This window comes from Schistocerca cancellata, chromosome 9 (genome assembly GCF_023864275.1).
Source record: "Schistocerca cancellata isolate TAMUIC-IGC-003103 chromosome 9, iqSchCanc2.1, whole genome shotgun sequence".
Lineage (NCBI taxonomy): Eukaryota > Metazoa > Arthropoda > Insecta > Orthoptera > Acrididae > Schistocerca > Schistocerca cancellata.
Genome location: NC_064634.1, coordinates 73,610,682 through 73,682,770, shown reverse-complemented (window position 1 = coordinate 73,682,770; position 72,089 = coordinate 73,610,682).

Below are 72,089 nucleotides of genomic sequence, written 5' to 3'. Positions count from 1 at the left end.
CTTACTCCTCGTGAATCTGTTGTTGTAAGTTCTATTCTGAGACGAAGATGATGGCATAGTAGAGGAATTCTCCGCATTAAACCAGTCACAAACTGAGTATTCTACGTGTCGCCCTCCGCTACGACACGACGCCATGAGCGCCTGGTACCTGTTCTACAACCTGCTACAGCATCCCGAAGCCACTATTGTACACTTCTAATGTGGTGACTAACGTCTGGTGCGGTGAACTTATTTATGCATCAAAATCTTCCATGTATTTTATTTCCTCCTTACTCCTTGTGAATCTGTTGTTGTAAGTTCTATTCTGAGACGAAGATGATGGGATAGTAAAAGAATTCTCCGCATTAAACCAGTCACAAACTGAGTATTCTACGTTTCGCCCTCTACTACGACACGACGCCATGAGCGCCTGGTACCTGTTCTACAACCTGCTACAGCATCCCGAAGCCACTATTGTACACTTCTAATGTGGTGACTAACGTCTGGTGCGGTGAACTTATTTATGCATCAAAATCTTCCATGTATATTATTTCCTCCTTACTCCTCGTGAATCTGTTGTTGTAAGTTCTATTCTGAGACGAAGATGATGGCATAGTAGAGGAATTCTCCGCATTAAACCAGTCACAAACTGAGTATTCTACGTGTCGCCCTCCGCTACGACACGACGCCATGAGCGCCTGGTACCTGTTCTACAACCTGCTACAGCATCCCGAAGCCACTATTGTACACTTCTAATGTGGTGACTAACGTCTGGTGCGGTGAACTTATTTATGCATCAAAATCTTCCATGTATATTATTTCCTCCTTACTCCTCGTGAATCTGTTGTTGTAAGTTGTATTCTGAGACGAAGGTGATGGCATAGTAGAGGAATTCTCCGCATTAAACCAGTCACAAACTGAGTATTCTACGTGTCGCCCTCCGCTACGACACGACGCCATGAGCGCCTGGTACCTGATCTACAACCTGCTACAGCATCCCAAAGCCACTATTGTACACTTCTAATGTGGTGACTAACGTCTGGTGCGGTGAACTTATTTATCCATCAAAATCTTCCATGTATATTATTTCCTCCTTACTCCTCATGAATCTGTTGTTGTAAGTTCTATTCTGAGACGAAGATGATGGCATAGTAGAGGAATTCTCCGCATTAAACCAGTCACAAACTGAGTATTCTACGTGTCGCCCTCCGCTACGACACTACGCCATGAGCGCCTGGTACCTGTTCTACAACCTGCTACAGCATCCCGATGCCACTATTGTACACTTCTAATGTGGTGACTAACGTCTGGTGCGGTGAACTTATTTATGCATCAAAATCTTCCATGTATATTATTTCCTCCTTACTCCTCGTGAATCTGTTGTTGTAAGTTGTATTCTGAGACGAAGGTGATGGCATAGTAGAGGAATTCTCCGCGTTAAACCAGTCACAAACTGAGTATTCTACGTGTCGCCCTCCGCTACGACACGACGCCATGAGCGCCTGGTACCTGATCTACAACCTGCTACAGCATCCCAAAGCCACTATTGTACACTTCTAATGTGGTGACTAACGTCTGGTGCGGTGAACTTATTTATCCATCAAAATCTTCCATGTATATTATTTCCTCCTTACTCCTCATGAATCTGTTGTTGTAAGTTCTATTCTGAGACGAAGATGATGGCATAGTAGAGGAATTCTCCGCATTAAACCAGTCACAAACTGAGTATTCTACGTGTCGCCCTCCGCTACGACACTACGCCATGAGCGCCTGGTACCTGTTCTACAACCTGCTACAGCATCCCGATGCCACTATTGTACACTTCTAATGTGGTGACTAACGTCTGGTGCGGTGAACTTATTTATGCATCAAAATCTTCCATGTATATTATTTCCTCCTTACTCCTCGTGAATCTGTTGTTGTAAGTTCTATTCTGAGACGAAGATGATGGCATAGTAGAGGAATTCTTCGCATTAAACCAGTCACAAACTGAGTATTCTACGTGTCGCCCTCCGCTACGACACGACGCCATGAGCGCCTGGTACCTGTTCTACAACCTGCTACAGCATCCCGAAGCCACTATTGTACACTTCTAATGTGGTGACTAACGTCTGGTGCGGTGAACTTATTTATGCATCAAAATCTTCCATGTATATTATTTCCTCCTTACTCCTCGTGAATCTGTTGTTGTAAGTTCTATTCTGAGACGAAGATGATGGCATAGTAGAGGAATTCTCCGCATTAAACCAGTCACAAACTGAGTATTCTACGTGTCGCACTCCGCTACGACACGACGCCATGAGCGCCTGGTACCTGATCTACAACCTGCTACAGCATCCCGAAGCCACTATTGTACACTTCTAATGTGGTGACTAACGGTTGGTGCGGTGAACTTATTTATGCATCAAAATCTTCCATGTATATTATTTCCTCCTTACTCCTCGTGAATCTGTTGTTGTAAGTTCTATTCTGAGACGAAGATGATGGCATAGTAGAGGAATTCTCCGCATTAAACCAGTCACAAACTGAGTATTCTACGTGTCGCCCTCCGCTACGACACGACGCCATGAGCGCCTGGTACCTGTTCTACAACCTGCTACAGCATCCCGAAGCCACTATTGTAGACTTCTAATGTGGTGACTAACGTCTGGTGCGGTGAACTTATTTATGCATCAAAATCTTCCATGTATATTATTTCCTCCTTACTCCTTGTGAATCTGTTGTTGTAAGTTCTATTCTGAGACGAAGATGATGGGATAGTAAAGGAATTCTCCGCATTAAACCAGTCACAAACTGAGTATTCTACGTTTCGCCCTCTGCTACGACACGACGCCATGAGCGCCTGGTACCTGTTCTACAACCTGCTGCAGCATCCCGAAGCCACTATTGTACACTTCTAATGTGGTGACTAACGTCTGGTGCGGTGAACTTATTTATCCATCAAAATCTTCCATGTATATTATTTCCTCCTTACTCCTCGTGAATCTGTTGTTGTAAGTTCTATTCTGAGACGAAGATGATGGCATAGTAGAGGAATTCTCCGCATTAAACCAGTCACAAACTGAGTATTCTACGTGTCGCCCTCCGCTACGACACGACGCCATGAGCGCCTGGTACCTGTTCTACAACCTGCTACAGCATCCCGAAGCCATTATTGTACACTTCTAATGTGGTGACTAACGTCTGGTGTGGTGAACTTATTTATGCATCAAAATCTTCCATGTATATTATTTCCTCCTTACTCCTCGTGAAACTGTTGTTGTAAGTTCTATTCTGAGACGAAGATGATGGCATAGTAGAGGAATTCTCCGCATTAAACCAGTCACAAACTGAGTATTCTACGCGTCGCCCTCCGCTACGACACGACGCCATGAGCGCCTGGTACCTGTTCTACAACCTGCTACAGCATCCCGAAGCCACTATTGTACACTTCTAATGTGGTGACTAACGTCTGGTGCGGTGAAGTTATTTATCCATCAAAATCTTCCATGTATATTATTTCCTCCTTACTCCTCGTGAATCTGTTGTTGTAAGTTCTATTCTGAGACGAAGATGATGGCATAGTAGAGGAATTCTCCGCATTAAACCAGTCACAAACTGAGTATTCTACGTGTCGCCCTCCGCTACGACACGACGCCCTGAGCCCCTGGTACCTGTTCTACAACCTGCTACAGCATCCCGAAGCCACTATTGTACACTTCTAATGTGGTGACTAACGTCTGGTGCGGTGAACTTATTTATCCATCAAAATCTTCCATGTATATTATTTCCTCCTTACTCCTCGTGAATCTGTTGTTGTAAGTTCTATTCTGAGACGAAGATGATGGCATAGTAGAGGAATTCTCCGCATTAAACCAGTCACAAACTGAGTATTCTACGTGTCGCCCTCCGCTACGACACGACGCCATGAGCGCCTGGTACCTGTTCTACAACCTGCTACAGCATCCCGAAGCCACTATTGTACACTTCTAATGTGGTGACTAACGTCTGGTGTGGTGAACTTATTTATGCATCAAAATCTTCCATGTATATTATTTCCTCCTTACTCCTCGTGAAACTGTTGTTGTAAGTTCTATTCTGAGACGAAGATGATGGCATAGTAGAGGAATTCTCTTCATTAAGCAAGTCACAAACTGAGTATTCTACGTGCCGCCCTCCGCCCCCCGCCCCCCTCCTCCAAGACCTCTAAAAAATGTCTCTTGCCTCTTCTTACAGTTGACGGTGACTTTATTCCCTGTACACAATTGTTGCCGTGTAAACTCTGTGCCGTGTGCTCCTGGGATTTGATTGTTCCGGTGTTGTGTGGCCGATCTCTTTCGATTCACTTTGCGTTGCTCGGGTTGGTGCGCTCCCCTGGGATTCCGTGCGGGAAGCCGAAAGGGAGTCTCGGGCAGACAGAGAGACGAGTGGGCCTGGGCGGAGCGACGCCGGAAGACCGCGGAAGTCGCGTCGGCAAGTGGTGTGTGAGTGTGGCAGCTGCACTGGGGCCGGCCGAGCAGCCGAACTGGAGGTGCTGCAGTGACTCGCTGTCGTCCGTTCTGTTTACGAGTTCGACCTTCCTCACGCTGTGACTACGGGCTGATGTTATTCTGGCCATTACCTTATTAGTGCCATTTGGATTAATATTGTTAATTGTGAGCTGTTAGTGTTATGTGTCGACAGAAGTGCCGACACAGTGTTATTTAGAAGGGCCGAATAGGCCCGCTAAGCTCACCCAGAATATCGTGAAGTCTGAAACAGGATGCTCAATGAATGCTAATAAGAAAAGTACGTTGCTTTGGGAATACTTAACTTTAATCCATCCTTTTGGTATACATCGTTTATGGTGAATACAAGTAAGACTCTCTCCAGATATGGTTAACTGCGCCTTGCTAGGTCGTAGCTATGGACTTAGCTGAAGGCTATTCTAACTGTCTCTCGGCAAATGAGAGGAAGGCTTCGTACGTCTAGTCGCTAGCAATGTCGTCCGTACAACTGGGGCGAGTGCTAGTCCGTCTTTCTAGACCTGCCATGTGGTGGCGCTAGGTCTGCAAGTACTGACAGTGGCGACACGCGGGTCCGACATGTACTAATGGACCGCGGCCGATTTAAAGCTACCACCTAGCAAGTGTGGTGTCTGGCGGTGACACCACAGTTAGTTTGGTGCATCTTCATCTGCTGGAGTTACAGCGAGACTTCTTTCTGTCGTATTTTGTATTGCGCTGCTGAGCAGTGAGTGTCGCGTGTCGAAATACTGACTTGTGTCCTGGTTGATTTACGTATGGACTGGAGTGCCTATGTGGGCGTGTTTGCTTGAATTGTTGATGAAGTTTTTCACAATGCACCATACTTGAGGGTCTTTAAATTGCATTTCAGTTTGTTACTGAACTTATGTCAGTTAAGGGACGCCCAAATTTTCACGCTAGTCAAGTAAATTTTAAGTCTACTGTGACACCACTGTTTACCTGTTGGATTAAAATTAATTCAGTCTTAACCGCAGCTAGGAATAATTCAAGGCTAATTATAAGGGCCGTGTGTGTTTGTTTTTTTGTCCTTTTCTCTTACTCACTACTGTTGAGTGTTAACCTGTTTTGGAACCCCCTTTGACGTCATTTCACGCTGTGGTTTTAGAAAGAGTTCTGTGGGTACTCTTGTTAACGGCTCCTGTTGCAACGGGGTTTCTGGCCCACACATCTATCGAACTCCAGGGGTTTAGTGCCAATCGCCAACAGCGCGGTAACGTATTATCAATCATTTTTGAATCACTGTCTGGCCTACGACTATTGATGAATTTCTGTGGTAAAATTCAAATGGAGGCACTGTCTTGTTAACTTGTCTGAACTGAATGTGCTTGCCTTGTAAAACAGTTCATTACTGATTCTGGGTAGTTTAATCAGTGGTACGGGACTCGTTATTCTGGACCAGACTGTACTTGGCATTAATTTCATTGTCTTGGTAAATTGGTGTGCTACGTAAGATTATAACGCAAGTGCCATTGTGGGTAATATTTACCATTTAACTATATGAGTTGGTTCTGTGAATCATTGTAGCACGCAAGTTCACGTAAAACAGTGCTATAATGGGAAGATATTGCTATACATCTGTGATATTATTTCCTGTAAGCCATTGTGCCCATTAGGTTATGTAAGGCTTAAATACAGTGACCAGTTTGGTAATTTTCTGTGTTTCGTAATAACATTTTACAAGCATTAAAATTTTTGGGAAAAGTTTAAATCTCATATTTGCAGATTGTTTGATGTTAGATAACTTGTTGATGATTCATGTTAAATCAGCTGATGTACATTTAAACTGAACAAGTTATATATCAATGTGTTGTTACCAGTACCTTGCAGGAATTTTCTTGCGTAATAAATTAAATTTTATATTCTATCCTCAATTTGTTGCTCAGCCTAGCACTCCAGCAGCCCCTGTGTCCTGCTCCCAACCATATCAAAATCCTTTTTTGTAGAAGGTGGGTACTTCAATATCCATACTATAACATTTATAAAGCAGTTACTCTAAAAAAGCTTTTCCCCACGACGAGCCACTAAATACGTAGCGGGGCAACGGAGATGGTGTGGGGCGCTGTAGCAACCCGTGCTTGTGGACTGAAGCGGCGGCGTTTCCCCTGTGGCAGCGCCCGGTCCGATATCTGCACGATCGGCGGCCGCCGCCGCGGGAGGTCTGGGGTTCGCTTCCCCGCGCGGGCAGCGGCCGCCGCATTACTCGTGTCGTTATCGTGGGCGTGCCTGGTCGCTACACCGGCGAGCTACCGCGCCGCTGCCCGCCGTATGTCGCGTCGTGCGATCAATACTGACCGTATTCTACCAGCAGGAAACGGCACCAGCCGAGCATAATTTCTCCAAATATATCTCGGATGCGGGTAGACTAGTGCCCTCCTCTTTTTAAAATGTTAACATATTTATTGTATCGTTCTTCGTTCTCCCTCCCTAATTTTTTTTAATATCAGCATCTATCTGCTACAAACCACTGCTACTCACGAATTTTCTGAATTTAAGGTTCAGCTTACACGTCGACATTTCAGAACCCCCTTGCCATTGTGGGAGTTTGTCCATTGCCAAAAAACATATTTATATTCCGTCAGCCTGGAGGGGAATTAAACTCATAAATGTTTTCAAGCGTATATCACATGGGCTACGTTAGAAGCTTGTCGTTTGACTAGAAATCTAATAAAAATATAATTTTTTCCTTTCTTGGTATGTTATCTGTTGTAAAAATATCTAGTTTTGATAAAAAATTGGAACAGTTCAAACCATACAGATTACAAACATGTATGTGTGTGTGTGCCTGTATACCACATCTCCTCCTAAAACACTGGACTGATTTAAACCGAGCTGGGTACAGTTGACATCAATAGCCTCTTCCCTTCTTTCCTCCCCCTTCCATCTTGCATTTACGTATTATGTGGATACTGTCTGCAAAATGTGTTGCGAATACAATTAGCAGCAAAGAAGTAATGAATTCAAACGTTATGCACAATGCGGCACTTTTTACGCATTGCAGTGCTTATGACGTCATTTCTCCTGGACTGTGATAGGTTGGTCTTTCTTACTCCGACAGCGGTTTTTGGTTGTGTGTGTGTGTGTGTGTGTGTGTGTGTGTGTCTGTTTATGAGCGAGAGGGGGAGAGGAAGCATCATTAATTATTTATTTTGGTTACGTTTCACATTCCTATTTCGTATTGTTTTTGTGGGGTAACAAGTTCACTGAGTCACTGCTTGTATTCATTTGGTCATTAATTAATTTCTTTTTCACTGCAAGGGCTCTTTGTATAAAACTAATATGTGCAAAGAGCCCTTGCAATGAATAAGAAAGTAATTAAAGACCTGATCAATGTGTGTAGTAACTCACTGATCATGTTAGCCATAAAAACAGCAACAAACAGGAATGTGAAACAGAAACAGAATAAATAATTAATGAAGCTTCCTCTCCCCCTCTTCTCTCTCTCTCTCTCTCTCTCTCTCTCTCTCTCTCTCTCTCTCACACACACACACACACACACACACAGACACACACACACACACACACACTAACACAAAATATTCTCTCACTTAAAGAATAACACATCCACAAAAAATCACTCTCACAACGAATGACACATTCATACAAATAAAAATATATACACGCACAAAACAAATGAAAAATTTCAAACCACATACACTAAACAGACTAAAGACGGAAGATTAACACACATCCACAGTTGGCAACACTACACACTGTAAAGATATACATGTTACCACGCAGCGAAAAGTGCAAGCGATGTACTGTAACAAACGTTAGTGAGAAAACACCGGAAATCGCCCAGCTGTAGTATGGAGACCGAATGAACACATATCCAGAGCCCCACACTGGAAATCGTTAAGTAACACCTGAAGATAATTTAACCTCACGAAACTTGTGCTATAAAAGTTGTTTCTAATCTGAAGAACAAGAAAAAACACGAGAAAACGTAACATACTTACATACCTGTAACGATACATATTGAATTTATTATATAAAAGCAAACATGAATCACAGGCTACTGAAGATGCTGCAAAAATAAAAGAAGCGAAACACGCAGGGCAAAAAACAAACTGCCTTCCGGTTAGTTGCAAAGACGGAAAAATATCCATTAAGTCCTGTAGCTCCTTAGCACCAAGACCACGGCATTTTGCTGCATACATCTTATTAACGACTCTTACATATAATGCGATGGGTATAACCTTCTGAAGGTCCCAGTCAGGAACATTGCTTTAATCTGCCAGGAAGATTCATGTTAGCGGACACTCTGTTGCAGAGTGAAAGTTCATTACATTATAAACATTTGTTATTTACTTAGGATGGGAGATAATATCGCCATTCAACCACCACATTTAGGTATTACGTGGCATCCATAATAGCTTAAGGCAAAAGCTGGAATACCTCCTTTGAAAATAACACTGCCGATTTCTCCAGTCAGAACTATAGTCACTTTGTTGCCCACATGTCACAAGTTAAACACTAATATTTCTTCTGTTCTTCTTAATTAATTGCACAACATCCCCTCAAGAAACATCATAAATGAACGACAGCTTTAACTTAACGCACTCCAGACCTCAAGGCTTGGGACGGATCTATGAGTCTTAGACGAATGCACTCCTACACGAAAACGACAAGGCACTTGCGTGGAGGCAGAATTGCTTTTATCGCCGAAGTCCATGGAGGGCTATTTCATCTTCCAAGTGATCCTCTCACGGCTCCGTAACAGCCGTGCAAATCGATGCTGTGGTGTGAATGGAAAACAGGCTAGAGATACGTGTGCCCGTAGTCCCACTGCTAACAACCGGTTCGCAACCGATCGTGTTGACATGCCTATTCTCATAAGCTCTCTTAACCTTTGGTGTGGCAGCTGTACGACCTGCCACGCTGTCCTGAAATTGCGACGATCCTGGAAGGTGTCTGTGCAGCATGGACGCGCAGAAACTAGTCTATCGGTCTAAGAATGTTCTCGTGACAACTGATACTAGCATCGTTGCACAGCTGACGCGGCATGTCCAAGTAGTGGAGCATTTTTCAGAAAGGACCAAACCGCCAGTTGGCAGGCTACAGTTTGAACCATTTCAAACTCTCTCATTTGGCTGAGCTAAGCACGAGTGCGTCTCCGTAGCATGGTTACTTGCTTGCTCCACGCGTCTACACCACACTGAGCCTTCTGTTTGTGAGCATTCCCTATTAAAGGGCACAAACAGATGGTGATCTGGTAGCTATGCCACTACGCTGTCTGTCGGTGGACGATGCTGAAACCATTATCAGAGCATCTGCTATCTCCCAGATGGAATATGCCGTCATCGGATCCAAACTGACGTCGTCTTTCCAGGTGTACTAATTTTTCTCCGGCAGTGTGGATTCAGACGTATTCTGTGCGGCTGAGATCGGGTGCTGTAGGGTACCTGGGTGTTAGTCGAAGCATGAGTGTATGCTGACAGCCCTATGAACATGGCGGCTGTCACGTTGAATGACGAGAGTAGCAACAGCATACATGCCGAGACAGTAGAAGACATGGAAACACTTGCTCACCGATGATACGTACATACACATCATAAAAATGTATGTATGTGCATTTCCTCCGAAACCACTTGTATTCAACGGAACTATGTACACATGTCACTTACTACATGGACAGAAGCACGAGGGGGTAAGAACCACCTACTTATCATGTGGGGAGGCGGGGTGGCGGGGTGAGAAAGTAGTGTGAACTGCGACGCACAAATAGCTAGAATTTGTTCATTCAGTATTTGAAAATCAGAAAACTTGGTGATTTTCAACAAACTTTACAAATACACTCCTGGAAATTGAAATAAGAACACCGTGAATTCATTGTCCCAGGAAGGGGAAACTTTATTGACACATTCCTGGGGTCAGATACATCACATGATCACACTGACAGAACCACAGGCACATAGACACAGGCAACAGAGCATGCACAATGTCGGCACTAGTACAGTGTATATCCACCTTTCGCAGCAATGCAGGCTGCTATTCTCCCATGGAGACGATCGTAGAGATGCTGGATGTAGTCCTGTGGAACGGCTTGCCATGCCATTTCCACCTGGCGCCTCAGTTGGACCAGCGTTCGTGCTGGACGTGCAGACCGCGTGAGACGACGCTTCATCCAGTCCCAAACATGCTCAATGGGGGACAGATCCGGAGATCTTGCTGGCCAGGGTAGTTGACTTATACCTTCTAGAGCACGTTGGGTGGCACGGGATACATGCGGACGTGCATTGTCCTGTTGGAACAGCAAGTTCCCTTGCCGGTCTAGGAATGGTAGAGCGATGGGTTCGATGACGGTTTGGATGTACCGTGCACTATTCAGTGTCCCCTCGACGATCACCAGTGGTGTACGGCCAGTGTAGAAGATCGCTCCCCACACCATGATGCCGGGTGTTGGCCCTGTGTGCCTCGGTCGTATGCAGTCCTGATTGTGGCGCTCACCTGCACGGCGCCAAATACGCATACGACCATCATTGGCACCAAGGCAGAAGCGACTCTCATCGCTGAAGACGACACGTCTCCATTCGTCCCTCCATTCACGCCTGTCGCGACACCACTGGAGGCGGGCTGCACGATGTTGGGGCGTGAGCGGAAGACGGCCTAACGGTGTGCGGGACCGTAGCCCAGCTTCATGGAGACGGTTGCGAATGGTCCTCGCCGATACCCCAGGAGCAACAGTGTCCCTAATTTGCTGGGAAGTGGCGGTGCGGTCTCCTACGGCACTGCGTAGGGTCCTACGGTCTTGGCGTGCATGCGTGCGTCGCTGCGGTCCGGTCCCAGGTCGACGGGCACGTGCACCTTCCGCCGACCACTGGCGACAACATCGATGTACTGTGGAGACCTCACGCCCCACGTGTTGAGCAATTCGGCGGTACGTCCACTCGGCCTCCCGTATGCCCACTATACGCCCTCGCTCAAAGTCCGTCAACTGCACATACGGTTCACGTCCACGCTGTCGCGGCATGCTACCAGTGTTAAAGACTGCGATGGAGCTCCGTATGCCACGGCAAACTGGCTGACACTGACGGCGGCGGTGTACAAATGCTGCGCAGCTAGCGCCATTCGACGGCCAACACCGCGGTTCCTGGTGTGTCCGCTGTGCCGTGCGTGTGATCATTGCTTGTACAGCTCTCTCGCAGTGTCCGGAGCAAGTATGGTGGGTCTGACACACCGGTGTCAATGTGTTCTTTTTTCCATTTCCAGGAGTGTAATTTTAAATCTGCCCCTCCCCGACCCCACATACAAAATGATGAAAGGAAAAAAAAATACTTATTTGCTTACTACATTTTCTCTGTGCATGCAGTGAACCCGCCGCAACAAGCACGACGTTTTAGTCCAACACTTTTTTATCGCTAACATTATTCGCGACGCATTTTGCAGAAAGTATTCGCATTACCACTGAGTGTACCTACGAAATTACGACGACGTGCTGAAAAGTAATGCCTAGGAATTTTTAAAGAGGAAACTCTTAAAGCCTTTTCAATAAGACAAACTTTATTGAAATTTTACATCTTTATTCTTCATGTCAACATATGTGTTGCTAAAAAAATGGTTCAAATGGCTCTGAGCACTATGGGACTCAACATCTTAGGTCATAAGTCCCCTAGAACTTAGAACTACTTAAACCTAACTAACCTAAGGACATCACACACACCCATGCCCGAGGCAGGACTCGAACCTGCGACCGTAGCAGTCCCACGGGTCCGGACTGCAGCGCCAGAACCGCTAGACCACCGCGGCCGGCTATGTGTTGCTAACTATAGTCCCTCTGGCAACGAATGCATTGGTTCAACGAGAGACCAGTTTGTTTATACTGTCACTGTAGAATGTCTGACTTTGTTAACGGAGCCACAACCTCACTTCTGCATGCAGATCTTCACCACTATCAAAGTGAAATCGTAGAAGACGTTCTTTAAGCTTTGGAAACAGGTGAAAATCGGGAAAATCTTGACTGTAGGGAGAATGATGGATGACGGTGAATCCATTGTCTTGCTGAAGGGGAGGATGCTTCATGATGTATGAAGTTTTCTGTGCTTAGAAACTCGTTTCGGCACGCTATTTCCCAAGCACCCACATAGTTACGTTACACATCGCCATGTTACCCGCTACAGTTCCGAGCTCTTTAACGGCATGACATGTAATACCTTAGCCGATATTGAAAACAGAATGTAGAATTCGGAGTCATTCATTTTCAGAACGCCCTCCTGTATCATTGTACGACACTTAGTACACGAGATATAAAGTCATAGGAACTGAGATGCGTGAAAAAATGCCACATCATGAATGACGTTATAATTTATTACTTCTCGAGTACTAACTCTTTTCGCAACACTCTTTGCAGAGAGTATCCGCATATACCGCTGAATGTGCTTGCAAAATTATCACTGTACACATGTATTTCAGGAGATTTGAAATCGTAAACATCGAGATGCATGAAAAACTGCCTCATCATGTATGACATTTTAGTTTATTACTTATTTGTTTCTCTCTTCAAATCACTGTACAGAATTCACATTTCACGTTGAAGATACCTGAAAAATTATAACATTATAAGACACGTAATTTAGGAGATTTGGCTTCATAAATATTTACCTATGTGTGAAGGAAATTGCTGGCAGAAATTCGCTAGAGATACTGGTGAAATACATGTAGAAACACATGGGCGAAGAGAGGGTGGAGGAAATGATGGGCATAGGGAGAGGAGAGGAGGAGATGGACAGGTGAAAGGAGTAGATGGGTAGGCGTGGGGGAGATGGGCACAGAGCGGCGGGGGAGGTATGAGATGAACATAGGAAGGATGGGACGAGGATATGAACAAAGACGGGAGGAGGAGTTGGAGAGAGAGAGGTTCAGATGCAGATGGAAGGTGGATGTGGAGAAGAACAAACATAAGACTGGATACATACGTACGTGGGCAATGCCAGATACTCAACTGGTACATCTACATCTATGTATATACTCCGCAATCCACGGTACGGTGCGTGGCAGAGAGTACCCTGTACCACTACTAGCCATTCAATTTTTCCTGTTCCACTCTTAAATAGAGCGAGAAAAACGACAGTCTATATGCCTCTGAAGGAGTACTAATTTCTCGTATCTTCGTGGTCCTTAGGCGAAATACACTAAGTGATCAAAAGTATCCGGGCACCTGGCTGAAACTGACTTACAAGTACTTGGCGCCCTCCATCAGTAATGATGGAATTCAGTATGGTATTGGACCACCCTTAGCCTTTATGACAGCTTTCACTCTGATAGGCATAGACACGTTCAATCAGGTGCTGGAAGGTTTCTTGGGGAATTGATGACCATTGTTCACAGAGTGCTCCACTGAGGAGAGGTATCGATGACACTCGGTGAGGCCTGGCACGAAGTCGGCGTTCCAAAACATCCGAAAGGTGTTCTATAGGATTCAGGTGAGGACTCTGTGCAGGCCAGTCCATTACAGGGATGTTATTGTCGTGTAACCACTCCGCCACAGGCCATGCATTATGAACGGGTGCTCATTCGTGTTGTAAGATGCAATCGCCATCACCGATTGCTCTTCAACAGTGGGAAGCAAGAAGGTCCTTAAAACATCAATGTAGGCCTGTGCTGTGATAGTGCCACGCAAAACAACAAGGGGTGCAAGCCCCCTACATAAAAAACACGAGCACACTATAACACCACTGCCACCGAATTTTACTGTTGGCACTACACAAGCTGGTAGATGACGTTCACCGGGAATTCGCCATACTCACACTCTGCCATCGGATCGCCATATTGTATACCGTGACTCGTCACTCCACACAACGTTTTTCCACTGTTCAATCGTCCAATGTTTACGGTCTTTACAACAATGAAGCGTCGTTTGGCATTTACCGGCGTGATGTGTGGCTTATGAGCAGCCACTCGACCAAGAAATCCCAGTTTTCTCATCTCCCGCCTAACTGTCATAGTACTTGCAGTGGATCCTGATGCAGTTTGGAATTAGTGTGTGATGGTCTGGATAGATGTCTGTGTACTAAACATTACGACCCTCTTCAACTGTCGGCGGTCTCTATCAGTCAACAGACGAGGTCGTCCTGTACGCTTTTGTGCTATGCATGTCCCTTCACGTTTCCACTTCACTATCGCATCGGAAACATTGGACCTAGGGATGTTCAGGAGTGTGGAAATCTAGCGTACAGACGTATGACGGAAGTGATACCTGACCATGTTCAAAGTTCGTGAGTTCCGCGGAGCGCTCCATTTTGGTCTCTCACGATGTCCAATGACTACTGAGGTCGCTGATTTGTAGTACCTGGCAGTAGGTGGCAGCACAATGCACCTAATATGAAAAACATATGTTTTTGGGGGTGTCAGGACACTTTTGATCACATAGTGTATTTGTTGGTGGCAGCAGAATCGTTCTGAAATCAACTTCAGATGCCGGTTATCTAAATTTTCTCAGTTGTGTTCCTTGAGTGGAACGTCGCCTTCCCTCAAGGGCTTCCAATTTCAGTTCCCGAAGAATCTCCGCAATACATGCATGTTTTTCGATCCTAACCGTAGCAAATCTAACATCCTCCTCTGAATTGCTTTGAGGTCTTCCATTAATCCGACCTGGTGCGGATCCCAAACACTCGAGCAGTACCCAAGAATAGGTCTCACTAGCGTTCTATATGCAGTCCGGTTTACCGATGTACCATACTTTCCGAAAATTCTCCCAGTAAAATGAAGTCGACCACTCATCTTCCCTACCACAAACATAACATGCTCGTTACATTTCATATAGCTTTGCGACGATACGCAAAGGTATTTAAACGACGTGACTGTATCAAACAGGACACTGCTAATTCTGTATCGAAAAATTGTGGGTCTGTTTTCCTACTCATCCGCATTTTTCTACATTTACAGCCAGTTTCCAATCAACACATTAATTAAAATTTTGTCTGAGTCATCTTGTATCTTACTGAAATCACTCAATGAGGAAACCTTCCCTTGCACCACAGCATCATCAGCAAACAACCTCTGATTGCTATCATTCCTGTCCGCCACATCATTTTTATACAGAGAACAGTAATGATCCTGCCACACTTCCCTAGAGCACCCCTGACGATACTCTTCTCTCTGATGAACATTCGCCGTAGTGGACCACATACTGGGTTCTTTTACCTAAGAAGTCTTTTAGCCACTAACATATCTGAGAACTGAAACTTCCTGGCAGATTAAAACTGTGTGCCCGACCGAGACTCGAACTCGGGACCTTTGCCTTTCGCGGGCAAGTGCTCTACCATATGAGCTACCGAAGCACGACTCACGCCCGGTCTCACAGCTTTACTTCTGCCAGTATCTCGTCTCCTACCTTCCAAACTTTACAGAAGCTCTCCTGCGAAATATCTGGAAATATCTGAGAACTATTCCAGCTGCTCGTATCTTCGTTAAAAGTCTTTGGTGGGGCGCAGTGTCAAACGCTTTCCGGAAATCTAGAAATACGGAATACGGAATTCATCCACAGGGCAAGCTCAGTTTCGCACGAACGATGTTTTCTAAAACGGTGAGTATGTTCAAGAATTAGGCAGCAAAAGATTGTTAAAGATGTTGGTCTGTAACGTTATGGGTCCGTTCTTTTACCTTTCTTCTTTATGTGAGTCACCTACGCTTTTTTCCAGTCGCTTGGGAATTTTCCCTTGATGAGGGATTCGCGATAAGAACACTGAAATAATCATTCTGGTACGCGACCACGATAACCAAAATGAGAGGGTCCAAACCGTGTAGCGAGAAACATCCACGAAATATCTCAGAATCACGTCCAGCCTGAACTACACCATAGAAGAACTTGCAGGATAAACACCACTTGAGCTGTCTGTGCCCCTGACACTTAATTTAAAAAAAAGGCAATATGCCTTCTCAATGGACCGCATTACACCTCTCCAGGCAGCTGCAGTCCTCTGTCGATGTTGCTTGGCCCCGTGAAGACGGGGAACTTTATTTGCCGCTGTGGGCAGTGGCCTTTCTTCAATGTACCCGGCACCAAACGTCCTGGAACTGCTTCTTGAGTTTGTCTGAGGTTCTTTGCTTCTTAAACATTTTTATGAAGGTGCTGTATCGAATTATGTGCCCAATTTCTTTAGCTTTCCCTCTTTGTATTATGTTAATAAATGGCACATTAACTCTTTTTAGGATCAGTTCATTGGATTATATTTCAACCTACGATGTTTTTGTGGCTCTACACCACACACACACATGTTTATTACGTGTAATTTTTCTTTTCTTGTACTTCAGAGCCCATTCTTCACAACCATTCTCCAAATAAATGTCTTGATGAATACCTTTCTTTCTTCCTTTCATTTCGGTTTTATTAATTAAGGTTGTTGTTGTTATTAAATTACTCTATTGCTGAAGGTATATTTAGTCATAGCAATTCGTAATATCTGTTTTATTTCTGTTGCAAATAATTTAATTAAACGGGGAAGGAAGGCGCTCGGATATTATCAAGTCAGTTATAAAAAATGCCACCAGAGACATGTTAGGAATGCGGAATTCGGAACCGAAAACTTTGGATTATCCTAGAAATATTGGAACACATAGAAAAGAAGGAGCAGACTAAAAGAAAAAAGCCCTTATTGATGTAATGTAAACAGAAACAAGATAACAACAGTGTAACATTTAAAGAAAGAAAAATATCGGGAGAAATTAGCAAAGAAACAGAAATTAATTTTAGATATAGGAAGCAGGATGAAGTTCACGCAAAGATTAAACTGTTTGCAACTCAGGCAGAGAACCAAGAGGAACACAGTCACAGATAAAAATGGGAAGTTACAATTTGACGTTGAAGATGTATATGGCAGACGGAAAGACATTATAGGAGATCTGTACAGAGGTGCTGAAACTGAAAGTTTAGGTGAGTATATTGAACACGCGAAACTAATTGGCGAAAACAATAAATGACTGCCAGTAGCAAAAGAAGAGTTCTGCTTTGCATTAAATAGATTAAAATCATATAAAGGGAGGTTTATGGATGAGATCCCTGCAGAGCTCCTACAAACCAGTAGAGCGATAACATAAAAAATAAATAGTTTACTGTTTTATCCAAATGTTATGATGAGGGTACCATACCACCCGATTTCACAAAATGAAGAAGTACTGCATTATCCAAGAGGGCATAAGCCAAGGACTGTACAAATTATACAAGTACATCACTAGCTCTCCTGTCACATGCGTCAAAAAACTGCTATCAGTAGTTAAAGGGAGAAATGAAGAACAAAACTAGCAAATCGTCAATTTGACTCCAGATGAAGAAAAGGAACGAGAGTAGCAGTACGCCTAATATTAAAAAACATTTTACAAATAAACCGTACAATCTGTTTATAAAACTGTTTGGTATGGTTGATTGGATGTAATTATTTAAAGCATTGCCCAAACACAACTTGGGCAGGAGATTGGGTATATACAAAAGTTAAAATACTGAACTGGATATTGGTTGTAGTAAGAAATAAGCAAAAATGAGAGGTGGAGTAATTCAGGACTGCCGTTTGCCATCTTGTTTATGTAGTATGATTATCAGAGAGGAAAAACAACAGAGAAATAATGACTGGAATTGAAGTTAATGGTATTCATATTCACTTTGTTTGCCGATGACATTGCGATAGTCGAAGACTCAGCGAAAGGAATAAATAAAATTCTTAGGTCTCAAATGTAGAGATACCAAAAATAAAAAAAAGAAGTCTGAAGTCATAGTTATACACAAAGAAGGAGTTTAAGGTGGTTGTTGTGGTCTTTAGTACGAAGAACGGTTTGATGCACCTCTCCCAGCTACTCTATCCTGTGCAAACCTCTTCATTTCTGAGTAACTACTGCTTACAGTTTTCATCTCTCGGTCTCCCTCTACTATTTTAACCGTCCATATTCCTCCCCAGTGCTAAATTCGTAATCCCTTGATTTCTCAGAATGTGCCCTATCACCCTATTCCTTCTTTTAGTGAATATGTGAGACAAATTTCCTTTCTTCCCAGTTCTATTCAGTACCTCCTCATTAGTTACGTGATCCACAAATCTAATCTTCAACATTTCTTCTGCAGCAATTATCTTCTTGTCTAAACTGTTTATAGTTCATTTCCACACATGGCTACACTCCATACAAATACTTTCATGAATAGCTAATCCTTCGATCTACATTCGACGGTAACAAATTTCTCTGCTTCTGATACTCTTTTTGTACCGTTGGCAGTCTACATTTTATATCCTCTTTCCTTCGTAAAGTAATTTTACTGCCCAAATAGCAAAATTCATCCACTACTTTAAGTGTCTCGTTTCCCAGTCTAATTAGCTCAGCATCACCTGATTTAATTCGACTACATCAGACTTTCAAAGAGAGTATTCTCTGAGTCAACAAATACTATACACGAAGGCTTGCCTTTCCTTAACCCATGTTCTAAGATAAGTCGTATGGTCTCGCTTGTACCCACATTTCTCCGGAATCCAAACTGTTCTTACCCGAGATCGCCATTCCTGTAAGGGTTTCGAGTTAGTATTTCGCAATCATGATTTATTAAGCTGATGGTTCAGTAATATTCACATCTGTCAGTAACTGCCTTCTTTGGAACTGGAATGATTACATTCTTCTTGAAGTCTGAGGGAATTTCGTCTGTCTTATAAATGTTGTGTACCAGATGGAGGAGTTTTGTCATCTCTGCCTGTTCCGAGATTATCAGTAGGTCTGACGGAGTGTCGTCTACTCCCGGGGCTTTGATTCGACTTAGGTCTTTCTGTGAGCTATCAAATTCTTGTTGCTGTGTCATGTCTCCCATCTCATCTTCATCAACGTCTTGTTCCTGTGCCTTCAATATCATCTCCGTCGTAAAGAACCTCTGTATATTTCTTCCACCTTTCAGCTTTCCCTTCTTTGTTTAGAACTGGTTTTCCATCTGAGTCATTGATATTGATACAGCTGCTTCTGTTTTTCCCAAAGGCCTCTTTAATTTTCCTAAAGGCAGTATTTATCTTTTCCTTCGTGATACATGTTTCTAAATCCTTACATTTATCCTCTATCCATTCCAGATTAGCCATTTGTAATTCCTATCAATCTCATTTTTTGGACATTTGTATTCCTATCGCCTGTTTCATTTGCTGCATTTTTAATGTTTTCTCCTTTCATCAATTAAATTCAGTATCTCCTACGTTATCCACGGATTTCCGCTATGTCTTGTCTTTCTACTTGTTTGATCCTCATGTGCCTCCACTAGTTCATATCTGAAAGGTGGAGGTAGGACTGTCACAAACATAGGCAGTGACCAGCCCGCGGATGTAATAGAATTTCAGTGGTATTCCGGTAATATGGTGAAGGAAAACCATACATATTTCATGGAAATTGGAGAAGAGAGGCACTGCTTTCCAAAATAAAGATGAACCTTTTACTGAATAACGACATCAGTTTTGGCACTTAGAAAAAATCTGTAAGAACCTTTATGTTGTTTCTCTTGACATACAGTTGTTAAACCTGAACATTAGCAAATCAAGAGGTAGTTAGCCTCGAAAATGCGGAAAGAGAAGAGAATTACTAGAACTATGTGGAATGGCGGAAAAGTGAAAGATATACTCGTAGTTCTACAGGAAATAGGAGAGAAGAAATAGCTACTGAAAGTTATTAGCCAACACAATGAAAAACTCACTAGGCATTTAATTGGAAATGATATTCTTTTAAAAAACATTTACGATGTCAAGAAGGGGGAAACGAAGGAACGACAGAGAAAATCCTAGAACGCGATTTTCACTCTGCAGCGGAGTGTGCGCTGATATGAAACTTCCTGGCAGATTAAAACCGTGTGCCGGACCGATACTCGAACTCGGGACCTTTGCCTTTCGCAGGCAAGTGCTCTACCACCTGAACTACCAAAGTACGACTCACGGCCCATCCTCACAGGTCTCGAGTTCGAGTCTCGGTCCGGCACACAGTTTTAATCTGCCAGGAAGTTTCAGAGAAAATCCTATTAAAAAAAATATGGTCATTGAGATGGGATGATCTTCATATACGAAGATAAGAGAACTGCTGTAGGGACGAAGCTGTGGATGGAGGGACAAGGCTCAGCCTTTGAAGGAAGAAGACTTCTCTGTAGTCATCTATTATTGTACTTCTTGTTCGTGGCAACCCACTTACCTGTAGAAATCTGATGTTAAAAGGAAGATGCTAAGATTCTATGTACTATTATAAATAGTACAATCACCAATAAATTTAAGTTTCATAGCATTACCCCTACCGTGCTTAAATATTGATGCGGAGTCCTCTTTCGACAATTTATACATATACGTCTAGTGCGAACACACATTGGTTTATCAATAAACAGATCGTCGTTTGGTCGGCCCTCTTGGCAGCCCATGACTGGTTTATCAAGAAAGTGCGATATGCAGTTACACCCCTGGGTGGGAAATTCTACAGACTAGTGACCAGTGAACGTAGCGCTGAATAAATTGGAACAATGGCGTCGGAAAGCCATGCTTGGCCGACGTCAACAGAAACATCCGTAAGTGCAAAATCGACACGTCCACCACGAGAAACTGATAGCCCACGTAGAACATCGATCATTTTGGCGGGATGAACATTCATATTACAATCGGTATCAACGTCTACAACTGTTTCGTAGATCGTAGGACGCCAGCGATAGCCGTCCGTTGTGTCCGAGCGGTTCTACGCGCATCAGTCCGGAACCGCGCTGCTGCTACGGCCGCAGGTTCGAATGTTGCCTCGCGCATGGATGTGTGTTACGTCCTTAGGTTAGTTAGGTTTAAGTAGCTCTAAGTCTAGGGGACTGATGACCTCAGATGTTAAGTCCCATAGTGCTCAGAGCCATTTGAACCATCTGAACGCCAGCGATAAAGACGATGCGTTCAGCGAGAGGCATCTTACCGACTGACTAACGTCTTACCAGGAACATCACTTATATAAAATGAAGAAATAAGATGACGTCAGACACTGATAATGGACAGATGACTGTATCAATATTTATAAGAGGTATTGCTATGAAACTTAAATTAATTGGTGAATGTACTATTTATAATAGTATACAGAACGCTAGTGTCAGACGAGTTCAGTTCGCGTACTTCGCGACGCAGCTGCTCAAGGCTGCAACAAATGGTTCAAATGGCACTGAGCACTATGGGACTTAACTTCTGAGGTCATCAGTCCCCTAGAACTTAGAACTACTTAAACCTAAGTAAGCTAAGGACATCACACACATCCATGCCCGAGGCAGTATTCGAACCTACAACCGTAGCGGTCGCGCGGTTCCAGACTGTAGCGCCTAGAACCGCTCGGCCACTCCGGCCGGCTGGCTGCAACAGTTTTGTCCTGAAACCAGGAGTCCGTGTTTGTTTATAAGAGTTTTTGACCCGGAGCGATTATCTGTGTTGCGTAAAATCGTGTTCACGTGTGAGTCTGTGGGAATGCGGTCTACACGCCCGCAACAGCGGAAGGCGACAAGGTGTATCGGCCACGGATCGGCGACGGCGGACCGGGTGTTCGAACAACTTTTTTGCCTCCAGATAAGCATCGGGCTGTTCGGTGGCTTATACATCTCGGCGGGAGTGTAGTCTGTAAGTTTTCCCCGGGAGAGAGGAGGCAGGAAGGCGGAGGAGGGAGGGGGGGGGGACAGGAGTGGCGTCGTAACAGGAACGAATATCGCGGTGCCACGGTACAGCTCAGCTCCCGAACCCAGAAAGGCCTCGCAGCAGGGCGCCAATTACAAGGGGGGAATCTGGCGGTCGTGCAGACAGCATCAGATGGCCGCGGTGGGATATTGTTCGGGAACGCGGCGGCCGAACGGGAGATCGGAATGGCGATCGTCCCACAATGCGCGCGGCGAGGTGAGGAAAGCCGGCGGCGTCACAACACAGTGGCCGGCCGGGGGCAGCGCCGCGCGACGCGAGGCAGGTCGCGTCCGGCGGGCTGCGCCCGGGCTCGTATCGGCTCCGTGACCTGTAATTAAACAGGCGATGCGATCCCCTCTCTTCTGGAGCCGGCGACAGGCGTCGCTGGAGCTTCCAGGAGGAGGCGTGGGCCGGACGGACAGACGAACCGACAGCGAAAAAAGAACCGCGCAGACCGCTCTGCTGCGGGGAGAACTTATTTTCCATTTGAAATGAGTTAGAAGATGGTAAAGAATCCTTCCTTTATTATTAAGTTCTTGTCCTCTTTTTTCCCAACTGCCTGTCCCTCCTTCCTCGGCGCCATTCCTGCTCGCGTCCGACTTTGCCCCTTCATCTCGGGGCACGGTGGCGGAGCAGGCGTATCCGAGGAGGCGGCGGCGGGGTATATAATACACATTTTCGAATGCGTTTCGTTTGACAGGTTGACAGCGGCCGGGTGTGCGGCAGGTGGGAGTGCTGGTGTTTCACAGTCGTCCCGATTGCTCCCCCGCAGCGAACCCGTGAGTTGCGCCCGTTGTCTCGGCTGTGGGGGGCGGGGGGATAAATTGAAGCGGCGGCGGGACCGCCTCCTTGCCCGTCCGCTGTGACAGCCGCCGCGCCGGCCGGGATCAATTTCACGGCGCTGATCGCACGCTGCAGATAGCCGCCGCCGGCCGCGCTCTGCAGGACTTGCGGTGGCGGCCCAGCCTCTGGCTGCCGGGGCGGGAGCGGGGGCGGGGGCGGCGGCGGGCGTCCGCCGGAATTCCAATGGCCGTGGCACCACTCCTGCTTCCAGCCTATTGCCCTACAAGTATCTATATATATATATTTTTTTTTTTTTATAGAGAACGAGAGCTGTTCTACACGTTGTTGTTGTGGTCTTCAGTCCTGAGTCCCGTTTGATGCAGCTCTCCATGCTACTCTATCCTGCGCAAGCTTCTTCATCTCCCAGTAACTACTGCAACCTACATCCTTCTGAATCTGCCTAGTGTATTCATCTCTTGGTCTCCCTCTACGATTTTTACCCTCCACTCTGCCCTCCAGTACTATATTGGTGATTCCTTGATGCCTCAGAACATGTCCTACCAACCGGTCCCTTCTTCTTGTCAAGTTGTGCCACAAATTTCTCTTCTCCCTAATTCAATTCAGTACCTCCTCATTAGTTATGTGATCTACCCATCTAATCTTCAGCAATCTTCTGTAGCACTACATTTCGAAAGCTAGTATTCTCTTTTTGCCCAAACTATTTATCGTCCACGTTTCACTTTCATACATTGCCACACCCCATTCAAATACTTTCAGAAACGACTTCCTGACACTTAAATCAATACTCGATGCTAACAAATTTCTCTTCTTCAGAAACGCTTTCCTTGCCATTGCCACTCTACATTTTATAACCTCTCTACTTCGACCATCATCAGTTATTTTGCTCCCCAAATAGCAAAATTCATTTACCATTTGTAGCGTCTCATTTCCTAATCTAATACTGTCAGCATCACCCGACTTAATTCGACTACATTCCATTATCCTCGGTTTGCTTTTGTTGATGTTCATCTTATACTCTCCTTTTAAGACACTGTCCATTCCGTTCAGCTGCTCGTTCAAGTCCTCTGCTGTCTCTGACAGAATTACAATGTGATCGGCGAACCTCAAAGTTTTTATTTCTTCTCCATGGATTTTAATACCTACTCCGAACTTTTCTTTTGCTTCCTTTACTGCTTACTCAATATAGAGATTGAATAGCATCGGGGAGAGGCTACAACCCTGTCTCACTCCCTCCCCAACCACTGCTTCCTTTTCATTTCCTTCGAATCTTATTACTGCCATCTGGTTTCTGTACAAATTTTAAATAGCCTTTCAGTCCCTGTATTTTACCCCTGCGACCTTCAGAATTTGAAAGAGAGTATCCCAGTCAACATTGACAAAAGCTTTCTCTAGGTCTGCAAATGCTAGAAATTTATGTCTGCCTTTCCTTAATCTATTTTCTAAGATAAGTCGTAGGGTCAGTATTGCCTCACGTGTTCCAGCATTTCTGCGGAATCCAAACTGGTCTTCCCCGCGGTCGGCTTCTACCAGATTTTCCATTCGTCTGTAAAGAATTCGTGTTAGTATTTTGCAGCCGTGGCTTATTAAACTGATAGTTCGGTAAGTACCAAATCAGTCAAAACCTGCTTCCATTGGCGTTGGAATTATTATATTCTTCTTGTAGTCTGAGGGTACTTCGCCCGTCTCATACATCTTGCTCATCATACGGTTGTGTTTTGTCAGGGCTGGCTCTCCCAAGCCTATCAGTAGTTCTAATGGAATGTTGTCTACTCCCGGGGCCTTCTTTCGGCTTAGGTCTTTCACGCAGTATCACATTTCCCATTTCATCTTCATCTTCATCCTCCTCCATTTCCATAATATCGTCCTCAACCAGATCAACCTTGTACATACCCCCTATATACTCCTTCCACCTTTCTGCTTTCCCTTCCTTGCTTGGGACTTGGTTTCCATCTGAGCTCTTGATATTCATACAAGTGGTTCTCTTTTCTCCAAAAGTCTCTTTAATTTTCCTGTAGGCAGTATCTATCTTACCCCTAGTCAGATATGCCACTACATCCTTACATTTGTCCTCTAGCCATCCCTGCTCAACCATTTTGCACTTCTGTCGATCTCATTTTTGAGACGTTTGTATTCCTTTTTGCCTGCTTCGTTTACTGCATTTTTATATTTTCTCCTTTCATCAATTAAATTCAGTATCTCTTCTGTTACCCAAGGATTTCTACTGGCCCTCGTCTTTTTACCTACCTGACCCTCTGCTGACTTCACTATTTCATCCCTCAAAACTACACATTCTTCTTCTACTGTATTTCTTTCCCAAACTCTTCTCAATTGTTCCCTAATGCACTCCCTGAAACTCTCTACAACCTCTGGTTCTGTCAGTTTATCCAGGTCCCATCTCCTTACATTCCCAACATTTTGCAGTTTCTTCAGTTTTAATTTACAGTTCATAACCAATAGATTGTGGTCAGAGTCCACATCTGCCCCTGGAAATGTCTTACAATCTAAAACCTGGTTCCTAAATCTCTGTCTTACCATTGTATAATCTATCTAAAAGCTTCGGTACCTCCAGGCCTCTTCCATGTATACAGCCTTCTTTTATGATTCTTGAACCAAGTGTTAGCCATGATTAAGTTATGCTCTGTGCAAAATTCTACCAGGCGGCCTCCTCTTTCATTACTTAGCCCCATTCCATGTTCACATACTACGTTCCCTTCTCTTCCTTTTCCTACTATCGAATTCCAGTCACCCATGACTATTAAATTTTCGTCTCCCTTCACTATCTGAATAATTTCTTTTATCTCGTCATACATCTCATCAATCTCTTCCTCATCTGCGGAGCTAGTTGGCATATAAACTTTTAGTAGGGGTGGGCTTCGTTGGTCACAATAATACGTTCACTATGCTGTTTGTAGCAGCTTATCCGCAATCCTATTTTTTATTCGTTATTATACCTACTCCTGCATTAGCCCAATTTGATCTTGTTTTTATAACCATGTATTCGCCTGACCAGAAGTTTTGTTCTTCCTGCCACCGGACTTCACTAATTCCCACTATATCTAACTTTAACCCATCCATTTCGATTTTTAAATTTTCTAACCTACCTGCCAGATTAAGGGATCTGACACTGCACGCTCCGATCCATAGAACGCCAGTTTTCTTTCTCCTGATAACGATGTCCTCCTGGTATACATGGTGAATTGATGTGCGGTTTTCACAGAATGGATTGATCCTACTGTTAGCCAATCAACATATTGTAATACAAAGGGCGTACAAAAAGTTTTACACAGTCGTCTCTAATTTTTTTATTTTTTGCAAGAGAAGAATGAAATTTTTTGTGAACATACTTGGAATGTTTAGCTGTACATTGAGCCTACTCAATGTGGCCTCCATCAGTTGTGACGCATCTGGCTCAACGTTCTTTCCATGATGTAAATGTACTTTCGTAAAGTTCTGGGGATTGACTTTTACACCATCGCTTGGCACACGAAATAAGGTCTTTCTATCAAATGTTTTACCGCTCAGGTGGGCCTTCAGACGACCAAAGAATTAAAAATCAGACGGAGCCAAGTCCGGACTGTAGGGAGGATGAGGAACAATTTTCCAACCCAATTTCCTGATTTTCTCCTGCGTCATAAGGGCTGTGTGGGGTTTGGCATTGTCATGGTTTAGTCTGATGAGCTGACGCTGAAGCCGTGGTCTGTGGGTCTTGAAGGCACGTCGCAGCTTGTCCAGTGACAGCGTGTCGTCACACATCTGTCATTTTAGATGATTTGATCAATGGTCTCCATATTGACACCACTCACTGCCGTCGATGGTCTACCGCATCGTGGATTGTCCAGTAGAGAGAAATCACCTTCTTTAAACCTCTGCAACCACCGCTGGATACTGCTGTGATCCACTGTGTCTTCCCCATAAACAGGGAGCAACTTCCTGTAAATCGACGTGGCAGAGTCATCGCCGGTCTTGAAGAGGAACTCCATCACCGACCGTTGTAGAAACCTGACATCTACTTCACGGTACATTATGGCTCACCTGTAAATAAAAGAAAATACATTTATACACCAACTTATAGCTAAACGTTCAAGTATATTCACAAAAAATTTCATTCTCCTCCTGCAAAAAATAAAAACAATTAGAGACGAAGTTTATGTGTCCCCATAAAATACGCTTCTTAAGTATTACAAAGTAATACTTAATAAGTGCATTTTCTGTGGACATACAAACTTTATAAGTGGAACTGTGCTTATTGGCATTAACAGTCTAAAAGTAGGGTAAATTATAATGTCAGTGGTGTTTGTTGCACGACTCTAATGCAAATCGTTTACGAGATATCGTACTTCGAAAATTTCCCACAGCGACACTTGTGCAATACCTGTGGTAACACACACTGGAGAACAAGACAAGTGCTTGAAATACACTCCTGGAAATTGAAATAAGAACACCGTGAATTCATTGTCCCAGGAAGGGGAAACTTTATTGACACATTCCTGGGGTCAGATACATCACATGATCACACTGACAGAACCACAGGCACATAGACACAGGCAACAGAGCATGCACAATGTCGGCACTAGTACAGTGTATATCCACCTTTCGCAGCAATGCAGGCTGCTATTCTCCCATGGAGACGATCGTAGAGATGCTGGATGTAGTCCTGTGGAACGGCTTGCCATGCCATTTCCACATGGCGCCTCAGTTGGACCAGCGTTCGTGCTGGACGTGCAGACCGCGTGAGACGACGCTTCATCCAGTCCCAAACATGCTCAATGGGGGACAGATCCGGAGATCTTGCTGGCCAGGGTAGTTGACTTACACCTTCTAGAGCACGTTGGGTGGCACGGGATACATGCGGACGTGCATTGTCCTGTTGGAACAGCAAGTTCCCTTGCCGGTCTAGGAATGGTAGAACGATGGGTTCGATGACGGTTTGGATGTACCGTGCACTATTCAGTGTCCCCTCGACGATCACCAGTGGTGTACGGCCAGTGTAGGAGATCGCTCCCCACACCATGATGCCGGGTGTTGGCCCTGTGTGCCTCGGTCGTATGCAGTCCTGATTGTGGCGCTCACCTGCACGGCGCCAAACACGCATACGACCATCATTGGCACTAAGGCAGAAGCGACTCTCATCGCTGAAGACGACACGTCTCCATTCGTCCCTCCATTCACGCCTGTCGCGACACCACTGGAGGCGGGCTGCACGATGTTGGGGCGTGAGCGGAAGACGGCCTAACGGTGTGCGGGACCGTAGCCCAGCTTCATGGAGACGGTTACGAATGGTCCTCGCCGAGACCCCAGGAGCAACAGTGTCCCTAATTTGCTGGGAAGTGGCGGTGCGGTCCCCTACGGCACTGCGTAGGATCCTACGGTCTTGGCGTGCATCCGTGCGTCGCTGCGGTCCGGTCCCAGGTCGACGGGCACGTGCACCTTCCGCCGACGACTGGCGACAACATCGATGTACTGTGGAGACCTCACGCCCCACGTGTTGAGCAATTCGGCGGTACGTCCACCCGGCCTCCCGCATGCCCACTATACGCCCTCGCTCAAAGTCCGTCAACTGCACATACGGTTCACGTCCACGCTGTCGCGGCATGCTACCAGTGTTAAAGACTGCGATGGAGCTCCGTATGCCACGGCAAACTGGCTGACACTGACGGCGGCGGTGCACAAATGCTGCGCAGCTAGCGCCATTCGACGGCTAACACCGCGGTTCCTGGTGTGTCCGCTGTGCCGTGCGTGTGATCATTGCTTGTACAGCCCTCTCGCAGTGTCCGGAGCAAGTATGGTGGGTCTGACACACCGGTGTCAATGTGTTCTTTTTTCCATTTCCAGGAGTGTAGTTATGTGGATTCTGACCAGTAACGAGACAATTGAGCATTACAGGTTGTGTTCAAAATGACCACCGGCAGCAGCAATACACGCTTCTGGTCTGGTATGGAACGACTGCTGCACACGTGCTAGCATTTCAGCGGAGATGTCCGAGCAGACTGCATTTACACGTCGTTGTATATTATCGGGTGTAGACGGTATGTCTTTGTAGACAGCGTGTTTCAGCTTTCCCCACAGAAAAAAAAGTCTACAGGCGTCAAATCCGGGGAAGGGACCGGCCAAGGTAAATATCCTCTGCATCCAATCCAACGATTTGTAAACCGTGAAGACATGCCCTAGTACTTCGTGTACTAGGGGCTGGACAGCAATCATAATAGTACCACCGGTTCTTTCTAGTCTGCAAATTAATGTCTTCTAGCGTCCGTGGAAGATGATCTGTTAGGAGGCTGCAATCTTTGTACGCGTTCAGTGTTCCTTGCATGAATCACGGGCCTATGAGCTAATGGTTCACTATCCAACTTCACACGTCTGCACTCCATGTACGCTGACATTCTGTCTAATGATGCTAACGGGGATTGTCAGCAGACCAGTAATGCATGTTTCCGCGGATTACCTGGGCATGATTGGTAAATGTGGCTTCATCACGTGATACATCTGCAGTAGCCTGTCTTAATGCCCATGTACTGAATTTAACACGATTCTCATAATTGTTTCCATGCAACTCTTGATGGAGGGAGAAACGTGATAGGGATGGAACATATGTCGATGGATAATGCGTAGGATGCTTGTCTGACTCACACCGCTTCCTCGTGCGATTGCGAGTTAGTTAATGTGAGGATCAACTCCAACAGCAGCAAGAACGTTGGTTTCCCTCTCTTCTGCTGCCACATGTTTCCTTCCGTTAAGTTATGTAGGGTTTACTACCACTTTCACCAGACTGATTCAAGAGGCTGATAAACAACTGGCGAGATGGTTAACGTCTCTTGGGATATCTTGTCGCATACGCCTCACAAGAGAGAATTGCATTCTTCTTGCACTTTCAATACACGATGCGTATGTCGGTTTTTTCAGCATTGGTAAGTCCCATCGTCCAGTCACCTACTGCTTGGACTATCACACACTAACTGAATAGCAAGCTACAGTGCACTAAAGGACCACATAAGCGCACTGTAAGAAAACATGACAACGGCGCACCTAGCAAATATGCACGTTGAATGGCAGAAAGAAGTGTAAGTGTGGAAGCTTTAGGAAATATGTTTATTCGTAAATAACTCTCACTATTATACTTCTACAAACACAGCTGACATTCTAGTTTGCCGTACGTTTTGTTTGTTATGTCAAAAAGACGCTTTGTAAGTATTATTACAATCAGTTTATTGCTTAACAGTATGAGCCCCTGACTACAAAGCATTTTGTCGAAGTCACACATCAATAGAACTTTCCATTTCCGCAATATTCGCGGTGCAAAGTTTACGTGATTTACCTTGTATAGTAAACCTTAAAATATATACGTAGCTTCTTGCTCTTCTCAAGCAATCATCATGCTTAATTACCAAGCAGATGCGTTAAATACTAAAGGAGAAGCTCATTTTTGGGCTTTAAATAGACTCAAATTGCTGGCAACAGTGGTAAGAGCACTCCCTATGAATAGATTGAATTATCTGGGTAATTTCATTGAAGATGCAAACATTTGTTGATAATTTAACAGGGGTGCTGAATATACAATGTAACTTTATGCAAGTCATTCGAAAGTTATAACTTTGAGTAGATACACACGATCATTAACAAACCGCGAACAACTGTGAATAATAAAGTTTCAGTCCTGGTGTGCCACAGGTTAACAGATTACTTGAAAAAGACTCCAATAAATAATACAATAACTGATTCAATTGCTCTTATAATGTCGGACAAAAGTTAAAAGATAAAATCATAAAATAAAGGACAACGTAAAATAAAACCTAAAAAAAAACGCACGTGGGTTTTCGTTTCTTGACGTCAAAGTACGGTCGTTACCATACAGCCTGAGATAAATAATTTTGTCACATGATGACGTTCGGTTGCCTGAAACTGGAGTCAATAAAGGTTTATTTTATCAGCGACTCTTGATGTTCTTAAAAACCACATATAATGCAATGCTTTCTTAGATTCGTTAATTTAGATTAGTAGTTGCGAAACTAATAGAGACTAAGATAGAAACACTGTAGATAAATCAAAGATTGAAATACTTATCGGAAACGAAGAAAGATATAAAATAAAACACCAGCTGTAGAAGAAATATGCAACCTCTGCAGAGTAAAATTCCGAGGTAACAAACAGTGTGATGTAAGACAAACTGAACAGTCCAGCGATAAGAAAAACAATTGATGAGACTTTCGTACTCTGAATACGCAACAGTATTCAGCAAAAAGGTTCCGTAAACAATTCTGAGATGTATTTCGTAGGTTTCAATTACCGACCTTAACTAATAGCCCAAAGAAGCGAAGTTTCTGTTCTGTTCACGAAAGGTAGACTGTTTTCTATCGCAGGGAAAAACATGACAACTGTGTCAATAATGAATTTCTATTTATCACTCTGCCAACGCAAAGACAATCCAAGGATTACAATTTTCTGACAACAAAGAATTAGGTTCAGAAGCGGTTCCCTTCATATGTGGAAGCTGCTTAGCTCCTAAATCGAAGAATTAATTTATAGCAAGGACAGATGTGACTGTTAAATAAAAACCCGTTTTTCCCTGTGCGTGTACGTGCGTTTTCAGTCTAGCACATCTCTAGAACCGGGCAATACTAAAAAATATAATATACTGAACAGATATCGACGAATCATTGTGAGTAAATGTAGAAAAAGGGAGGAATAAACTAAGTGGAGCTTAATAAAAAAGTAGGTTACTTCTTTCTACTTTTCTTGTATTTTACATTTAACGGGAAAGGAAGTTGCATCAGTCAAATATAAAGCACATGGGATGATGAGAGAAGACATATTAAATCAGGGCTATTCGAGAAGTAAGTTCCGACCAGTCGTGAAATGGAAACTACTTTGAGAACCAAAAAGGATTTATTTGCCACAGTTACTACTCTGCACAGTCGCCATTCCGACATAAACAATTGACGTAGCTTTGTACCAATTCTCCAATTCCCTCCTCACAGAAGGCAGCTGCTTGTACTTTCCACCAGTTCTCTGCGCTGATGTACAGCTCGTGGTCTGTGCCAAAATGGCATCTTCATAGCCATCGGTCTATATGTGCAGTGACGAAACTCAGAATGAGCCAATTACCGGCTTTCCATCGAAAACACTGCTGGAGCATCTTCATCGCCCCTGTAGAGTGTGGTCAGGAATTGTCACGAAGAAGGAAACGTATGACATTTATGTTGTGCGGGCTGCATGACATCAGGTGAAATCTCACACCAGGCCCTCAAAGGTGCGCCCGAAACTATTTTCTAGCCAATTTTTGTGCTCACTGTGAACTGAAAAGAACGACGTGGCCCAATCGACGGGCCTGCTAGAGACACTGCCGAAAATATCGGCGCAAAGTTTCATAAGATTTTCACTGTGGTTTCCATTTCGCATCCAGTCACACCTTCCTTTCCTTGCCCAACAAATATTGCAGTACTTCCTCGCCGTTCATAATTTCATCTGTCACCGCAGATGGTACCGAACTCCGCAGCTGTGGTACACGTAAATATACTGTCAGATGTGGTGCGAAAATATTGTACTACCTTCGCGTCGTAACATAACCCAGCGAATCGAGACTTCTTTAATTCGTAACAGAGGAAACGGCAGTACATTCACTGTACCGAAACATTCTTATCGCATTACAGCATTTCGCCCTTTCGTAACTTCGTTAAGAGGCATCCTTTGGCAATTCTTTATTCATGCGCGCCTAACGCGTAACACGATAACCCCGGGTGACTCCCTTTTATTTCTGTCGCAGTCTTCTCGCTCTCCTACCCACATTGCCTTATTTAATTTCGGCCACAGACCGCCTGCTACAAGTATACGTGACGCAAAATTGTAACTACAAATTTAATTCGATTTCTTGCACCTCTTTGAGTCGGAGCTAGCCTTTCAGTTTGAATATCGCAGCGCGCTCGCATTTCCTCTCATTTTGTCCACGGCGCCGGGGCATTCTCTTTAATTCAATTTGGAGTATCCAAGACGGATTATTTTTCAGAACTGCGTGTCAGCTCCCTGGGCCTGACAGATGCTGAGTGTTTGCGTGTGTGGGCACGTGTGTGCGTGTGTTTTAGGGGAGATGGGGGAGGCGAGGGGATTCCTGCGGCCTCCACACGTATATTTTTCTCTTGTAGTGCGGAGAATATTGTAGTGGCTTGGCCCCGTGTTCCTCTTGTCCTGTCACATACTCACACACAAAGGCGCCAGCGCTCGACATACGCACCGCGCATGTTTCAAGCCGTCGGGACGTCGCATTTACTTGTGCCACCCCGAGCTATTCGTCAGCATTAATTAGTCATTAGGGCCCTCTCGCAGCGGACGACCCAAAATGCGAAAGACTAAAGGCACCTGGGAATAATTATAATTATAATGAAATCGTGTACATCATATCTCCTCTTTCGCCATCCATCTGCAGCCTCTCGCTCTATTTTCGTTCCTCAAACAAACTCGCAATTATTTGGTCTCCTCTCATTTTAGCTACTATTTGTTACGTCATTTTCACCTGCTTCCTCTTCCGTTGACGAAGCAGAGCTTTTGTCAGTTCTTTCCCCCGATATTATTGACACCACCACTTAGATGCTATTTCTTTGGTACTTAGGTTATGACGTACTGAAATATATCTATAGTTACGGGGGGACATATGGGTTGGGAGGAAGGAGAGCTATGTGGACATAGCACAGTGGAGGCTAAATGAAACATATCTATGTAATGTGGGGAGGGAGCGGGGCAGAATGAGTTAAATGAAACAAGATTGTCAGAAGTAGGGTTCGCCAGTTATGCAAAACACCGTTTTTTCAAGTTCCCAAACACGTTTCAGCACCTCTGTGCCATCATCAGTGGGTTTCTGTTTTATTTCAGCATTCTCATGAGGTGTTGTGAAGCACACTTAAATACACTCCTGAAAATTGAAATAAGAACACCGTGAATTCATTGTCCCAGGAAGCGGAAACTTTATTGACACATTCCTGGGGTCAGATACATCACATGATCACACTGACAGAAACACAGGCACATAGACACAGGCAACAGAGCATGCACAATGTCGGCACTAGTACAGTGTATATCCAACTTTCCCAGCAATGCAGGCTGCTATTCTCCCATGGAGACGATCGTAGAGATGCTGGATGTAGTCCTGTGGAACGGCTTGCCATGCCATTTCCACCTGGCGCCTCAGTTGGACCAGCGTTCGTGCTGGACGTGCAGACCGTGTGAGACGACGCTTCATCCAGTCCCAAACATGCTCAATGGGGGACAGATCCGGAGATCTTGCTGGCCAGGGTAGTTGACTTACACCTTCTAGAGCACGTTGGGTGGCACGGGATACATGCGGACGTGCATTGTCCTGTTGGAACAGCAAGTTCCCTTGCCGGTCTAGGAATGGTAGAACGATGGGTTCGATGACGGTTTGGATGTACCGTGCACTCTTCAGTGTCCCCTCGACGATCACCAGTGGTGTATGGCCAGTGTAGGAGATCGCTCCCCACACCATGATGCCGGGTGTTGGCCCTGTGTGCCTCGGTCGTATGCAGTCCTGATTGTGGCGCTCACCTGCACGGCGCCAAACACGCATACGACCATCATTGGCACCAAGGCAGAAGCGACTCTCATCGCTGAAGACGACACGTCTCCATTCGTCCCTCCATTCACGCCTGTCGCGACACCACTGGAGGCGGGCTGCACGATGTTGGGGCGTGAGCGGAAGACGGCCTAACGGTGTGCGGGACCGTAGCCCAGCTTCATGGAGACGGTTGCGAATGGTCCTCGCCAATACCCCAGGAGCAACAGTGTCCCTAATTTGCTGGGAAGTGGCGGTGCGGTCCCCTACGGCACTGCGTAGGATCCTACGGTCTTGGCGTGCGTCCGTGCGTCGCTGCGGTCCGGTCCCAGGTCGACGGGCACGTGCACCTTCCGCCGACCACTGGCGACAACATCGATGTACTGTGGAGACCTCACGCCCCACGTGTTGAGCAATTCGGCGGTACGTCCACCCGGCCTCCCGCATGCCCACTATACGCCCTCGCTCAAAGTCCGTCAACTGCACATACGGTTCACGTCCACGCTGTCGCGGCATGCTACCAGTGTTAAAGACTGCGATGGAGCTCCGTATGCCACGGCAAACTGGCTGACACTGACGGCGGCGGTGCACAAATGCTGCGCAGCTAGCGCCATTCGACGGCCAACACCGCGGTTCCTGGTGTGTCCGCTGTGTCGTGCGTGTGATCATTGCTTGTACAGCCCTCTCGCAGTGTCCGGAGCAAGTATGGTGGGTCTGACACACCGGTGTCAATGTGTTCTTTTTTCCATTTCCAGGAGTGTATGTATACGTAGGACAGACATGTAGAAACTTCAGAACCAGATATTCGGAACATCACAGTGCTTTAAAAAGCAACAGCTCCCATAGTATATTTGCTGATCGCCCAATAGCCTACAGTCACCACCCAACTACAATAGAAACAGAATTAAGAATGCTAAAACCCAGCCACAGCCTATACAACAAACGAACCACTGAAGAAAACGTCCGCATAAAAAAGTTAATAGCGAAAGGAAAACAGGTCATAAATGAACACACTGACATGATCAAGGAAAGAAACGAAAAATTGTCTATGCGTTTCTCTCTTACCTGTGTCACCGCTAAAGGTGGTCACTTATCTTGCAAACAGAAATGAATTATACATGCTTTCGAGACGCGACGGATAGTCAGATGCGGAAACGGCAAGTACTCTGAACTGTTTATGGAAATACCATGGTGTACTTCGGCTTCCACAAAGAATAACCTCTGAGGAAGCTGCGAAGCTTCACGGGCCACTGAAGTACTGTGTGAATCTAGAGTATCAAGCCTCGCCTAGCACTGAGTACAAAAATGCGTGGCTTATGAGGACAGCTCAACCATTGTACCCTCCCTCCTCCTCCTCCCCCCACCCTCTCTTCGCACAGTAGCTGTTCTAGCTGCACTGCTGGTAACGCTTTGGAACTCACGAGAGATTTTTTCCGCAGATTTCACGCAACTTAATACCAACACCCTCCGTCGGTGCATGAGATCTGGCCGGTCTTGGTTTAGCTGTGATTGTTCCTTCATGTCTCCAGAATCACAATACTAACAGTCGACATAGGCAGCTTCAGCAGGGTTGAAATATCTCCGATTTATTAGCGAGGTGACATCCAGTAACTAGTCCACGTTCGAAGTTACGCTACTGGCCATTAAAATTGCTACACCACGAAGATGACGTGCTACAGAAGCGAAATTCAACCGACAGGAAGAAGATGCTATGATATGCAAATTATTAGCTTTTCAGAGCATTCACACACGGTTGGAGCCGGTGGCGATACCTGCAACATGCTGACATGAGGAAAGTTTCGAACCGATTTCTCATACATAAACAGCAGTTGACCGGCGTTGCCTGGCGAAACGTTGTTGTGATGCCTCGTGTAAGGAGGGGAAATGCGTACCATCACGTTTCCGACTTTGATAACGTCGGATTGTAGCCTATCTGGATTGCGGTTTATCGTATCGTGACATTGCTGCTCGCGTTTTGCATTACACAGGGGAGTCCGAATTCCTTTGATTAGATAGTGCATAAGCACTTGTGATTTAGTTGCTTGTAGTTCATTTCAATTGATAAAAACCGCAACATCAATGGAAATACAACACAACTACAGTTGCCTCTTGTACCAAGTGGTTTGTTTCCAGTTCATTTAGTTACTGTGGCTGCTGAAAATGATGAGTACTGTGGGAACTAGAAAAATGTCATCATCATGTTCATCAGCAATATGATATCTGTAACTGGGTAAAGGTCTCTGATATGCTTTTCAAAGCATTACTTACCTTAGCAATACGTTTTCTAATGTCATCCACCCACCCACCAATGAATCACACTTTGGAATTTTCTCATCGTTTGGTATCCAGAGAAGAACTTCCTTGGCTCATTTGCCGTGCAATTCTTTGGCTACATATGCAGCCTACATATTCTTCACTTTCATTACGTTGGTAACCATGCTCCTCACTCAAGCTTTTTCGAAGCACGATGTTACTTTTGTTGTCTTATCTCTCCTTATATCTTTTAGATACTCCCTGAGAAATCCTCAGTTTTCAAATTTTTTTCTGATAGGAATCCCGGTCTCACTACTATATGTCTGAACTGATAATACACATCGGTTATAAGCTATCCTTTTCAATCACTTTTTAAACTTAGTTTTTTATTTGTTTTTACTCAAGGCAGCCACACCAGTTTTCCTCGTATTTACTTTTTGTCTGTCACTCCTGTAGTTGCATTCTACAGCCATAAATACGAAAATTAAGTGTCTGGTTCTATGACTTCGTTTTTTCATTAGTGTAATCTTCTATTCACTGTGTTGACTATAAGTTATTTTAGTCACTTTAATTAACATAGTGGCTTGTTTTCAAACCATTGGCTCCCTCTGATAGTTGTGGAAGTTCATCTGTACTATTGGCAACCAGTAAAACATTGTCAAAAACACCGAAGATTGTTAGCACGTGTTAGTGCTCCGTTTCCCCAGTTCAGGGAGTTGAGAGCGACTTCTTGCTCTTGAAGTTGTTTGCAATACTTTTGGTGACAGGGAATCTCTTTACCTGCCTCCTCTTTGTATTCATAATTCTGCATTACGCTGACTGAAGCTGTAGGTAACATTGCCGTATATATTTTTCAACAGACACTTTGATTCAATGACTTGTTTCTCGAGGTTCAGTGTAGATTTTATTAAATCGGAGGCAGAAGCTTTCTCGAAGCCTAGGTCTTCAGCTTCCTTTGGATGGAAACGAAGTTTTTCCCGAGGCTACAGAGAAATTCCTGCGGGCACCACCTGCATTGTGACACTCCGGTACGGTCACCTGGAACATGACGACAGGTTGTTGTTCCTGACGAAGGCTGTGGACATAATCATCGAAAGCTTGAATATTTATACGAACTTGACGCTGATGTTAGTAGCTTCCAAGTGGAGCATTTTTCTCATCAACTTCTAAGGTAATTTTGATCCTTTGCTTCACTGAACACTTTTTTTTTTTTGCCGTGCTGGTGACAGTTTCAGTGAATATGTTGTAGATCATGGAACTGAAGCTGACAGGGATGTGGAACTTCTCTATAAACTTCCTGTCTCCTTTTAGCCTACTTCACATGAAACAAATATAATATTTGACTCTTCTCTTTCCAGTGCAATAACTCTCCTTTCAATGCAATATCAGATTTTCTTTTACATCTGCTTTCGTTTTGAAAGGAACTGAACAAGGAAACTGGGACGTAAAACAGTAATGTGCGTTGTAAGGCAATTAATAGCGAAACTGACAAGTCGTACTATAAGCGAGTAAATGAAAAAAATATTCCAGTAAACAATGACCCCGCTAACGAGCTGTTTGCGAGAAAATTAGGATTTGTAGTTACGGCCCATCACATAAAATAGTGTTCTAGTCAGAACAAATGTATTTGGAATAGAAACTTTTTCATTAAATCACCATGCAATTGGGCTCAGATTTCACCTATGAATGTGATGTATCGGGACATTTTGCCGCTGATGTAAGACAACATCTAGCGAGCCATTACGGTCCAAGATGGATAGGTAGCTTGCCCTCCGAGGTCACTCGAACCCAGTTTTCTAGGTTCATCTCGTAAATGAAGTGTAGAGCACTTTCACTGCTACGAATGAAGAACTGACGTTGAGAATTGTTTGTGAAGATCAGGAGGTGTTTGAAGGAATTAGTAACTCACAACAGAGACGAGTGTAGTAGTACTATATCCAAATATGAGGGCGGCACTTGAAACATCTCCAGTAACTGATTCGAAAGTTCGGAAAATAGTATTTTACTCGTATGCAGGTAACGGACGAAATGAGCCCAATCAAAGGCAGAATTAAAAGTTTCCAGGTCTGATATATTTGTGCTAATCAGGACAATATTTGATACTGAAGTCAGTGGAGGTTGGCAACCCGATTTATCTCGCAAACAGCCCATATGCGAACCCACATATATCGGAAAGATTTTACTTGTAACACTTGTACAATTTGACCTGTATCATTGCTGGTACTGAATTATGATACAAACTGTATAGGCGCATGAGGAGGAGCTGTGCATCTCGCTCTGTCTGACAGATGTACTATTTCGGTAACATAGAGCGGATTTTTTTTTATTTCCCAGGGATGCCAGATATTGTAGAAAGGAAGCAAATTGCCACATCGCAGCCAGAGCTACGAGGGTAATTGCATTACCTAACCGGAGGACAAGAGTGTTTCCGCGGCCCTTCCCCTCATTCGATCTCCACACAAGAGCGCGTGTGTGTGTACGGTAAGTGATATGCGGGCATAGGGGGAGCTTGCGGCAGACCACTGGAGTCCGGCTAACCAACGATGACGCCTCCCCGCCCCCAGGGAACCGCGGCCGTTCATTAGAACGGAAAGAGAGCAGATCTGTACCCGGAGCACACGCCGCAGCGTCGCTGGAGCCTCCAGCTGGCCGGGGCGCCGCGCCACACACGAGCAGAGGCGTCCGCCGGCGCCGGCCACTCGTAATTTGGAGGCGGGACGTCTCCCCGAGTTTCCCACCTGCCACGCCGAGCTTCCCGCAGGGGCCAGGCACCCCCTGGACAGCCTGCCAACGACGCAGACAAAAAGTCGCCAGTCCTCCTAATGTTTTACGGCGGCAGTAAACTCACCGGAGGCTTCAATATCAGTCCCAGCTGAATGACAAACACGAACCTCCCACGTAGGGGAAAATAAACGCAAGGACCTGTCCGCTAAGCAGAGGCAAACGGGAAACATTGTCCTGCTGGTATAATCTGTGACCTTCCAAAACTGGGCAACCACAAAATTCTAGTTGTTCAACCTACATGGCCTGACAAAGAAGAAAAAACACACACACTGAGGAGGAGAAGGGAATGGGGTGACACTTCACTGGTTAAGAGGCTACATGATGTTATTTCCGGGATCACAAAATCGAATAAAATTTACGAAGAAGTTGGCACTAAGAGTCCACTTACTAAATAGCCCACCTAGCCTGGATGCTTGCACTGATTTCGGAGGGAAGAGCGTCATTAAAGTCTTAGTACGGTCTCCTGAGGCAAGCTGGCCCACAACTGTGTTATCTGGTCCTTGATATCCTGGGTATCTGGGACGGAGTTCCACACACGTGTGAAAAAGCGTTGTCCTGTTGAAGGCATGGGACTGCTATACTATTACAACGGAGGTAACACTCGAGGTAGCAATACGAACGTGACGCACCGTCAGTTAGTTTCCATACGTTCCATGGATCATTTTCCACGATAAATCATAATGATGTGGAACGAGGCATTATACATTTACACCGCAATTAATTTCATCATATGGTTGCATTCTGAACATTTCTTTTTACAAAAAGAAAAGACGGTATACAAACGTGAGTTAGTGATTCCTGCCCACCATCTTTTACACTGTGTAACTGTAGACATTCTTCTACTGAATGTAAGGAGTTGGCAAGGATATACTTCCTCAGTTTGTTTTCAAATTTTACTTTGTCTTCTGTCAGATATTTTACATCACTGGGTAAGTGATTAAAAATTTTTGTTGCCGGCTTTTGCATCCCTCTTTCTTGCTAAGAACAACCGTAATGTGGAATAATAAATGTAGTTTTGTCTTCTGTTATGGTAATTATGTGCATCATTAGTGGATTATTTGCAAAAAACTTTATGAGAGAATAAATATACCGCGAAACAATAGTCAGAATACCCTATTCCTTAAACATGTGTTTGCAGTGTGATTGTGGATGAGCATCACATATTATTTTCACTGCACGTTTTTGAGAAACGAAGACTTATTTCATATGGTATTATTCAATCAAAATTTGCAAAATATGCCAACATTACGATTTATTTCTCCCCAAGATTTGCAATGATTCTAAGTGGAAATGTGGCTGAACGAAGTTGCTTCAGAAGTTCCAGAATGTGCTTTTTTTCAGTATACATTCACATCGATATGGATTCCTAAAAATTTTAAAGTTTCACCCTATTTATTATTTAGGGTTTTGGAACATATACTGTATTTGAACATTATCGAAGAAAACAATTTATTGAGACGTAGTCAGCACGGATTCAGAAAATATCGTTCTTGCGAAACACAACTAGCCCTTTATACTCATGAAGTAATGAATGCTATGGACAGGGGATGTCAAATTGATTCCATATTTTTAGATTTCCAGAAGGCTTTCGACATCGTTCCTCACAAGCGTCATCCAACCAAACTGCGTGCCTATGGAATATCGCCTCAGTTGTGCGACTGGATTCTTGATTTCCTGTCAGAAAGGTCACAGTTCGTTGAGTAAAACAGAAATAATATACGGCGCTCCCCAAGGAAGTGTTACAGGCCTTCTATTGTTCCTGATCTATATTAACGACATAGGAGACAATCTCAGTAGCCGTCTTAGATTGTTTGCAGATGATGCTTTCATTTACCGTCTTATTAAGTCATCTTATGACCAAAACGAATTGCAAAATGATTTAGATAAGATATCTGTATGGTGCGAAAAGTGGCAGTTGACCCTGAATAAACAGAAGGGTGAAGTTATTCACATGAGTAATAATAGAAATCAGCTGCATTTCGATTACGCGATAAGTCACACAAATCTGAAGGCTGTAAATTCAACTAAATACTTAGGGATTACAATTACAAATTCCCTAAATTGGAACGATCACATAGCTAAGGTTGTGGGTAGAGCCAACCAAAGATTGCGATTCATTGGCAGAACGCTTATAAGGTGTAACAGTTCTACTAAAGAGAGTGCTTACACCATGCTTGTCAGCCCTATTCTGGAGTACTAACGTGCGGTGTAGGATCCGCATCAGATGGGACTGACGGACGACATCGAGAAAGTAGAAAGAAGGGCAGCTTGCTTTCTATTATCACGAAATAGGGGAGAGAGTGCCACAGACATGATACGTGAATGGGAGCGGCAATCATTAAATCAAAGGCGTTTTTCGTTGGGTCGGGATCATCTCATGAAATTTCAATCACCAATTATCTCCTCCGATTGCGAAAACATTCTGTTGGCACCAACCTACATAGCGAGCAATGATCATCACGATAAAATAAGAGAAAACAGGGCTCGCACAGAGAGACAACTTGAAGGTGGTTCATTGAATCCTGTGCCAGGCACTTTATTGTGAGTAGCAGAGTAATCACGTAAATGTAGATGTAGATGTTCTCATCATGTGTTACACGGATGTACTGTGCAAAGCTGAATAAAACTCAGGATGGGACAATTCGTTGAAAACCTGTCAATGATACTTTTAAGAACTTTGTTTACCATTTCTCCTGTTTCTGTATGTATGCCTGGCTTGATTCCAAAAGGATTGTCATCTGAAGTAAAGGACTAATTCTGATTGTTGTTGTTTGACGGAAGATCGTTTAAATATTAGAGGTATACTAGGAGAGCTAAGGTTGAGCCTTAGGCAACCTCATATGTGATTCCTCTCCAGTCAGAATTGAGTCATTCCTTTGGTTATATATGGCATCACCCATTATTTTGCTATACCATCGATCTCATAAAACTTCAATGTATATAGGAGAATACTCTGACTGACACAGCCAAATGCCTTATTTAGGTTTTCAGAAAATACCAACAGGTGCCATCCAAGAGCTCACTCAGCCACTATCACCGGACAAACACACCTGCGCGCTTTCCATGCAGTGGAAGAACGGAAGCAATATCCAGGTCAGCCCCATAAACGCCGACTATGATTCCCGGGGTAGAGCAGAAACGCGTCTCATCGCTGAACGCAATGCGACGCCATTGATCAGAAGTCCACACTTCTCTGTTACACCGTTACACTCTAAACGCAGACCTTTCTTTTGTAGTGCTAACGACAGCGTAGGCATGGGACGGTAACTGCGTTGTCAGCTGCTTCCAGCTTCGAGTACAACTAATAGTACGGTATGACAGAACGCTGCAGTGACTCCATCACTTCTTCTCGGATGGTAGGGGCAGACGCGAAGGGCATCACCTGATATCCTTCCCGTGTGGCGGTCAGACGTGCTCGATTGGATCCTTGATGACGAGTATGCCTGTCCTCATATTATATTCCTATGCAGTTCAAGGTCGGGCCACTGTCAGATCCAAACGAGTCACAACTCTGGATAACGCAGGCCAGTGGGTGACATATCCGCATTCTTCACAGTGAACACTAATATCTGACGCTCCTCCTGCATTACTTATACGATATCGGGCCCGATAATAACAGTAAACACGAACGGCACTGACACACACTGGTACGGACTATTGAAAGTCGAATCATTCACATACCTGGCTGTGGTGTGGTGTGTACGTCTACGAAGCTCCACTGACATCCGACCTCGCCTTCTGCGAGCTTCAATTTTCATGTGAGGCAGCGTAAAACGTAACAGCTTTAATGACGTCCCTCTTTCGTGGGAGGAGTCTTACCTTCACAAGAGAAAGCAGAAGATCTGTTTGCCAAACTTTCTAACAGGCATGAAAATAATCTCAGAATGGGAGGTTCTTCAAAAATTTAGATAAATAATCGTCGAGTAACTTGAAAGGAGAGTTCAAGAAAAACATTAAATGTTTGATAATGGGACAACGAAACTAATAAATGGTCCACACTTACCCTAAGGATACATATTTCAGATGACATTTGAACTGACCTACAATGAGCAACACGTGTATGCGTGTCAATATTTATTGAGAGTGACTGTTATGAACGCTTTTATTCAGACCTCTTAAGCCGTTGAAGAAATACCTCCATGACAAAACTGAAAACCTTAATGGAACTTTAAATTCAATCGTCCGAATTGGACGGCCTGAAAATATGCTTGCGACGCTTGACAGAACAGTTTAAGAAACGTGAATTCCCAATGAAAAAACTGAGAAAGGTATTTACACATTTCGTTCGTATTTATGTCGGTTGTACGTGGACAGAAACTACAAAGTATCTCTATGTACGTCTGTATTCAATTTCTAATCCATTTTAAAATATTTTCCTCATTGCCTAGTTTGTTAAAATCTCTGTTAGTAAAACGATGACCGTTCTACAAGCATGCAAAGAGTCAATGTTTGGTGAGGTACTCAATTGCAAACTACACGTTACAACAGACGAAACGAAGTTGATTTAATTTACACTCCTGGAAATTGAAATAAGAACACCGTGAATTCATTGTCCCAGGAAGGGGAAACTTTATTGACACATTCCTGGGGTCAGATACATCACATGATCACACTGACAGAACCACAGGCACATAGACACAGGCAACAGAGCATGCACAATGTCGGCACTAGTACAGTGTATATCCACCTTTCGCAGCAATGCAGGCTGCTATTCTCCCATGGAGACGATCGTAGAGATGCTGGATGTAGTCCTGTGGAACGGCTTGCCATGCCATTTCCACCTGGCGCCTCAGTTGGACCAGCGTTCGTGCTGGACGTGCAGACCGCGTGAGACGACGCTTCATCCAGTCCCAAACATGCTCAATGGGGGACAGATCCGGAGATCTTGCTGGCCAGGGTAGTTGACTTACACCTTCTAGAGCACGTTGGGTGGCACGGGATACATGCGGACGTGCATTGTCCTGTTGGAACAGCAAGTTCCCTTGCCGGTCTAGGAATGGTAGAACGATGGGTTCGATGACGGTTTGGATGTACCGTGCACTATTCAGTGTCCCCTCGACGATCACCAGTGGTGTACGGCCAGTGTAGGAGATCGCTCCCCACACCATGATGCCGGGTGTTGGCCCTTTGTGCCTTGGTCGTATGCAGTCCTGATTGTGGCGCTCACCTGCACGGCGCCAAACACGCATACGACCATCATTGGCACCAAGGCAGAAGCGACTCTCATCGCTGAAGACGACACGTCTCCATTCGTCCCTCCATTCACGCCTGTCGCGACACCACTGGAGGCGGGCTGCACGATGTTGGGGCGTGAGCGGAAGACGGCCTAACGGTGTGCGGGACCGTAGCCCAGCTTCATGGATACGGTTGCGAATGGTCCTCGCCGATACCCCAGGAGCAACAGTGTCCCTAATTTGCTGGGAAGTGGCGGTGCGGTCCCCTACGGCACTGCGTAGGATCCTACGGTCTTGGCATGCATCTGTGCGTCGCTGCGGTCCGGTCCCAGGTCGACGGGCACGTGCACCTTCCGCCGACCACTGGCGACAACATCGATGTACTGTGGAGACCTCACGCCCCACGTGTTGAGCAATTCGGCGGTACGTCCACCCGGCCTCCCGCATGCCCACTATACGCCCTCGCTCAAAGTCCGTCAACTGCACATACGGTTCACGTCCTCGCTGTCGCGGCATGCTACCAGTGTTAAAGACTGCGATGGAGCTCCGTATGCCACGGCAAACTGGCTGACACTGACGGCGGCGGTGCACAAATGCTGCGCAGCTAGCGCCATTCGACGGCCAACACCGCGGTTCCTGGTGTGTCCGCTGTGCCGTGCGTGTGATCATTGCTTGTACAGCCTACAGCCCTCTCGCAGTGTCCGGAGCAAGTATGGTGGGTCTGACACACCGGTGTCAATGTGTTCTTTTTTCCATTTCCAGGAGTGTATTAAATTGGTGGGTGAAGTCTTTTGGGACAACACGTGAATTAACATCAAGGACTCAAGTTTATACATTCTCACTTTCACGATATGTTTACCTACTATATGTTTATGGTTAACAATATATTTCGGGTGGCAGAAAAAGACGAGGGTTTCACTGAATCTATAAAAGTCAGTATCAGTCGTTCCAAACCTTGTGTTGCAATTTTTCAAGGTAAAGTAATACTTATTTGTACTTAAATAACGTAGTATTATGCAGTGTGGTCATGGACTCATCACAAGTGTTTGGTGATCTGTTACGTTTTCTCAAGAGACTACCTACTCCTTGTAAACTGATCTCCCAAGGCCTTCGCCTCCTCGAACAGAGTGACAATGTCATCGGCAATATTTAAAATTTTATGTTCCTTCTCCCTCAACTTTAATTTCTTTTCCCAGTTTTCGCTTCATTCAAATAAGTATATAGGTGGAAATAGTATCGTAATCGAAGACTTTGCAAAACTTCTCTGTTGTTGTAATGGGATCAAAGTCGATTGAATGTGCTTCTAAGGAAAGCAAAATGTTGCAATAAAATTACAGTCACCTAGTAGAATGGTTTACGAGGTGAAAAAACGTGTCAGAACTGATTCTCTCAAGGTTGAACAGAGTGAGCTCATGTAAAGGACTTACAAACGGGTATGTTTCCCAAAGCTGCAGAAAAATGTTTTATTTATCAGCCATTACAAAGTATTAGATAAAAGCTAAATTATTTACTCGATTGTTCAGTAGAACTTGTTAAATGTAATATGGTTGAAGAACCCACTTTCGGAAATATTATGCATTTGGTTTCGGGAAATCCTGAGATAAATACTCTCTATCTACTTTGACATTTACAAACCTTTATTTAACTGTGGAAAATAAACATTTATTTCAGTGCCCCATATTCCACTTCCGAAGTCTTGCGTTTTGGGAAATAAAAGTACCTAAAGTAGCGGTAAACAAGTTTGGAGTAAAAGCTAGTTCAAGTATAAACAGCTCTGGAGCTCACATTAATTCAGTCTAGCTGTAAATTTATCACGATCACAATCACTTAATACTTCGTTCCACCTTGAATTTGACCTTTTCAACTGCCTGTCTCCAGTAGCTACATAGGGAATTGTGATCTCAGTTTTCTGAAGTCTTACTCTGCGGGAAAAAAAAAATTAGCATCTCACAGCTCATAAGTTCATTTTCTGGCAATCCTTTTTGGACAGTTAGATTTAAAGTTCTGTAAAGATTTTGAGTTGTGCTATGGACGTATTTCTTCGACGGTTTGAGAGATCTGAATAATAGTGTCCATAACAGGCACTTCCCATAAATATTCACAGGCACATACATGTTCGAAATGCTAACATCAAATGAAGATACTACGATCACAAAGGTATTCTACGGCAGTTGTCTGTACAGAAAATGGGCGTTGAAGACCCTGCTGTTCTACGTCCAGAAAACCTCTCAACGTCATAATCATCATCGTCGTTATATCATCAGTATGTACTATTGCACACCTTGCTGCGAGCGTCTCCCTGGTAACCGACGTAGCTCACATTCCTTAAAAATACCTTCATTATACATCATACTGCATGGAGAGAACTCAACGGCATATACTATTAACAATAAATAAAACAGCGTCAGGCTGCAATTATAGTGTTACAAGATTTGTCGCATGATAGATTTCGAGAGTTCCCGTCTCATCTTCAGGTGTATCTTAATACGCATCCGAAGATGAGAAATGAAGTCTCGAAATTGTTCATATAATAAAACTTGTAACAAAATAAATGTAACGTGAGGCAATTTCGTTTATTGTTATTACTTTTTAAAAACAACCAACACTACAGACGGCTGAGTATCACCAGTGTTCACTTCAGAGATCTTCACCGGTAGTACGAAATTAATGTGTGAATATTACTGGAAGATGTAAAAGAAAAGGATAAGAGCTTACTGATGATTTAAATATCTGTACTAAGTAAAACGTAACTTTTATAATCGGAGAGAGACAGTGAAATGCTTGCTTTACTGTCAGTTATCACAAAGAGTGCGGAAAACATGAAAGAAAAAGAAAACCTAGACAATACGTTAATCCTACATATCGCAAAATTTCGATTTTGCAGAAGCGAGCGTGGCATTTGCAGTAATCGCTATTATAAAAATATTAAATATTCATCGTCTGTAGATAGCATCTACATTAGATAAAAATCGAACTGAGAAGAAGGAATTAGAAGAAACAGACTTTTTAAAACCTAATTCCACACTTTGAGGCTTTATTTTTAGGAACAGATGAGAAGAAAAGAATCATACATTAACAGGTACCAGGCATGGCTCTGATGTAGTAGGAGATTCGGATAGCAAGAAAGAAACTAGCCAACGATAAGTCACCTGGCTATGACACCCGGACAGCTGAGTTTCTTACGTGTGGTGGAGAATATCTAGTTAGATGCATATAAGACCTGATCTCCAATACATGTACACAAAAGTCATCCCAGATGACTGGAATATTGATGTACAAGAAAGGGGAAGTCCTGGAATACACAAACCATAAGGGAATTACATTATTCAATACCCCACATAAAATATTCTCCTCTCTGCTTTGTACCTGCGTAAAATGTTTTGGAGAAAAATCAATTAGGAGCTGTTACGCATGCTTTAGATCTGGCAAATCAGCTAGTGACCATATCCACCCTGAGTCAGATATTACAAAAAACAACGGAATACAATACAGAAACACATGATATATTTGTTGATTTTAGAGCAGCATATGGCACCATAAAAAGAAATAAGCTTATCGAAGCGAATGAATGCAGTAGGTAGACTACAACGTTTAATGAGCTTCATGAGTTTGACTATGGGAAAAGTAGTATGTAAATTATGCATGGAAGTAAATTTAACACCAGGTTTTGAAACTAATTGTGGACTGAGGCAAGCAGTTGCACTCTCATGTATGCTTTTTAACATAGCTCTAGAGAAGGTAATAAGGATAGTTCAAATCAACACAACAGGTACAAAACACAATAGAATGGTGCAGGTTCTGCCTTATGCAGATGATATGGATATTATTGCAAGAACATAACTAGCTGATAAAGAAACACGTAGGGCACTGGTGGCTGCAGCAGTAGAAATGGGACTGGAAGTGTAAACCAATAATCCCAGATACATGCGAATAATACGACCAGAACTAAATACAACGTTAAAAATGGACCAGGTGCTAATAGAACCTGTTAACGAATTTGTCTATCTGAGAACATCACAGAATGATATTAGTATGGAAATAAAGCGGCACAGCTATTATGAGCTGAACTCACAAAGTAAATCCAGAAATCTGTTCACAAGAACAAAGTGTCAACTGTATAAAACCTTAATACGTCCAGTATTAGCATTTGACTCAGAAACCTGGACACTGACACAACAATGTGAAGAACTGAATAGGCTGTTTTGAACTAAAGGTGTTAAACAAAATCTGTGGGGCGACTAATGAAAACGGAGCGAGGTGTAGACAATGCAGTTTATAGCTTTACGGATTATATAAAGACCTTGAAATCATGAAGTTCATTAAAAGAAACGGTCTGAAACGAGTCGGCCATGTTTTTTCATGGAACATCAGACCCAAACTAAAATAGCACTTCTGAAAAGTAGACTGACAGGAAGAAACAGGGCAAGACCATGATTTCGGTATTTGGATGATATACAAGAAGATTTAAAAATTATTGGTGTAAGAGGACGGAGACGCAAGACGCTGGACAGGGATGAACGAAATTATTTCCTAGAGCAGGCTAAAGCTCATCAAGAACTGTAGATCCAGGAAGAAGAAGAGACAAAAATGGAAGAGCTCCTATCGAAGAATGAAAAATTATCATGTCAGTAAAGTTTCCATATTGCAAGAAGAATTTGTCATGTAAAAGTCTTTGATAGAGTACTGAAAGCAAGCTATGGGTTGACATTGATAATAGAGGAAGCTGAAAACGTGTTGGATACTGAAAAAACTTTCATGATAATATCGACATTAGTCTCAAATATGGTTGACAGAAAATTGTTGCAGTATCTGTTACACAGGTATCCGACCACCAATTTTATCTGCTATTATACACGAAAGACAACATCTGCGAATGGTCGAGGTCACTTGCACAGTTCCATTCCGTCAATTACATGTGCAACAATGAAGTAACAGTTTTAGGATGTGCGTTATAGCGACCTGTTTGTGAGGTACAGGTGGTAATGGATGGAAATAATTTTCAGTTCGAGTCGAGACTACGGGTTTTTGTGTTCTTTCATTGTACCGTTGCTAATTGATTGTTAATGAACACGTTAAATAATTTTTCAAGTTCGTATTCGTAACTTGAAGAGTTTATTGAACACAAATTCGAGATATTTGACAGAAATACATAGAATGAAGGAAAGTTATGAAGGATACAAGGCTGAAAGTTTGAAAATCTATGGTCGTACCGAACCATGGATCGTTATTATAAAGGACGAAATTAGAACAGAGATCAGGAAAGGCGCTTTCTACAGTCGGTTTATGTGTAATAGGAAAGGCAGAATGTAAAGCCAACCATTCAACACCTACAGGCTAAACAATGAAATTGTCTAGTAGCATCGAAGTTTTCATGTAGAGCTGATGAATGATACATATTTGGGAAGATTAACGCTCAGTCAACAGTCCAGGAGGTTCAGAGAAGTGAATAGATCGAAGTTCTGTGAACGACCAACGGTGAATGAAGTCTGAAGCTTATAACAGCTCGAGAAAACGAATACTGAAATAAATGGTGGTTACGGCACAGCTTAGGATCGAACTTCAGACAATTTACAGCAACAATGTGCCACCAGAAGCCAGACTGTTGACATCATCTGAGGCAACTAGTCATTTTTTGCGGAAGGTTCCCAAAAAAACAACTTTACAGACATTTGAGCGTGCAAACGCAGTCAACCCAGGGAGCCTATGTGAATCGTACCATTATTCCAGAGCACAGTAAAAATGGTATCGCTTGTTGGCACCTGCATATTGCTCCTACATTTATGAATAGTTAGTTAGTTAGTTAATTAATTTCATGTTGCATGGGTCAATTGAGAGGTATATCACAGTGATATGGAACGAGTCATTTACACATGGCAGCTTAATGTTTAAATATGGCTACATGCTGAACATTTATGAAGTTCCTTTTTTCTCTCTACAGAAGTGAGTTTGTAATTTATGCCCACCACCTTTTGATCGTACATTACTGGACATTCTTCTATAGAATGGAGTTGTCAAGGAGAAACTTTTTTAATTCATTTTCTAATTTTATTTTGCTAGGTGTCATGTATTTTACGTCATTGGCTAAGTTATCAAAAATTTATGTTGCAGCACTTTGCACCAAAAGGAACCTCAATGTGAATTAATGTATGTCATTTTTGTTCCTGGTATTGTAATTACGTACACGATTGTTCGTTTTGAACTGCAGTAGATTATTGTATTGGTATTGTATTTACCTACACGATTGTTCGTTTTGAACTGCAGTATAAGGTATCAGATAGATTATATAATGGTAAGACAGAGATTTAGGAACCAGGTTTTAAATTGTAAGACATTTCCAGGGGCAGATGTGGACTCTGACCACAATCTATTGGTTATGACCTGTAGATTAAAACTTGAAGAAACTGCAAAAAGGTGGGAATTTAAGGAGATGGGACCTGGATAAACTGAAAGAACCAGAGGTTGTACAGAGTTTCAGGGAGAGCATAAGGGAACAATTGACAGGAATGGGGGAAAGAAATACAGTAGAAGAGGAATGGGTAGCTTTGAGGGATGAAGTAGTGAAGGCAGCAGAGGATCAAGTAGGTAAAAAGACGAGGGCTAGTAGAAATCCTTGGGTAACAGAAGAAATATTGAATTTAATTGATGAAAGGAGAAAATATAAAAATGCAGTAAATGAAGCAGGCAAAAAGGAATACAAACGTCTCAAAAATGAGATCGACAGGAAGTGCAAAATGGCTAAGCAGGGATGGCTAGAGGTCAAATGTAAGGATGTAGAGGCTTATCTCACTAGGGGTAAGATAGATACTGCCTACAGGAAAATTAAAGAGACCTTTGGAGATAAGAGAACCACTTGTATGAACATCAAGAGCTCAGATGGAAACCCAGTTCTAAGCAAAGAAGGGAAAGCAGAAAGGTGGAAGGAGTATATAGAGGGTCTATACAAGGGCGATGTACTTGAGGACAATATTATGGAAATGGAAGAGGATGTAGATGAAGATGAAATGGGAGATACGATACTGCGTGAAGAGTTTGACAGAGCACTGAAAGACCTGAGTCGAAACAAGGCCCCCGGAGTAGACAACATTCCATTGGAACTACTGACGGCCTTGGGAGAGCCAGTCCTGACAAAACTCTACCATCTGGTGAGCAAGATGTATGAAACAGGTGAAATACCCTCAGACTTCAAGAAGAATATAATAATTCCAATCCCAAAGAAAGCAGGTGTTGATAGATGTGAAAATTACCGAACAATCAGTTTAATAAGCCACAGCTGCAAAATACTAACACGAATTATTTACAGACGAATGGAAAAACTAGTAGAAACCGACCTCGGGGAAGATCAGTTTGGATTCCGTAGAATTGTTGGAAGACGTGAGGCAATACTGACCCTACGACTTATCTTAGAAGAAAGATTAAGGAAAGGCAAACCTACGTTTCTAGCATTTGTAGACTTAGAGAAAGCTTTTGACAATGTTGACTGGAATACTCTCTTTCAAATTCTAAAGGTGGCAGGGGTAAAATACAGGGAGCGAAAGGCTATTTACAATTTGTACAGAAACCAGATGGCAGTTATAAGGGTCGAAGAGTATGAAAGGGAAGCAGTGGTTGGGAAGGGAGTAAGACAGGGTTGTAGCCTCTCCACGATGTTAATCAATCTGTATATTGAGCAAGCAGTGAAGGAAACAAAAGAAAAATTCGGAGTAGGTATTAAAATCCATGGAGAAGAAATAAAAACTTTGACGTTCGCCGATGACATTGTAATTCTGGCAGAGACAGCAAAGGACTTGGAAGAGCAGTTTAACGGAATGGATGGTGTCTTGAAGCTAGGATATAAGATGAACATCAACAAAAGCAAAACGAGGATAATGGAATGTAGTCGAATTAAGTCGGGTGAGGTTGAGGGTATTACATTAGGAAATGAGACTCTTAAAGAAGTAAAGGAGTTTTGCTATTTGGGGAGCAAAATAACTGATGATGGTCGAAGTAGAGAGGATATAAAATGTAGACTGGCAATGGCAAGGAAAGTGTTTCTGAAGAAGAGAAATTTGTTAACATCGAGTATAGATTTAAGTGTCAGGAAGTCATTTCTGAAAATATTTGTATGGAGTGTAGCCATGTATGGAAGTGAAACATGGACAGTAAATAGTTTGGACAAGAAGAGAATAGAAACTTTCGAAATGTGGTGCTACAGAAGAATGCTGAAGATTAGATGGGTGGATCGCGTAACTAATGAGGAAGTATTGAATAGAATTGGGGAGAAGAGAAGTTTGTGGCACAACTTGACCAGAAGAAGGGATCGGTTGGTAGGACATTTTCTGAGGCATCAAGGGATCACCAGTTTAGTATTGGAGGGCAGCGTGGAGGGTAAAAATCGTAGGGGGAGACCAAGAGATGAATACACTAAGCAGATTCAGAAGGATGTGGGTTGCAGTGGGTACTGGGAGATGAAGAAGCTAGCACAGGATAGAGTAGCATGGAGAGCTGCATCAAACCAGTCTCAGGACTGAAGACCACAACAACAACAACAACAACAACATATTATTTTCAACGACCTTCATGAGGGAATACATATGCTGTGAAGCAGCAGTCAGAATGCACCAAATATTGCTCTAATAGCACATTTCTGTGCAATGAATACTTTTTTCCTTAAAAATGAGTTACCCCAGAACATTATTTCATATGACATTATCGAATAAAAATCTACAAAATTGTCAGTGTACTAATATGTCTCTTCCCAAGTTTGCAATGATCGTAAGCGCCATTGTGGCTAAACGAGGTTGTTTTAGGAGTTAAAAGGTGTGCATTTTCTAGTTTAAATTCTTATCAGTATCGGTATATAAGAATTAAATATTTGTGTTGGAAAAATCTATTAATTTCTCTTCTCCATGGACCACACTATGAAAATGTCAGCAACATACCTGCAAAACGAGCAGATTTTATGGCTGCTATAAGGCGTCTTTCTTCAGAGTCCTCTATGAATATCTTGGCAACTAGTTCCTTTCATGAGAATACTCAATTAACAACGGAAACTGTTCTCCATGTCTGGAGGGTATGATAGTATGGAAAAATGGAGGCTACCTTAGACCACCTTTTGTTTGCAACCTCATTCCCATCAATCATCTCCACATTACCCGAGGAGAATCCAGCAAGTCAGGTAAAAGATAATACCACACCGAGAGCTTCAGCGGGATTCTCGTATGCCGAGTAAGATATGCTCGACAGTAACGGCGACTAAAAACTGACTACAATCTTATGTTGGCCCACAAGTGCTAGGTCGAAAATTGGTAGGTTTTAAACCACTTGACGTAGCTGGAAGTCTGACGGAACTTTATCAGTAAATCTGAAATTCCAATCGATAGTAATCTTAGTCACGGTAAAGCCTTACCTAAAATGTAAAAAATCTGTGTTGGTTAACTCTTCCACCGATATTAATAGTTCTGAGACAGTGTCGTCTATTCCAGGTGCCTTACTGGCATAGGTCTTTCAGTTTTCACAGAACTGAAAATTTTGAAAATTCTAAATTGATTGCAGATATATTGATAACCATGTACATCATAGTGTTTCACTGTGGATGAATTGCTCACTTCAACATGTATACTTTATTTTTACATTTTGAAACGCTTGATTAATGTATATAAGATTTCTGTTGCTAAGGTAACACTGTTTTTGCATGCGGGGCAGTCATAGGGGTAATTACGAAGAAATAGCAAATTATATATCAAAATAAATTTATATCTTTATTTTTTTTATTATTTTACTCACTTGAAAAGCAGATTTCCAGAAGACCGTCGCTGTAACATTACCGGCTGCGAATGCGGCTTTGAATTATTTCTTTTGAGGAGACGTCGTGTGACCCTGCTCCAAGGATTGCCGTTTTGCGTCCGGTTCGAAGTGATGAACTCATGTTTCATCGCCTGTGACGATTTTCGACAAAAAATTGTCGTGATCTGCCTTGTAACGTGCAAGCAATTCTGCACTGATGGTCCTTCGTTACTCTGCATGGTGATGAACCCAGCGGGCACATACCTTTGAGTGCCCATTCTGGTGTACGAGAGCGTCAGCACTAGAAAAAGAGGCGTCGTGTTGAGCAGCGAGGTGTTTGACTGTGATCCGTCGATCACCTCACATGAGAGTGTCCGCACGTTCCAACACTACAGGAGTCGCAGCTGTGTGCGGTCGGCTGGCGCAGGGGAGATCGGGCAGGTTTCCACAACATTGCTGCGGTAATTACAGATGCCTTGCCAACAGGCCCACGGTGCTTTACTTTGCTGACTGGTTTCCGTAGACATTCTGCAAATATCTATGAACATATCCGATGGTAAACGGTAAACTTGTAGTTTCAGTAGATGTTAATCACATTCATGGTACTATTTGTAACCTTATAGGTCAGGCAGCCTCAGCTAAAGAAAATGGTTCAAATGGCTCTGAGCACAATATACATGGCTCTGGTAGATGGCTCTGGTAGATATCCAAATAGACGACAGAGGGATAGAGAAACAAAATCGCTCAAAAGAGGAAAGGCCTCTGGACCTGATGGGATACCGGTTCAATTTTACACAGAGTACGCGAAGGAACTTGCCCCCCTTCTTGCAGCGGTGTACCGTAAGTCCCTAGAAGAGCGTAGCGTTCCAAAGGATTGGAAAAGGGCACAGGTCATCCCCGTTTTCAAGAAGGGACGTCGAACAGATGTGCAGAACTATAGACCTATATTTCTAACGTCGATCAGTTGTAGAATTTTAGAACACGTATTGTGTTCGAGTATAATGACTTTTCTGGAGACTAGAAATCTACTCTGTAGGAATCAGCATGGGTTTCGGAAAAGACGGTCATGTGAAACCCAGCTCGCGCTATTCGTCCACGAGACTCAGATGGCCATAGACACGGGTTCACAGGTAGATGCCGTGTTTCTTGACTTCCGCAAGGCGTTCGATACAGTTCCCCACAGTCGTTTAATGAACAAAGTAAGAGCATATGGACTATCAGACCAATTGTATGATTGGATTGAGCAGTTCCTAGATAACAGAACGCAGCATGTTATTCTCAATGGAGAGAAGTCTTCCGAAGTAAGAGTGATTTCAGGTGTGCCGCAGGGGAGTGTCATAGGACCGTTGCTATTCACAATATACATAAATGACCTGGTGGATGACATTGGAAGTTCACTGAGGCTTTTTGCAGATGATGCTGTAGTATATCGAGAGGTTGTAACAATGGAAAATTGTACTGAAATGCAGGAGGATCTGCAGCGAATTGACGCATGGTGCAGGGAATGGCAATTGAATCTCAATGTAGACAAGTGTAATGTGCTGCGAATACACAGAAAGATAGATCCTTTATCATTTAGCTACAAAATAGCAGGTCACCAACTGGAAGCAGTTAATACCACAAATTATCTGGGAGTACGCATTAGGAGTGATTTAAAATGGAATGATCATATAATGTTGATCGTCGGTAAAGCAGATGCCAGAATGAGATTCACTGGAAGAATCCTAAGGAAATGCAATCCGAATACAAAGGAAGTAGGTTACAGTACGCTTGTTCGCCCACTGCTTGAAGACTGCTCAGTAGTGTGGGATCCGTACCAGATAGGGCTGATAGAAGAGATAGAGAGAATCCAACGGAGAGCAGCGCGCTTCGTTACAGGATCATTTAGTAATCGCGAAAGCATTACGGAGATGATAGATAAACTCCAGTGGAAGACTCTGCAGGAGAGACGCTCAGTAGCTCGGTACGGGCTTTTGTCAAAGTTTCTAGAACATACCTTCACCGAAGAGTCAAGCAGTATATTGCTCCCTCCTACGTATATCTCGCGAAGAGACCATGAGGATAAAATCAGAGAGATTAGAGCCCACACAGAGGCATACCGACAATCCTTCTTTCCACGAACAATACGAGACTGGAATAGAAGGGAGAACCGATAGAGGTACTCAAGGTACCCTCCGCCACACACCGTCAGGTGGCTTGCGGAGTATGGATGTAGATGTAGATGTAGATAGCACTATGGGACTTAACTTCTGAGGTCATCAGTCCCCTAGAACTTAGAACTTCTTAAACCTAACTAAGGACATCACACACATCGATGCCCGAGGCAGGATTCGAACCTGCGACCGTAGTTATCGCGCATCTCCAGACTGTAGCACCTAGAACCGCACGCCCACTCTGACCGGACAGCTAAGGAACTTGTGCTTAATGTAAAGGACAATCTAACAGTTTAAAATTAGAGATAATAAATCAATCTATGCTCAACTGAGTGACAGTCCAAATCCGCAATAACTGTTTATTGTAGTTGCACTGGATCACCCGTATCATACTCTGGAGGTATATTTATAGGTCATATAAAACTAATACTTCATGTGGCACGATTTCCAAGGCGCAAGTGCGCATAAAAACATGTCGCTCCTCGGTAAAACCTTGGTTGAAACGGCAGATGGGCATCCGATCCAAACCGTGCATGTCAGTAAAATATCTCCAAAAATTTGTCAAAAGACGAGTCCGGACAGCACATGACAACCAAGTATGATCGGACGAAACCATCGTGAAAATCCGCCGGGGAAGCAAAGGATTAAAAGTTACACTACCCTTGGGAGGCGTCAACATATTAAAATACACTACTGGAAATTGAAATAAGAACACCGTGAATTCATTGTCCCAGGAAGGGGAAACTTTATTGACACATTCCTGGGGTCAGATACATCACATGATCACACTGACAGAACCACAGGCACATAGACACAGGCAACAGAGCATTCACAATGTCGGCACTAGTACAGTGTATACCCACCTTTCGCAGCAATGCAGGCTGCTATTCTCCCATGGAGACGATCGTAGAGATGCTGGATGTAGTCCTGTGGAACGGCTTGCCATGCCATTTCCACCTGGCGCCTCAGTTGGACCAGCGTTCGTGCTGGACGTGCAGACCGCGTGAGACGACGCTTCATCCAGTCCCAAACATGCTCAATGGGGGACAGATCCGGAGATCTTGCTGGCCAGGGTAGTTGACTTACACCTTCTAGAGCACGTTGGGTGGCACGGGATACATGCGGACGTGCATTGTCCTGTTGGAACAGCAAGTTCCCTTGCCGGTCTTGGAATGGTAGAACGATGGGTTCGATGACGGTTTGGATGTACCGTGCACTATTCAGTGTCCCCTCGACGATCACCAGTGGTGTACGGCCAGTGTAGGAGATCGCTCCCCACACCATGATGCCGGGTGTTGGCCCTGTGTGCCTCGATCGTATACAGTCCTGATTGTGGCGCTCACCTGCACGGCGCCAAACACGCATACGACCATCATTGGCACCAAGGCAGAAGCGACTCTCATCGCTGAAGACGACACGTCTCCATTCGTCCCTCCATTCACGCCTGTCGCGACACCACTGGAGGCGGGCTGCACGATGTTGGGGCGTGAGCGGAAGACGGCCTAACGGTGTGCGGGACCGTAGCCCAGCTTCATGGAGACGGTTGCGAATGGTCGTCGCCGATACCCCAGGAGCAACAGTGTCCCTAATTTGCTGGGAAGTGGCGGTGCGGTCCCCTACGGCACTGCGTAGGATCCTACGGTCTTGGCGTGCATCCGTGCGTCGCTGCGGTCCGGTCCCAGGTCGACGGGCACGTGCACCTTCCGCCGACCACTGGCGACAACATCGATGTACTGTGGAGACCTCACGCCCCACGTGTTGAGCAATTCGGCGGTACATCCACCCGGCCTCCCGCATGCCCACTATACGCCCTCGCTCAAAGTCCGTCAACTGCACATACGGTTCACGTCCACGCTGTCGCGGCATGCTACCAGTGTTAAAGACTGCGATGGAGCTCCGTATGCCACGGCAAACTGGCTGACACTGACGGCGGCGGTGCACAAATGCTGCGCAGCTAGCGCCATTCGACGGCCAACACCGCGGTTCCTGGTGAGTCCGCTGTGCCGTGCGTGTGATCATTGCTTGTACAGCCCTCTCGCAGTGTCCGGAGCAAGTATGGTGGGTCTGACACACCGGTGTCAATGTGTTCTTTTTTCCATTTCCAGGAGTGTATATTGACAGGCGCCAAAAAGAACTGCGCATTACAGCGCAACTATGAAACGTCCCACTAGGAAAATTATACATGACTGTATTTAAACTGACACACAATATTTTTAGCGCAACGCAATCTGACTTTCAAAAATCCCTACAAAAGAATGGCCCTGACTAATATTAACCTATACCTTTCACAAATCACTTACCTCACAAAAATCTTCGTTACTCGAACTACTGAAATACAGCGAGCGCCACTACTGCCAGCTAAATAAAAGATTCAAACTACTGAAGGCACTAACTACTGATAGGCATAGTTAGCAAATGAAAGATTTTAATATTAACAGAGAACGCCGGCCGCGGTGGTCTAGCGGTTCTAGGCGCTCAGTCCGGAACCGCGCGACTGCTACGGTCGCAGGTTCGAATCCTGCCTCGGGCATGGATATGTGTGATGTCCTTAGCTTAGTTAGGTTTAAGTAGTTCTACGTTCTAGGGGACTGATGACCACAGATGTTAAGTCCCATAGTGCTCAGAGCCATTTGAGCCATTAATAGAGGACAAACAATGTATTTACCTTAATAGTCGTAATATATATAGCAGTATATGACATCCATTCTTACAAATGTACTGTTTCTGATGGACACACGTCCAGATCATCCACTCAAAAATGCGGCATCTCACTTCCCCAAATCCACCACTGCTGGCGGCTCACCTCCAACTGCGCCACGCTACGCGCTGTTAACACCCAGCCGCCCAACACTACAATGGCAGACAACAATGCAAACTAGCCACAGACTGCACACAGCACAGCCAGTGATTTTCATACAGAGCGCTACGTGGCGTTACCAATATAAGAACCTAAACAGCCTACTTACGCCTATAGTTTAGTACATTGACGACTTCCAAGGATTGTGTGACTTTTAATTCTTTGTTTCCGTTACGGATTTTGACGATGGTTTCGTCACATCAAACGTGGATTGTCATGTGCAGTCCGGGCTCGTCTTTTGACAGTGTTTTTCAGATAATTTACTGGTCATGCATGGTTGGAATCGGATGCCCACCTGCCTTTTCATAGAAGGTTTTACCAAGGAGTGACATTTTTTTATGCGCTCTTGGACCTTGGAAATAGTTTAACATGTAGTGTTGGTTTCCTATGATCTGAAGATATACCTCCAGGGTATAAAACCGGTCGTCCTACAGTTTAAACACAATAAACAGATATTGCGGATTTGGACTGTCAGTTTAATATAGACTATTTTAAGATATTCTATTTTAAATTGTTCCAGTGTCCTTTGTACACATTTAAGGTACAGGCTAACAAAAAATGTAGCATTTAAAGTACATTTAAAGTACATCTACATCTACATCTACATCTACTCTGCTATTCACTATAAAGTGCCTGGCAGAGGGTTCAATGAACCATCTTCAAGATGTCTCTCTACCGCTCCACTCTCGAACGGCACGCTGGAAAAACGAGCAATTAAATTTTTCTGTGCGGCCCTGATTTCTCTTATTTTATCGTGATGATCATTGCTCCCTATGTAGGTGGGTGCCAACAGAATGTTGTCGCAATAAGAGGAAGAAACTGCTGGGATAAATTTCATGAGAAGATCCCGTCTCAACCAAATACGCCTTTGTTTTAATGATTGCCACTGCAACTCACGTATCATGTCTGTGGCACCAGCTCCCCTATTTCGCGATAATACGAAACGAGCCGCCATTCTTTGTGCTTTTTCAGAGTCATCCGTCAGTCCCACCCCATGCGGATCCAAAACCGCGCAGCAGTACTCCATATGGCGGACACGCGCGGTGTAAGCAGTCTCTTTAGTAGACCTGTTCTGTTGCACCTCCTAAGTGTTCTGCCAATGATCGCAGTCTTTGGTTTGTTCTACCCAGTAAATTTAATGTTGCCATGCATGAGGACTGTACGTCACAATCCTGATAGTAATGACAGTAAAGCCATCGGCAGACGGACCGTGCTGTCGAACGTTAACGTTGAGCGTGCCAAGTTCAACGTGCTGCTGAACGCTCAGGAACAATGGGCCCCGACGTGGTATACGCGATCACAACGCAGTCCAGCGGCAGTTGCGGGATGTTCCTAGTTCGTAAATCACACTGTTTACTCAACGCGCACGCGTAAAATTCCCACGTTAGCTCTATTAAAACGCACATTTCCTCCATCGTCTACGAAAAGTAAAGTACCATGTCCAATCAGTAAGGATACAGGCTTATAAAAGTGCCATTACAAATAGTGCGGTACAAATTTGGAATACATCTCCGCATAAGATAAACATTATTTCATCATTCCTACATTTTAGTAAAACCCCAAGGTCAGTCTTACTTGATCACTGTTCCTCCCCAGTTGCAGAATATTTGCAACATGTGACTTACGAAGCGTAAAAGAAAAAGGAGCAAAATATGTTTATACAAGTAGCGCAAGCTGTCCAGAAGATTAACTCATTCTAAAAAAGTCACCCCTCAAAGAAAAGATGAACTTATATTTCATAACATCAAATATTATAGTATATAGTTATATTAAACCTAATAAAAACGGGAATGTTAGAAAAAAAGACGCGAACCACAGTCTCAACAAATAAGTCAATACAAATCAATAACGCTACGCATTACACCGAACCAGCAACACAGCCATAATATCTGTTCATAGTATATTAGCCGTTGCTGAAAACCTCAATCGTAGATTTGTTACTAATTGCGATATAATTATAACAAATTGTACCAAGAACAATGGGATTTGGGTGGATCTTCAGTGTGCCGTTGCTTCAGATAGCCTACTCTCACAATGCGCAAGTTACAATAATTCTTTTCCCACGAATATGATGTTTCTCATTATTGTATTGGAACGAATCACACAGTTAACAACGGGCTTTCCAGTGATTCTCAATTTGCTGGTGCTCAGAAACTGAAGAGAGACGGTACGCGTATGAAGCGGGTGGCGTTGTGCCATCTCATTGGTTAACGCTCAGATCCACGCTCCGAATATCTGACATGCTAGATATTGCTCTGCACCTTCGGAAAGACTCCCGAACGTGCTGTTCCACGCTGTTGTTGTTGTGGTCTTCAGTCCTGTGACTGGTTTTATGCAGCTCTCCATGCTACCCTATCCTGTGCAAGTTTCTTCATCTCCCAGTACTTACTGCAACCTACATCCTTCTGAATCTGCTTAGTGTATTCATCTCTTGGTCTCCCTCTACGATTTTTACCCTCCACGCTGCCCTCCAATGCTAAATTTGTGATCCCTTGACGCCTCAGAACATGTCCTACCAACCGGTCCCTTCTTCTTGTCAAGTTGTGCCACAAACTCCTCTTCTCCCCAATTCTATTCAATACCTCCTCATTAGTTATGTGATCTACCCATCTAATCTTCAGCATTCTTCTGTAGCACCGCATTTCGAAAGCTTCTATTCTCTTCTTGTCTAAACTATTTATCGTCCACGTTTCACTTCCATACATGGCTACACTCCATACAAATACTATCAGAAACGACTTCCTGACACATCTATACTCGATGTTAGCAAATTTCTCTTCTTCAGAAACGCTTTCCTTGCCATTGCCAGCCTACATTTTATATCCTCTCTACTCCGACCATCATCAGTTACTTTGCTCCCCAAATAGCAAAACACCTTTACTACTTTAAGTGTCTTATTTCCTAATCTAATACCCTCAACATCACTCGACTTAATTCGACTACATTCCATTATTCTCGTTTTGCTTTTGTTGATGTTCATCTTATACCCTCCTTTTAAGACACTGTCCATTCCGTTCAACTGCTCTTCCAAGTCGTTTACAATGTCATCGGCGAACCTCAAAGTTTTTGTTTCTTCTCCATGGATTTTAATACCTACTCCGAATTTTTCTTTTGTTTCCTTTACTGCTTGCTCAATATACAGATTGAATAACATCGGGGAGAGGCTACAACCCTGTCTCACTCCCTTCCCAACCACTGCTCCCCTTTCATGTCCCACGACTCTTATAACTGCCATCTGGTTTCTGTGCAAATTGTAAATAGCCTTTCGCTCCCTGTATTTTACCCCTGCCACCTTTAGAATTTGAAAGAAAGTATTCCAGACAACATTGTCAAAAGCTAAGTCTACAAATGCTAGAAACGTAGGTTTGCCTTTCCTTAATCTATCTTCTAAGATAAGTCGTAAGGTCAGTATTGCCTCACGTGTTCCCATATTTCTACGGAATCCAAACTGATCTTCCCCGAGGTCGGCTTCTGCCAGTTTTTTTATTCGTCTGTAAAGAATTCGCGTTGGTATTTTGCAGCTGTGACTTATTAAACTGATAGTTCGGTAATTTTCACATCTGTCGACACCTGCTTTCTTTGGGATTGGAGTTATTATATTCTTCTTGAAGTCTGAGGGTATTTCGCCTGTCTCATACATCTTGCTCACCAGATGGTAGAGTTTTGTCAGGACTGGTTCTCCCAAGGCCGTCAGTAGTTCCAATGGAATGCTGTCTACTCCCGGGGCCTTGTTTCGACTCAGGTCTTTCAGTGCTCTGTCAAACTCTTCACGCAGTATCGTATCTCCCATTTCATCTTCATCTACATTCTCTTCCATTTCCATAATATTGTCCTCAATTGTTCCACGCCATGACGTCAGACACTTGGCACGCTCAACGCTCAACGTTGGGATGCACGGTCCGTGTGCCGACGGCTTAAGGAAAGAGTTCCGTAGCGGCGGAGTCACATTGGTGGATGATGCCGTTCACAAGTCGGATGGCGTCTGAAGCCAAGTTATTCGGCTACCTCACCGGCCACTCCCTCCACCTCTTCTCCGAATAAGTCGTCACCGAAGTGTCCCTCCCCCTCGCGCCGAGTTAACGGCCGGTGCGCTCCGCGGAGACGCGGCCGCGTGCCCCGCCGTACGTCTTTGCAGCGTCGGCTCGGCTCCGTATCGGCATCGGGATCTCCCACCGGCGTTCCGTCCCGGCGGCAAAGAATTGCCTGACGCGCGCGCGCCCGGTCCCCGCCGTCCGTCAGCGCACGCGAGGAAAATATGAAGGAACGGCCGTCTCCGCTTCCCTTCCCTTCCCTTTCCTATCCGCCTGCCACTCCCCAGGTGTGCGGCTCGTTGCGCGCCGTTCGCGGCCACGGCGTATGAAGGATGGCGGCGGCTCGGAGGCGCGTACGCCCGCGCTCGGGTATCAGCTCGGGCCGCAGTTAACAACGTCATATTCGGCCCGCGCGGCGGCTGATGGCCGCAGTAAATACTGGCCGCTGATTCCATCAGGGCGGCGCGGTGCGCGCAGCTCGCGGACGCTCGTAAAAACGTCGCCGGTGTAATTGTCGGCGCCGCGGCGCGCGCGTGACAGAGGGCAGCCTGCTGCTCCTCCCAGAGGGAGGCCGGCAGTGGCGGCGTGGGCTACCGGCCGTGAACTCGCCGCTTTCATCGCCCCACCTGCCGTCGGCACCAGGTCGTGATTGAACCGACCGTAGCTCTTGCCCAGTATTTTGGCAGTACGTGGTCCTTTCCCGTCAATATTCAGCCATTTGGCATTATTGGAAGATAAAGGCCGTCTCCTCTTTCTTCCGTGTGGTTTGGTTAACAGTCTGGAACGGAGAAGTGGTGAGAGGAACAGGAGCAATAACAATTATCTCGAGAAGTATCCAGAGCAGATGTTAGATCAAGAGCTGTGGTCAGCAGTCGGAGGATTGATGGACAGTTCGAAGGCTGTGACCGTCATAAACACTTGGTGAAGGGACATTCTTCCACAATCACCTTTGCCGGCCGCAGTGGCCGAGCGGTTCTAGGCGCTACAGTCTGGAACCGTGCGACCACTACGGTCGCCGGTTCGAATCCTGACTCGGGTATGGATGTGTGTGATGAGCTTAGGTTGGTTAGGTTTAAGTAGTTCTAAGTTCTAGGGGACTGATGACCTCAGCAGTTAAGTCCCATAGTGCTCAGAGCCATTTGAACCACAATCACCTTTCCTAACTTCTGTTATTATTCTTCCTAAAAATATGGTTATGGCTTATATCTCGAGTTTTCAAAATTTTGTTAGTTTCATAAATGTTTACTATCTTTTGTTTCTCTATCTTAAATTCAAGAATCTTGTTTATTTTCGAAAAATTTTGTCTAATTTATAGTATGTCTTCATAAATTCGTATCTTCTGCTCATATATCGGTAATTATAAGATTTCCGTTTCTTAATTATTGTTAAGTATTTCAAGCTCCAGTGTTACTAAACCTTATTAAAAGTAAGAAATAACAAGTACTTTTCATATTCTGCAGATATACCGGGTGATCAAAAAGTCAGTATAAATTTGAAAACTTAATAAACCACGGAATAATGTAGATAGAGAGGTAAAAATTGACACACATGCTTGGAATGATATGGGGTTTTATTAGAACAAAAAAATACCTCATATTGCTACACGCGTGAAAGATCTCTTGCGCGCGTCGTTTAGTGATGATCGTGTGCTCAGCCGCCACTTTCGTCATGCTTGGCATCCCAGGTCCCCAGAACTCAGTCCGTCCGATTATGGGCTTTGGGGTTACCTGAAGTCGCAAGTGTATCGTGATCGACTGACATCTCTAGAGATGCTGAAAGACAACATCCGACGCCAATGCCTCACCATAACTCCGGACATGCTTTACAGTGCTGTTCACAACATTATTCCTCCACTACAGCTATTGTTGAGGAATGATGGTGGACATATTGAACATTTCCTGTAAAGAACATCATCTTTGCTTTGTCTTACTTTGTTACGCTAGTTATTACTGTTCTGATCAGATGAAGCGCCATCTGTCAGACATTTTTTTAACGTTTGTAATTTTTTGGTTCTAATCAAACCCCATGTCATTCCAAGCATGTGTTTCAATTGGTACATCTACATTATTCTTGTGATTTATTCAGTTTTCAAATTTATACTGACTTTTTGATCACCCGGTACAATTTCGTATTATGAAAGTAGGACCTTTTCTTAGTAACAAGGTGACAAGTCATTTAAATGGCAGCAAATCAATAAATAACAATATTAAGTATCAACCTGGTTAGCCACCTACTGCTATACAGCCCATTTGACAGCTCCCACTGAAGATGTAACACAGAGGACGAACGAGCAACGAATTCAGAGATGGTAGATACGAGCGCATCAAGTACCCAGCCCACCAAGTTTCGGGATGATGGGAAATAGAACTGTTTGGAGCTGTACGCTTTGTAATGAAATACACCATGTACTGCATATTTCAGTGCAGTTTGGTACGCTCAAATGTCGCCAGATAAAATCTGCAGACGCATATGTAAACACTTCAGATGAATATATGACTAAGCTATTAGAGTTACACAGGGTAGTCAGCCACCGATGGGTTTCATGCAACCCGCAATGCCTACAAAAACCATACACAATACACTATGTGATCAATAGTATCCGGAAACCTGGCTGAGAATGACTTACAAGTTCGTGGCGCCCTCCATCGGTAATGCTGGAATTCAGTATGGTCTCGGCTCGCCCTTAGCCTTGATCACAGCTTCCACTCTCGCAGGCGTACGTTCAGTCAGGTGCTGGAGGGTTTCTTGGGGAATGCAGCCCATTCTTCACGGAGTGCTGAATTGAGGAGAGGTATCGTTGTTGGTCGGTGAGGCCTGGCACGAAGTCGGCGTTCCAAAACATCCTAAAGGTGTTCTATAGGATTCAGGTCAGAGCTCTGTGCAGGCCAGTCCATTGCAGGGATGTTATTGTCGTGTAAACACAGACCGTGCATTATGAACGGGTGGTCGATCGTTTTGAAATAAGCAATCGCCATCCCCGAATTGCTCTTCAACAGTGGGAAGCAAGGTGCTTAAAACATCAATGTAGGCCTGTACTGTGATAGTGCCCTGCAAACAAAAGGGTTGCAAGCCCCCTCCATGAAAGGCACGAGCACACCGTAACACCACCGCCTCCGAATTTTACTGTTGGCAGTATACACGCAGGCAGATGAAATTCACCGGGCATTCGCCATATCCGCACCCTGTCACCGGATCGCCACAATGTGTACCGTGTTTCGTCACTCCACACAACGTTTTTCCACTATTCAATCGTCCAAGTTTACGCTCCTTTAACAAAACGAGGCGTCGTTTGGCATTTACCGGCGTGATGTGTGGCTTATGAGCAACCGATCGACCGTGAAATCCAAGTTTTCTCACCTCCTGCCTAACTGCCTACTTGCAGTGGATCCTGATGCAGTCTGGAATTCCTGTGTGATGGTCTGTATAGACGTCTGCCTATTACACATTACGACCCTCTTCAACTGTCGGCGGTCCCTGTCAGTCAACAGACGAGATCGGCCTGCACGCTTTTGTGCTTCACGTGTCCCTTCACGTTTCCACATCATATCGGAAACAGTGCCCTAGGGAAGTTTAGGAATGTAGAAATCTCGGGTACAGACGTATGACACAACTGACACCCAATCACCTGAACACGTTCGAAGACCGTGAGTTCCGCGGAGCGCCCCATTCCGCTCTCTCATGATGTCTAATGACTACTGAGGTCGCTGATATGGAGTACCTGGCAGTAGATGGCAGCACAATGCAGCTAATACGAAGAACGTATGTTTTTGGGGGTGTCCGGACACGTTTGATCACATAGTGTATTTTCACATTTTCTTGTTGCTACATGCAAACTTTTAGTTCTACAGAAAAAATAAACATGATCTTTATGTGGTTTAATGTAACTTGATTTTGTAATAAGATGAGTTTTTGCCGAAGGCCATGTTTTTGGAGTTATTCCAGAGAGTATACCGTATTTGAAGGTATTACGCTTTGCATAAGACCAGTCAGTATGGGGAGCTGTATAATTGTCATCCGCCGCGATAGTCATGTGTGTCATAGCGCCGCTTCCGGAACGGGGAGATGCATTGGCCGCAGATCGAATACGTCCAACGGTTTAACGACGATGCTCGTTGTGCTGTACTAGCCTGGACGTGATTTTTAGGCGGTATGTTTTATGTGATTAGGTGAATACCGCACTGTTAGCCAAGTACCGTTTCAGTTACAAGATTCGCAAAAATTAAGGAAACTTCTGCTCATTTCCAAACGAGTGACACTACTCACAGACAATTGGGATAAATAAACTCTACCACAGGTGGTAATAGTTGGCGACAGGAAGGGCATCCTGCCAGCCCTTAAATTAACTATGTTACATCCATTCATAAGCAAGCCGAACCTGCGCCTATGTAGGACATACGGACAAGAAAAAAAGAAAGAGAATTTACTGACAGGTAGTAATTACAACCATGTTTGAGGCCACCTGTGTACAAAAAATATAATATCTTGAGAAGCAATTTAACTGTAAATGATACTTGATTTACTTATATGGGGCTGAGGGGTAAGCTGTGCTGTGGAGGAAGCTGATGGCTCGATAGCGGCATAGCGATTGACTAACTGAACGAAGAGAAGTACTTCGAGAAAGAAATTAGTTTGTTTTCGAACTCCAAAACGAGTTTCAAAATCTGGATGTCCGCCAGTACGTTGTGGGCTTGACTTCAGATCTCTGAGATTCCTGATGGTAGTGTGAAACTGAAAACTGAAGACGAGTACCTTCCTCACTAAAATGAAAACTGGCATAGTTGAAAGTACAAGTTTTCCGATACAACATTATCATCCTGACATGAAATCACGAGTTACGAATTATTCAGATAATAACCCGTTTTGTGGTGGGTGAGTTTAATGTTACAGCATCCCACAATGTCTATGTCACATTGTGCAGTGTATTTTCAAGTCTCCCAGGAAGTATTATTTATCCGGCATATAGACATCACAGTAGTGGAAGTACATATTCATTTCACACACGGCTATCGATCAGAGCAATTTTATTTAGTGTATCCTGTACCAAACAAATCACAGAATTAGAAGCAAAATTAATGTGTTGTTAGTGCACTACACCGCTCAGTCAAAACATTATGACCACCTTTCAAATAGCATTCTCTCCCGCTCTTCAAACAGATTCCGCTTGGCATGCGTTCTACATCTCCTTGATAGTATTCCAGAAATGTGTGGTAGCAGATGTCTACGCACAGGTCAAGCAATTCCCGCAAATTATGGGTTGGTGCCAGAATGAGATTTTCACTCTGCAGCGGAGTGTGCGCTGATATGAAACTTCCTGGCAGATTAATACTGTGTGTCCGACCGAGACTCGAACTCGGGACCTTTGCCTTTCGCGGGCAAGTGCTCTACCATCTGAGCTAACCGAAGCACGATTCACGCCCGGTACTCACAGCTTTACTTCTGCCAGTACCTCGTCTCCTACCTTCCAAACTTTACAGAAGCTCTCCTGCGAACCTTGCAGAACTAGCACTCCTGAAAGAAAGGATAGTGCGGAGACATGGCTTAGCCGCAGCCTGGGGGATGTTTCCAGAATGAGATTTTCACTCTGCAGCGGAGTGTGCGCTGATATGAAACTTCCTGGCAAATTAAAACTGTGTGCCCGACCGAGACTCGAACTCGGGACCTTTGCCTTTCGCGGGCAAGTGCTCTACCATCTGAGCTAACCGAAGCACGACTCACGCCCGGTACTCACAGCTTTACTTCTGCCAGTACCTCGTCTCCTACCTTCCAAACTTTACAGAAGCTCTCCTGCGAACCTTGCAGGACTAGCACTCCTGAAAGAAAGGATATTGCGGAGACATGGCTTAGCCAGAGCCTGGGGGATGTTTCCAGAATGAGATTTTCACTCTGCAGTGGAGTGTGCGCTGATATGAAACTTCCTGGCAGATTAAAACTGTGTGCCCGACCGAGACTCGAACTCGCGACCTTTGCCTTTCGCGGGCAAGTGCTCTACCATCTGAGCTAACCGAAGGACGACTCACGCCCGGTACTCACAGCTTTACTTCTGCCAGTACCTCAGGAGTGCTAGTTCTGCAAGGTTCGCAGGAGAGGTTCTGTAAAGTTTGTAAGGTAGGAGACGAGGTACTGGCAGAAGTAAAGCTGTGAGTACCGGGCGTGAGTCGTGCTTCGGTTAGCTCAGATGGTAGAGCACTTGCCCGCGAAAGGCAAAGGTCCCGAGTTCGAGTCTCGGTCGCGCACACAGTTTTAATCTGCCAGGAAGTTTTATGGGTTGGTGGTTTACGGGCACGCAGCTGGTGTCTGATGTGTGTTCCAGAGGATAAAGATCAGGCGCATTTGCTGGCCAAGACATTAATGTGAATTCACTACAATGCCCCTAAAACGACTGTAGCACGATTCTGACCTTGCAAAACGGGCGACTGCTCTCTCGAAATTTCTATACTAAACCTCTCCACGATACCCAACGCCTCTCTTGTAGCTTCTGCCACTGGAGTTTGTTGAGCCCATCTGTAACGCTCTCGGGCCAACCAAACGAACCAGTGTTGAGTCGCTCCTCTCTTGGCTGGATCGTATCTACCTCTCCTATCAGCCGTAGCTGGTAAGGATTCCAGATAGATGAACAATATTCAAGAATCGCTAAAACAAGCGCCTTCTATGCAATGTCCTTCTTGGGTGACTTACATTTGCTTACGATTCTTCCTATGAATCTCAGTCTGGCGTCTGCTTTTTCTACTGTTTGCTTTATGTAGTCATTCCATTTAAGATCATTCTGGGTTGTTACTTATGGATATTTTATGGCAGTATCCAACAATTTTTTGTCGATAGTGTAGTGACGCAGTAATGGATTTTTTCCTAAGTATGCGCATTATGTTACATTTATTTACGTTCAAAGTAAACCGCCAGACCCTGCAATATTCATCAATCCCGTGCAGGTCATTTTGCAAGTTGGTACTGTCTGCTGGCGTCGCTACTGTCTTACAGAGAACCGCATCATCTGCGAACAATCTCAAAGACCTTACGACGCTTTCTACTAGATCATTTACGAGCGTTGTAAACAGTAAAGGCCCATTCGTGTAGAATCCGTGTAAGAAAGACTCCTGCTCCATGTCTGACAATAGAATTACGTGAAATGATGAACAATAGGGATACTGCTCATACATGAGTCAAAGTGAATCTTAAACCCGAACGTTACGAAGAGCACAAAAACTTACAAAATCAAGCAATACGCCACCGACGAACCTGTGGAAGAAGCTGTGTAGCTTCGGTGTTGGAAAACCAAAATCAGAAACTGCGTTTCAGGTCTCAGACGATGAAATGAAAGAATTTATCTTAGCTGCAGTCAACCCCTGTGGGCCAAGGAACTGTCGCCTACAAGAATTCCCTTTGTATAAACCTAAGCGAGACATTTTTCACATAAAACACGTAACAGTAAATACAACAAAAGAGCAATAATGAGAATCTTTTCCGAGGCGACTGGCAACGTCAGTATTAGCATAACCATGATAAAGAATGTCGTCGGTAGCTAAATACCTTCTAACAGACTTGCAGAACGAACCTACTGCCAGCAACGTACATTTCGCGTAGGGACCACGAATATAAGATACGAGAAATTAGGGCACATACGAAAGCCTGTAGACAGTCGTTTTTCCTTCGCTCTGTCTTCGAGTGGAACAGGAAAGAAAACGACTAGTTACGGTAAAGCATACCCTCCATCACACGCCGTACGGTAGCTTGCGGAATATCTATGTAGATGCAGATGTAGATGTATTTAATTTTTCTTCCGTGAATGGAATATACCCCACTCCATGCAAAAGAAGCAAAGTTCGCTCTATCCCTAAAACAGAAAACTCGCGATCGCCGTGTGATTACCGACGAATCAGCATATTACCTGCTGTTTTCAAGCCCCGGAATATTTTGTTTACAACCAAATTACTGAATGCTCGTGCGAATTCAACTTCTTTGACAAAATTTCGTAAACACCATACTACAAAGAGTGCACTAATTAGGGTAACCAATGAGCAGAACTATGCCATGGACATACGGGAAACCACAATTTTGATACCATTAGAGTCCAAAAAAAAGTTTTTGATGCTGTCAGCTTTGACATACTGCTCAGAAAAAAGTGACAGCTAAATTTATGAGATAGTGCGCTGAAGTGATTTGAAAGCTACTTGAAGCCCGCACGGCAAAATGTTTGCTGGAAATGAAATATCCTCTTGGAAACATGTACTCTCAGGAGTGCCACAAGGGTCCGCCTTAGGCCCTCTTTTGTTTCCCCTATATGTCAAAGACATTTCATCGGTTTTATCTTCCTGTAAATGTAATTTCTATGCCGAACATCTCGAGATCTACCTACGTACCACACCAGAAGATATAAATATTGCGATTACCCAGATGAATTACGATTCGTGTTCAGTGGTAACATAGTTGGAAAACATGGGGCTTGCCGCGCGGAGTGGCCGCTCGGTTAGAGGTGCCATGTCACTGACTGGGCGGTCCCTCCCGCCGCAGGTTCGAGTCCTCCCTCGGGCAAGGGTGTGTGTGTGTTGTTCTTAGCATAAGTTAGTTTAAATAGTGTGTAAGTCTAGGGACCGATGACCTCAGCAGTTTGGTCCCTTAGAAATTCAAACACA